Source organism: Quercus suber, unplaced genomic scaffold, assembly GCF_002906115.3.
Source record: "Quercus suber isolate HL8 unplaced genomic scaffold, Cork oak 2.0 scaffold_240, whole genome shotgun sequence".
NCBI classification, from domain to species: domain Eukaryota; kingdom Viridiplantae; phylum Streptophyta; class Magnoliopsida; order Fagales; family Fagaceae; genus Quercus; species Quercus suber.
Window position 1 is genome coordinate 936,991 of NW_027069697.1, and position 72,055 is coordinate 1,009,045.

Genomic DNA, 72,055 nt, shown 5'->3' on the forward strand with positions numbered 1-72,055 from the left:
TTCTGTGACTCTTCACATAAATCACATACTATGCATCTCATGGACTATATGATAATGTCCGAATATTCATGTTACCATTAGTTCAGATAATAATAAAACAAAATTCATTGAACACAATATTAAGTCATACATAATGTCATACACAATGTCAAACTTAATATCATACATAGTATCATATAATAGGATTTAAGGGCACTAATCCTAACACTACCATCATGCTCATTCTTTATTCTGTATATCCACTTGTTGTGCAAAGCCTTCTTTCCTACTGGCAATTCAGTTAGTTCCCATGTTTAATTCCCTAACAAGGAATCTATCTCATCCTTCATGGCTAACTCCCACTTGCTTGAATTCTCATCTTGCAAGACTTTATCATAACACTCTGGCTCACCACCATCAGTCAACATGAGATAATTTAAAGCGGGTGAATAACACTGTGGAGGTCTAATGTTCCTGGAAGATCTGTGGATTTCAGTTACAGGTGTACTCTGATCTACCTGTGAATTTACATTCTCCTTATCTTCTTCACCCCTTTTTTGGATAGTACTTTCAGTCAATTCATCTAAGTTGACAAACTCAGATTTCTTTTGATCTATCTCTGTAACATCTGGTACTACAGTTGACTTGTCTTTATACATAACCTGTTCATTAAATATCACATTTCTACTTCTGATGATTTTCCTGTTTTGTTCATCCCAAAACCTATAGCCAAATTTCTCATCACCATAACCAATGAAAAAACATATTTTAGACTTTGCATCAAGTTTATTACGAGCATTAGAATCAATATGAACATAAAAAACACAACCAAAAACTTTTAAATGCGAAAATTTTACCTCTTTACTGCTCCAAACCTCCTTAGGAAGTCTGAACTCCATAAAAGCTGATGGTCCTCAGTTTATTAGGTAAGCTGCAGTGCTAACAGCATCAGTCTAAAAAGTTTTTAGTAGTCCAGCATGCAATCTCATACTCCTAGCACGCTCAATGAGAGTTCTGTTCTTGCGCTCGGCCACACCATTCTACTGTGATGTCCTAGGAATAGACTTCTCCATCCTAATTCCCTGTGCGGCACAATACTCACTGAACCCTCCATATATATACTCTCCTCCATTATTTGACCTCAAACATTTTACTTTCAAACCTGTTTCTATCTCAACTATGACCTTCCACTTCTTAAAAGTTTTAAATACATCAGATTTATTTTTCAGAAAATAAACCCATACCTTTCTGCTTGAGTCATCAATAAAAGTGATGTAGTACCTTGAACCTCCAAGGGATGCAACCGGAGAAGGTCCCCACAAATTAGTGTGTACTAACTCCAATTTTTCAGCCTTCAGTGTCCTTCCAGTTTTCAAGAAGCTCACCTTTCTCTGCTTTCCTAAGATGCAGCTTTCACACATGTCAAAATTAATGGACTTCAATTCTGGTAGTTTTCCTTTTGACAGCAGTATCTTCATCCATTTCTCACTCATGTGACCAAGTCTGCGGTGCCATAGGCTTGTATCAGTACTTGCATCAGCAACTGCAATTGTGTCTCTTGGATTTGAGGTCATATATAGAGTATCAGTCTTCTTTCCACAAGCCAATACCCTAGCTCCCTTTGTAACCTTCTAAGTACCACCAACAAATAGTATTGCATGTCCTTCATTATTAAGTTGTCCAACAGAAATCAGATTCCTCCTAAGGTCAGGAATATGTCGAACTTTCTCCAGTATCCAAACAGATCCATTGGGCAATAATATCCGGACATCTCCCATACCCACAACATCCAAGGCTAAACCATTAGCTAAATACACCTTACCAAAATCTTCTGCATCTCTTCTACGAATTTCTGTTATTACCTTTGCCTCTTGTCTCAAGGTTTAGGGCAGAACCAGATACTGAGATTTCACCTGCATCTCTTCTACGAATCTTCTCAGCCAAAATTAAACCTCGAATATCATTGTACTTGAGCTTTTCCTTTCCTGTAGAATTACTTATTGCCATACTCATTGCCTCCTAACTGTTTGGCAAAGAAGCCAAGACGATCAGAGCACGAATCTCATCATCAAAATCAATTTCTATAGACGACAATTGATTTGTGATAGTGTTAAATTTGTTCAAATTTTGTGCTACTGACGCATTCTCTGCCATCTTGAAATTGAACAGTTTCTTCATCAGATGCACCTTGTTGTTTGCTGACAGCTTTTCATACATACCAGACAAAACCTTCATCAGATCTGTTGTGGTCTTCTCCTTTACAACATTGTGTGCAATAAACCTAGACAGAGTTAACCTGATAACTCCTAATACCTGTCTGTCAAGAAGAGCCCATTCATCAGCCTTCATCGCCTCAGGTTTTGTCCCCAAAAGAGGCAGGTGCAAGTTCCTCCCATAGAGATAATCTTCAATCTGCATCCTCTAATACGCGAAGTCTGTGCCATCAAACTTTTCTATTTCATACGTCTTTCTTGCTTCCTCTGCCATTGCTCCCACTCAAACTTAACCCTAGGCTCTGATACCAGTTGTTGGGAATTCAACCGAAATTCCAATCTGTGAGAAACAAAAAAAAAAAAAGAAAAAAAAGAAAGAAAGAGAAAACACATGTCAAAGTAAACAATCACACGCACAAGACAGTATTTACATGATTCGACAATTTGCCTACGTCCACGGAGTTGCAGGGATTTCACTATTATTAGGAAAAAATACAAAGTGTGGTTATAGTATTTTTTTTTTTCTCTCTCTCTAAAAACACGACAACAGTCCCGAAACCCTAACCATAAAAGTGGCTTTTATATCCTGTACACAGGAATACAATGGGCTACAAAACAGGCCAAAAAATCCCAAGCCTTCTCTCCATGGACTAAGCCTAAAAAAAATCTCCCATTAAAAACCATGCAACATTATTTGGGCCGGGTCGGGTCGTCAACTGGATCCAACATAAACTAGGCTCCACAAAGCCCAACATCCCCAACTGCTGTGTGCAAGGGCGAATATGGAGATGTTAATTTGGCTTAATCTTCACTCTTGCTTCCATTGGATCCTCTTGCAGAGGAAGTTCAAGCTGCAATATTGTTAGCTTTAAAATTAGCCATAATTCTCAAGCAAAAATTTGTTGCTTTTGAGGGAGATTCCAAGTCAGTTTGTGAAGCTTTGCAAGTCTTCTCTTCTTTAACCCCAGAGTTTTTTTTTTTTTTTCCTCATTTTATTAAAAATCAAATCTTAGCTCATTGTTAGGGATTTGTTTTTGTCAATAGGCATATTTTTGTCAATTTTGTCTCCATTGACATCTCTTTGATTCTTTCGCTATTTTTAGGGCCTTTTAAAAATAAAAAAATATATATATATATAGGGATAATTACACTTTACCCACCCGTGGTTTGTCTCTAATTTGATTTGCCTACCCGTGGTTTCAATTTTGACACTTTACTCACTCGTGATTTCCTCCGTTAAGGCTATGTTACCCACCTCCATTAAAAAGAAGGTTAAATATGTAATTTTGCACAATTTTTATGTCTCTCTCCTCCCAAAACATAAAACAGATAAAAATTCAAGAGAAAACAAGATCAAAATGTGCTATTGGTAAAAAATATTATGCAATTTCTTAGAACTTCAACTTGTATTTGAACTTATCATCTCAACCACAAATAAACTAATTATACATCTGAAAGCATGATCAAGCCGTATGAGAAAAATTAGATAAAAATTAAAACTCCTAATCTAACTCAACAACGTTCAAATGAATCAAATCAAATAAAATCTCCTACTCCTCATGTCCAAAAACTAGAAACCCAGAAAAGTAGAAAACCCAGAAAAGTTCAAACAACAAAAATTAAAACTCCTCATGTCCAAAAACTAGAAACCCAGAAAAGTTTAAACTTTTCTGAGCTGAGCTGAACTCGTTCACCACACAATTGAAATCATTAGAAACACGAAACCCGCTCAGCAAAAATGATGGCAACATCGCAGTCTGATATGGAGCAACAGATTGAGCAGTTAATGGAGTGCAAGCCTTTGCCAGAAGCAGAGGTGAAAGCACTGTGCGGGCAAGCGAGGTCGATTTTAATGGAGGAATGGAACGTGCAGCCGATGAAGTGTCCCATCACCGTGTGTGGCGACATCCACGGCCAGTTCTACGACCTCCTCGAGCTCTTTCGGATCGGTGGCAATGCTCCCGATACCAATTATCTTTTCATGGGCGACTATGTAGGTTTGTATTTACTGTTTTGCCATTTCGTTTTTGGATTAGCTTAGTTATATATAGAGAGAATGTGGGTGTGTGTAGAATAAAGTTTTGAAACAAGAATGTGGCAATTTGATGTGGAAGAAATGTATTGCGAATGATAGGATTTGAATTTATGGCGGTGTTTTGATCTGTTTAAACTTTTTTGGGTTTCTAGTTTTTGGACATGAGGAGTTTCAATTTTGTTGTTTGAACTTTTTTGGGTTTTCTACTTTTCTGGGTTTCTAGTTTTTGGACATGAGGAGCAGGAGATTTGATTTGATTTATTTGAACGTTGTTGAGTTAGATTAGGAGTTTTAATTTTTATATAATTTTTCTCATACAGCTTTATCATGCTTTCAGATGTATAATTAGTTTACTTGTGGTTGAGATGATAAGTTCAAATACAAGTTGAAGTTCTAAGAAATTGCATAATATTTTTTACCAATAGCACATTTTGATCTTGTTTTCTCTTGAATTTTTATGTGTTTTATATTTTGGGAGGAGAGACATAAAAATTGTGCAAAAATACATATTTAACCTTCTTTTTAATGGAGGTGGGTAACAAAGCCTTAACGGAGGAAATCACAAGTGGGTAAAGTGTCAAAATTGAAACCACGGGTAGGCAAATCAAATTAGAATCAAACCACTAGTGGGTAAAGCGTAATTATCCCACATATATATACACACAAATGTTTATTCATATAAAAGAAAGTATATAGATCAATTTTCACGAGTAAAGGAGTAAGTTAAGGATGTATTCGTCAGTTGTTGTCACTTGTCAGCAAGAAACCTTCTTTGACTTTTTGTATGAACAAATATTGGATTCTAACAGAGATGGATTGGTCGATTGGGCGGGATTCAAACTATTGAACTTATATTGTATATAACTTTTTTTTTTTTTTGAGAAATTAATGTATTATATATAATTTTTTTGAGAATGGATATTATATATAACTTTTTTTTTTTGAAGAAACAGTAATACTTATTATAATACACAACTCGAAAGTAATATTATATATAACTTAAGTAAACTGTTTTAAAACTTTATATTTTTAGATGTAAGTTATTTTTAAGCTAAGAACCAAGTTTTAAAAAAAGAGGAAAGCTCTTGGGTTATAATTTTTGTCAAGTAATTAATTTTCCTGCTCTAAAAACTTAGAGCATTCACATTAGTTCGTATAAAAATTTCTATCTATTTTTGCATATAAGAACTGACTTTTTCTATTTTAGATATCCACTTTTCAAAACCCCTCACATCAAATTGTTTATTTTACATTACATTTTATTAAAATATTAATTTTTTTAATTGTTTCATTTTCTTCACACACAACCATCATCAAAATAAATAGTGTCAATGTAAATTTACACGGTTACTGTAACTAACACGTAAAATTACATAATTATACACTAACTAATATAAGTTATTTTTAAGGTAAAATTGTATAAATTTTACATTTTTTCTACTGTACACCCACTAATGTGAGCGCTTTAGCTAGGGTGAGTGATATCTACGACAACACCTCTATTCTTTGAGTAATGCTAATGACACAAAAAATCTGATAACTTTTGCTATAATTTGCCACGTGATAAATTGTAAACAGTGAAAGTATGTGTAACACCCTGACCCAACTTTATAGTTAACATATGTGTTCAAGTGGTTAATTATTATTTAAGTCATTTACTTTCTAAAATTAATAAAAGAGTATTTAATAAACATATTATTTTATAATGCCACTGAATAAGAATTGTGAAGATTATAAATAATTGAATGGCTAATTTTATTATAAATATATACTAAGTATGTAAAAACTATATTAAGTGGTTTAAGTTTTTAGATGCATAGTTGGTGGTGTTTTAATTAGGTATGATGCATGAGATGTTATAGTGGAAATTCCACCTACACATGCAACCAATGGAAATTTAACACATAATGCCAAAGTACCATGGATGTTGACAAACCTAAAGACCAACACTTGGTTGGCCATGCAATAAACAAACTCCACCTCATTCTTCTTTGACTTTCTCAAAATATCTAGACCATTCAAGAAGCCCTCTTTATTCCCACAGGTCCACACAAATCAGAATTTCTCATCTCATTTTTCTCTCTTTTCTCTTAAGGAAAGAGCTGGAAGCTCTCTTGAGTCCCTTTTCTCATACCCATGGGTCTAACACCAAAAGAAAGAAAAGCTCTCAACTCTCCTCTCCCTCTCACACCTACGGGTCTAGTAGCAACAAGAAATTTCTTTCAATCCTTCTCAAACTTTTGTTCTCAACTTAAAGCTAGAGTGATTCTAGCTCTATCAGTCCAAGAACTCGTGTCTAGGTTAAGGGGAAAAATCTACTTCTTTTAATCCGTTGTTCATTTAGGCTTAATTGATGGTTATATGAATTTGTATATGAGTGTGTTGGATTTTAGAGTCTGTCAATTGCCTGAATATGAAGTGAGTCATTGTTTATGCTTGCATGTGCTTTTAGATGATAGACAAAGTTAAAATTTGTTGTTATGGGTAAGTGTTAAAATGAGTAAAATAGCTAGATAAACTTTAATGTATTTCTAACTGAGGTGCTGAATGTGTAGTTGATTCAGTAATTGAGGCTTGTTGAGAGTTAGACATGAACTTGTTAAGAGTTGCACTCATTGGTTATCTTGTTTGGTCATTATAAATCCTGTATTTTTCTAGGACAGCTATGGGTAAAAGGTTTGTTGGAGATTATTATATAATATGTCTAGTATGTGTGTATTAAATTTCGTATGAAAATACCATTGTTTGATAATTGTTTGTGAATTTACAAGAAAATGTTGCAAAACTATCACTATGACAAATTCTGTGTTTACGCATGATAAATTATGTATTAAATTTTATACAGTAAATTAGGATACTATGAGTAGTTCTTATGAATGCTAAGACACATATGGTTCTAATGGAAGTGGTCTCACAGCCATTGGATCAATATAAAAATAATGTTTTAATTTCTAAGTTAATTGAAATTCTGTTAGGACAGATTTAAGTATGCTGTCTTGTATGATTTTTAGTAAATTATAAATTTATGATTTAGTTTTGAAAATGATATGAAATCTACTAGACATTCAGAGGAGTGACTCTATAAAATTGCATGAAGATTGGATGTGTTTAGATAGCCTATTTGTATTTTAAACATATTGATATGTTCGTGAGTTCTTGAAACCTTATGTATATGATTTAAACATATTGATGCTATTACTAATTCCACGAATATGATGTTTAAAGAAAACAATGAAAATGCTTTTACTATGAAATTTTATGCAAACTAGGTATTTCAGTATGATGTTTAATTATGAAATATTTTTGAGTTATGTCCTCTGGTGATCTGAACTCAGCCAGTAGGGGTTAAATTATTGGCTTTTCATAGAAAATGTTATCTGATTGGCCATTAAAAGTGAGACTGGCTTTGCTGTACCCGTTCTTGTTCGTTACAGCCAAATTATGGAGGATGCCAACTGACCCCATGGTTGAAGATATGTATCATGATATGAACCCTGGAATCCCTGGCATTGTGAGGAATGCTAGATGCCTAGCACAGTGATGTTAGAAGCCTCCCAAATAAGTACAGACTTATCAGATATGGACTAACCAATATGTTATTTATGAACAACTATTTTATGTTATTAATCATGAGAGAATGATTTTTTTTAAATGCATTGTGAAAAGTTAAAAACTCTCATGAAAATAAGAAGTTTGTGATGAAAAGAAAAATTGTTCTTTAAAGATAAGAGTTTTTGAAGTTTTGTTGTGCTTTGAAGATAAAGAATCTGATGAAAATGTTTTAGTGTTCTATAAAGATAAAGCTTCTGATGAAAGTACAAGTTTATGTAAAAAAGTTATCAGATATCTGTTCTTTATGAAACGTTAAGTTTTATGATTATGAAAGTTATAATATTTTACGAGAAGAAGTTTATAAAGAAAAGTCTTCTTATTCGTCAAGATGTTTTTAGTTTAAGACAAAGTTACCAATTATCTGATTTAAGTTAAAATGATTATTTTGTAATGAAATATATATATATATATATATGTGTGTGTGTGTGTGTGTGTGTGTGTGTGTGTGTAGGGACTCGATTTGGATTAGACCCAGAAAAAGATGGATTTCTAGCCCAACAAATCCAAACAATAAATTTTTAGAGAGTGGGTTTAAGGACTAGGCCCTAACAAACGGACAACGCCCAAGAGTCGGATCTTCACCCATTAAAGGTTGGCGCATCAAGATTATTCACCAAGGCTCCTCCTCGGCATTCGTTCGAGGATCCTCCTTTTCTTTCTTTCTCTCCCCCTCCCCTCCGTCCTGTTTGGTTCTTCTTATATAGCCCTCTTCCTTTATTCTCTTTCTTCCATCTGTTGATCATTCATGTGCTTTCCTTTTGACCGTCCGTCCCATCAGCTGTACTATCAGTACTCAAATGATTTACAGTGACCAAGGTTATCCAGTCCAGGAGTCACATTTCCATTAATGTGGCCAGGGGATTAGGTGAGCGCATTTATTATGGATGTGACAACCTGTCCTGGGCTCGTCCCCCCCACCACTTGGGGTTAGTCTCAGTTTGCTGAGGACAGGGATATCCTCGGCGGGGATTCTAAGAGCTTAGGCCTTCATACATCGTCTTCGTTCAATACTTCTTTTTCGGCATGGGCCTTGGGCCAGATGTGAAGTGGGCCGAGGTTACCAGGCCTACAGGCCCCACAATATGTATGTTTGTATATGATTTTAAACAATCAATATTATATTTGGTGACTTTGTAAGAAATGAAAGAAATTCAATCTGAAAGGTTTTAGTAATATTATTCTGATAAGAAAATGGAGAACAATTATTTTCCTACGAAGAGTGTATAAGTTATTATTATAAATAGTATAAAATACTATGCATGAAAATATTTTCTCCTATTTGAACATTTATAAAATGAAATGATTTGATTTACATGCATTCTTATTAAATTCTTATGTATCTTACCCTTACTGAGCTGTGTAGCTCACCCTTCCACTCTTTTAGTCAATATGTTTTATTTTGTAAAAGTTTTGTAAAAGTTAAGTTGGTTCTTGTTAATATTAGGTTTAAGCTTGATATTAGCATGTCGGTTATGGTCACAAATCCGGGTATCGAGTTTGGGACGTGACAATATGAACCCACCATTTGAGCTCTATCCTTCACAGTTTGCCATGTGATGAGTTGTAACAATAATTGTGGAATTTTTTGTCTCTAAAGTTTTCCCTATTCCTTTCATTGCTTGTACTTTGTAGGGCATGTGCGTCAAAATGTCAAATGTCAAAATCATAAATGTGTTTTGTGATAATAGTTGGTGAAACTAATTATGATAAAGTGTACAATAAAATTAGCATGTGCTAACTAATAAAAGATGGGTCTAGTTAATGTGTGTCTTTAGATTATATATACATTGATCATCTATTTTAGAAAACATTTTATGTGAGATTGAAGAACTGTCAAGAAAGTCAGTCATTTTTTTATTTTAGGAAATGCTAATGGATACTATTAGGGTAATGGTTAACAATCCATTTAAAGAAAGTTTTTATAAGAAAAGAAAAAAAAGCAATTAATAATTTGACAGTTTTTTCCATTTCCCATAAAGGGAAATTATTGAATACTCTTGGAGTACCATAAATGCATACTCTCCCATTTCACATAATTGTAGGACTCAATAATTAAATTTATGGTGGGATTCACAATTCATGTGAAATGGGGGAGAATATATTTATAGTAGTTTAGGAGTACTTAATAATTTTCCTCTCATAAAAGTGGTGTCAATTTTTTTTTTAAAATGGATTATTAACCATTTTCCTAAATGTATCCGTTAGCATGACCTTTTTATTTTCTCATAAAAGGTTTCTATAAATAATTTTACAAAATCTATAAAAAATTAATGTAAAATGTGATATTCCACCAATCATTCCTTTTCACATTAGTAAGCTGTTAAAAGAAAAAAAAAAAAAAGGTGAAACTACGACATTGGTCCCTTAAGTTTACCATGTGTACGCAATCAATCTTTCAAGTTTGAAGCGTGCGTAATTGGTCCCTCAAGTTTTCAAAATGAGCAATATAAGTTCTTTTACTAATTGCCATATATTAGCGGTGTTACTTATGTGGCTAATGGACAATGACTTGACATTTTATTTTAATGATGTGACATATTTTAATTAAAAAATTACAAAAACAGGTCCTAGCATCTTTTTTTTTTTTTTTTTCGTAAACTAGGATTTTATTAAATGTAAATAGAAACAAACTTTAAAGTCTTACAACACCACAAACTTCACAGCCCAACCGAGCTGATAAAGATACACACACTAACAAGACATATATTAACACAACAACTACATAGAACTGCAACAAAATACAAAAATAGAGTAAACTAAAATAGCTAAACATTTGCAAACACTCCACGAGATGAAACAAAACCCATGAAATCCCAGTAGAGGCATAGCAGCAAAAAAGCAGGGCATGTATCATATAGCACTTCGCAGCATCTTTGCTTCTCTTTTGTTGTTTCTTTCTTTTATTTTCTTTAAATGTTTGATTTAATTTGCAAACACTCCACGAGATGAAACAAAACCCATGAAATCCCAGTAGAGGCATAGCAGCAAAAAAGCAGGGCATGTATCATATAGCACTTCGCAGCATCTTTGCTTCTCTTTTGTTGTTTCTTTCTTTTATTTTCTTTAAATGTTTGATTTGGTTTATGTTTTGTGGGTGAGAGTTAAACTCAAATGGGTTTTGTTTTCTGGGTTTGAGATTCTATTTTTATGAATTTTGTTTTGTTGGTGGGGTTAAATTTGACTGGGTTTTATTTTGTTTGAAACAAGAAGACCACCAAAACAGCAAAACAGTAAACACCAAAAAAAAAAAAAAAATATGAAGAAGAAGACCTTAGACCACCAGGGTGTGGCTTCGTGCAAGAGAGATAGGAATAAAAAGAAAAAGAAGAAAGAAGAAGACAATAAGCGGGTTTCATGCAAAAGCCGAAAAAAAGAAAGAAAAAAAGGTCATTTAGAAGAGAAGAAGTTGTTTGTGTTCACGTCAGTGGGTCTCACCAATTTTATTATATTTACAGTTGGTAGAAAAAAAAAAAGTTCTTTTAATTTGGTGCCGTTGTAAAAAAAAAAAAGTTTCTCTACTTTTAATTTGTAATTTTTTAATTAAAATATGCCACATTTTTAAAATAAAATGTCAAGTCATTTTCCATTAGTCACATAAGTGACTCTGTTAATGACAGTTAGTAAAATAATTTATATTATTCATTTTACAAACTTGAAGGATCAATTGTGCACGCTTCAAATTTGAAAGACCAATTGCGCACAAGGTAAACTTGAGGGACCAATATTATAGTTTCACAAAAAAAGAAAAAGTCGTCAGTTTTTTGGTTTATCCACGTGTCACCTCAAACTGTCTGTGTTTTCGAGCTCTCTTTAAATAGCAATTATCGGAATGAAGAAGCCTAAGCATGCATGCAGCAAAAGAAATAGAGTGGTATGATGGAAATTAGAGAGGAGAGAAGTCTTGGCTCAATCTCACTAGCATTACGGAAGAGAACCAAAACAAACATATTAATTAAGTGCAAGTGTGATGTCCATCTTAATTATCATCAAAGGTATGAAATGTATGGTCTTTGTTCATTTTCTTAAGTGTCTGTATTCGAATGGGTTTCTTCTTTTATTTACATATTCTTGAAATCTCTCTCTAGTCTCTACAACCCTAGTGAGGTTCCAGGAAGAGCTTTGGCTAACCATCTTGAGTGAAGTTCCATATGGATTTTTTTTTTTTTTTTTGGTGGCCATCTAGCTAGAGTTTGAGATTGCTTTTTCTGAGCTACTACCATGGAGAGCTTTTGGTTGGTGGCCATCTTGATTGAGGTATCCCATGGATAGCTTTTGGTGGCCATCTTGAGTGAGGTCCCATGGAGAACATTTGGTGGTCATCGGATATTCTGAGTAAGCCGGCTGGGTTTGGCGTGCATTTTACGTACTATTTCATATGCCCGTTGCTCTTGCTTAAAAGGTAAAACCTATTACGTTCACAAGTGTGTAGCAAACACTGCTCATTTAAATGGGTCATATAAGCACGCATCGATCCAAACGTTAACACCAATCTCCAGTACGTAGCTTGATAGTTGGCCACCAATAATTCTATGACCACACTTGTTACTGAATTATTTTTCATAAATATTTTATGTGGTAAAGTGATTGAACATTTGTCACTTTCACCTATCACTTTTTCTCTAACACCTATAGCCTACTATATCAGAGTTGTGTCAAAAATATATATGGCTAGATTTTTCGTTTGCCACCCTTTGGTTCCATATCACAATTTATTTTCTTTGTTTTCTTTAGGAGTTTCTGTACAACAACTCAATATTATGTTACGGACATAAAATATTTCACAATATATTTTACAATAATTGAATTAACAAATTTTTATAAATTTTATTTGAACCCATTACTAAGATTTTTTTATTATTATTTATCATTAATAATTTACCATGTGAAAATATATTGTGTTTCAACTCTATACCCATGAGTCAATCATAGCATGCGAGCCATATATACTAATGCGATTAATATTCTGTGAGAAGATAAGTACATTTATTAATCGAAATATCCAAAACATGATATACTTTTCATTACACGTGTGAAATTTGTTGGTATAAACTTTTTCAACATTATTAACTAGTGGGGCCAGAGGACCGCACTTTAGCCTGTCAAATATAATCTTTCTTTAATGAGAAAGTTACGAGCTTGTCGTTAACGAAGAAGAAATTGGTCAGAGTCAGGAGCTGAGGAGTCCCTTCTTTGGGTTGTGTTTGTTAGACGAGATAGCTAGGAAAAGGTGGCCAATTGTTTGTCAATCATACACATGTTTGGACGTAGAACATCTATGGGGGCAGAGTATAGGCCATATTAACAAACATGAGAAATTTCGTCCCACACTAAAAAGAAGAAATTTTCATATGTACCAGTCTTATATATGTATCTCTGTTACCAACACGTGGGTCTTGTATAAGACCGGTGCAGAAGATATAGTCCTTAAAAAAAAAAAAAAGAAGAAGTATGAATAGCCCCCCTCTACTAGGCTCTTATTTTCGGAGCATTAGATTTCTTATTGGGAAAAAAAAAAAAAAAAAAAAAAAAAAAAAAATTTATTGTTGTACTTCTTTGTTCATAAATTTTACCAATTTTACCACTTGTTAAAGCATTCACAGCAGTGGTGCTAAAAAGTTATATTGATATTTTTAGCTTCTCAAAAACCTAAAATCCTTCTGCAGTAGTGAAGCTATATGTATAATTTTTACCTATTTAGCTACAGTGCACATCTATAGATAGATGTGCACTGTAGCTCCAAAGCTAAAAAAAATAATATATTTTATTTAACTTTTCTCTCATTTTCATTAAAATATTCTCTCTCTCTCTCTCTCTCTCTCTCTCTCTCTTCATCAGACTCAGTCTCATGGCATGATCGGCGATGGCGTGGGTCAGTGGGTCGGCGATGGCGTGATCGGCAATGGCAGGTCTAGTTCGATGGTGGTTTGAGTTTGATTCGGCAAATTTGGTTTGGCGATGGCTNATTGTTGTACTTCTTTGTTCATAAATTTTACCAATTTTACCACTTGTTAAAGCATTCACAGCAGTGGTGCTAAAAAGTTATATTGATATTTTTAGCTTCTCAAAAACCTAAAATCCTTCTGCAGTAGTGAAGCTATATGTATAATTTTTACCTATTTAGCTACAGTGCACATCTATAGATAGATGTGCACTGTAGCTCCAAAGCTAAAAAAAAATAATATATTTTATTTAACTTTTCTCTCATTTTCATTAAAATATTCTCTCTCTCTCTCTCTCTCTCTCTCTCTCTCTCTCTCTCTCTCTCTCTCTCTCTCTCTTCATCAGACTCAGTCTCATGGCATGATCGGCGATGGCGTGGGTCAGTGGGTTGACGATGGCGTGATCGGCGATGGCAGGTCTAGTTCGATGGTGGTTTGAGTTTGATTCGGCAAATTTGGTTTGGCGATGGCTAATCGGCGATTGGTGATGACATGGGTTGGTGGGTGTTGTGCCTCTTGGTCTTGTTTCTTCTCTCTCTCGATCAAGATCAGATAGTGGGTTTGATGGTGGTTTGGGGTGCTAGCTCCTTCGCCGATCTGTTCTGCTGTGCTGGTTTTTTTTATATATATATATATTTTTATCTGTGGATGTTTTTATTTTTATTTTAATTAGTTTTTCTGTGATTTTTCTATGGTGATGGTGGTGGTGCCGTGAGGGGCTGTGGGTTGAAGAGAGGGAGAAGAAAGAGAGAAGATGAATAGTGAGAAAAAAATAATAAATAATTGATTGTGGATATATATTATTTTATTATGATATTTATATTATTTTATTGTGTTGAAAGCTAAAATAGATCCACTGTTGCAATATGTGTATAGGTAAAATAAATAAAGTGATTTTTTGTGGTGCCAAATAGCTATAATTATAGCTCTACTGCTGTGGATGCTCTTAAGATGACAACTTGTAGTTCCTTTATAATATGTATAGTACAATATATATATATATATGGCATGAATTATAATATGGAGCCAAAATTTCATTTCAAGGGGCAAAATTAAAAGATAATATATCTATTTAGGAGGGCAAAATTAAAAGACAATATAAAATAATAGCCTAAAGAAAATCAATCGATATTAATAATAAGTAAATAAACAATTGTAAAAAACTATAATTCATAATTGTTATAACATTTTATTGTTCTTATTACTATTATATTATATTGTGTATAATATTAATATGAGGCCCATTGATTGAGTTGTTGTGGCTGGTTTGAAAGGAAAAAAATTGGGAATGGGAGAAACTATAAAAAGGTAGTGGGAATAGTGTGGTGTCATTGGTGTGGTGAAATCATGTGTGACAATGACATTGTTGTTCATCTAAAAAACATTTTATAAGGAGCCAAGGGGGCACTTGCCATCTCTTCCCCCCTTGGCTCCACCCCTAATAATATGAATGGGAGAAGAGGAAGGAGGTTTCTTATATATGGTGGATCTATAGTCTGATTTTGCTAGCTTGTTCTGGTCCTGAATTCCTAATGCTTTGGATTAATGAAAAACAAAGGAAGGTTGTTTAGTATCTTTAGTTCACCTTCACGTGAATGTTAAATTTAAAAAATCAATCCAACGGTGGGTGCATATTCCAAATTGCTAAGTTTGTTCAAATTGTGGGTGTTAATTATAAGTTCTTTAGTTTGAGGTGCTAAACGCAAATACCCCTAAAAAAGATACACCTGATTTTCTCTTAATGTTTAAGTTGGGACAAAATTACTTTTTGCCCCTTTCTGAAAAAAAAAAATCCAGAATTTTGCTCTCTTTCTCAAATTAATTAGGGAAATGCCCCTTTTTTGAAAATCAAGTTTCTGAAAATCGATTTAGGCTCTATAGCAGCGTTTTTAAGGACCCTATAGTGACGTTTTAAGGACCTATAGTGACGTTTTGTAACTCAATTTTCATAAAGTCGAGTTATAGGTAAAAAAAAATGTTTAGTATCTTTAGTTCACCTTCACGTGAATGTTAAATTTAAAAAATCAATCCAACGGTGGGTGCATATTCCAAATTGCTAAGTTTGTTCAAATTGTGGGTGTTAATTATAAGTTCTTTAGTTTGAGGTGCTAAACGCAAATACCCCTAAAAAAGATACACCTGATTTTCTCTTAATGTTTAAGTTGGGACAAAATAACTTTTTGCCCATTTCTGAAAAAAAATCCAGAATTTTGCCATCTTTCTCAAATTAATTAGGGAAATGCCCCTTTTTTGAAAATCAAGTTTCTGAAAATCGATTTAGGCTCTATAGCAGCGTTTTTAAGGACCCTATAGTGACGTTTTAAGGACCTATAGTGACGTTTTGTAACTCAATTTTCATAAAGTCGAGTTATAGGTAAAAAAAAAGAAAAAAAAATTGCATGTAGCTCGACTTTATGAAAATCGAGTTACAAAACGTCACTATAGGTTCTTAAAACGTCACTATAGGGTCCTTAAAAACGCCGCTATAGGGCCTAAATCGATTTTCAGAAATTCGATTTTCAAAAGAGGGGCATTTCCCTAATTAGTTTGAGAAAGAGAGCAAAATGCTGGATTTTTTTCCAGAAAGGGGCAAAAAGCAATTTTCTCCGTTTAAGTTGACCTAAAGAGACCTTAAAAAATAGAAATATTCAACTAATCCACACCTGTACCCCTTCTAAAAGAAAAGTAACTTGTGGTTAATAAACGATTAAATTCAATGGTGCCTATGTATTGAAAGCTTTAACCACCTTCAAAAAGTGTTGCCAACTTGTACATGAACAAAATCAAGAAGCCCTTGAATTTTGATAAATGTTTAAATTGATCATTATTTTACTATTTTGTTCAAATGATTGGATGGAAAATATATCGTGATAAGCAAGTTAATTCAATTTAATAATATATTCATTTAAAAGTAAAATTCATTAAAAAAATTTTAAAAAAATTTGAATTTTAATAGAAAGTAACAAAAACATCAATTTAGAAATTTATCAAAGTACAGTCTTGTTATTCCAAATTAAAGAACAGGGGGTCAATTTAATTTCGAACTATAATTTGTTGGTTTTTTTTTTTTCCTTCTCGTCTTTGGGTATCTTATATGGTGCTAGAGGAGATATGACAACATAATGTTGTATATATATACGAAAATTTAGGATAACCTCTTATTTTAGAGTCAAGAGAAATTATTGTGAAATTTAGTATATAAAATTAATTATAAGATCCTATTAAAAAAAAAAGAATTAACAATAAGAGATTTTCGTGATTAAAAAAATCATGTTATATCGACTCATAATTTGTCAGATGATTAAGTTAAAATGTATTAAAAAATAGTTAGTTTTTTTTTTCTTCGTGAACACAAAATAGATACTACTTTTAATTTTAATGTATTAATTTACTCATTTACTCTCATTCTTACACAGTAAATTTTATTTTATGCTCATAATTTGGCATCCTAAAGTCTAAACATAAAATCTTGGCTCTGTCAGTATTTGCGTGATTAGTGTAACAACTTCTATACAGGACAATTATTAACATCTCTTTTTACATGTAAAGAGCTTTGACATGTCATGTATATAAATGATTAAACGATCAGTTTAGTGTGGGTTTGGATAGAAAGTTTAGTTGATTTTTTTTTTTTTTTTTTTTTTTTTTTTTTGCCGCACTTGTTGACTTTGGGGGGACAAAATACACTGTGCGTGTATTGTTTACGCACTGTTCATGCACTGCTCACGTAATATTTAATATTAAAAGTGGGTCTTACAACACTATTCACACATTTAAAAATTATTTTGTTACAGTGTTTTCAGCAACAATCAGTTTTTATTAACTTTCAGCAACAATAAGTGCTATCCAAATGGACCCATATTCTAACATTCATGACTTCTCTTTTTCAAAGACTTTTGCTAAGGGTGCCGCCATTATGGAATTAAGCTTTGGTTTGGATTGCACGTTTTGTTGCGGTGCGTTTTGAGCTTCACGTTTTCTCCCTTTTTTTTTTTTTTTTTTGGCCGGCTTTTTTGATTTTGGGGGACAAAATTCACTGTTCACGCACTGTTCATGCACTGTTCACGCAATATTTAATATTAAAAGTGGGTCCCACAATACTATTCATACATTTAAAAATTATTTTGCTACAGTGTTTTCAGCAACAATCAATTTTTAGCAACTTTTAACAACAATAAGTACTATCCAAACGGACCCTAAGCAACGACTACTCCCATAATCCATTTACATGACAAATATGGAATATTTGTGATAAACGTTTGTTTGATTTTTTTTTTCTTCATTCCTTTTTAATTTGTCTGAATGATGAATTGACAGCTGATTGGTTGACAATTTGACTGTCCTCAAAATTTTCTACGGACACTCCCACTTTACAAAAAAAAAAAATTTACAAATATGGAATATTTGTGATAAACGTTTGTTTGATTTTTCTTTTCTTCATTCCTTTTTAATTTGTTTGAATGATGAATTGACAGCTGATTGGTTGACAATTTGACTGTCCTCAAATTTTCTACGGACACTCCCACTTTACCCCAAAAAAAAAAATTTCTTTCACTCTCCACTTAACAATTTGAGAATAACATATTTAGTTGAAATTAAAATTTTTTTTAAAAAAATTATAAATAAAGTTAAAAATTAGTTGAAATAGTACAGTAAAACTCGTAAATAATATTAAAAAGTATAATGAGACTCATAAATAGTAACAAAAATAAATTTAAATAGTAAAAAAAGCTACATTTTCAACCCATGCCAAACACAACCTAATAAGATTCCTATCTTTTTCTTGTTAAGTTTTTCTCTGTTATTGTAAAATTAAGCCTTCATCTATGGTGACTTTAGAGTTGTTAGTAGCAAGGCGAGCAGCTCAGTTCCGATGAAACTGGTTTTCATCACTCATCCTTCGAATGAGACTTTGAGATAGTTATTTACTCATTCAGCAAAAAAAAGAAAAAAAAGAAGAAGAGAGAGATATGTCCTTTACTTCTGCGGGTCACCTTATAAAAAACACTGTATCTTTTGCCAGCTCTTTATAGAGTTTCTCTAAGGTGGTAGTACACTCTTTAACTCAGAGTGTAAGACTCTTTTTTCCGCTTTCAGTCTGGATAGAATATGTTCTGCTAGATATTTTCTCTTTTGTTATGAATGATTTACCGGTCCACAAATAAAATTTCTTGGTGTTAGCCCAATCATAAATTAAATTATGATTTACCAATCATAATTTAATCAAGTCTTTAGCCCATTTTTATAAATTGGTTGTTACGGTTGTGACCCATACCTCGGAGTAGTAAGCTTTTTTGGCCCACACACATCCATTTGTAAAAAATTAGAATGAAAAAAAAAAAAAAAGAAAAAAAAAAAGAAAAGAAAGAGCCAAGCATTACACGGGATACGTAATTAACAAAATATGCAAATAAAAATGTACGATTTTGAATTACAATAATAAACAACTAATTATCTCTTGATAAGTTACTTGGAGTCTTAAAGAAAACCACCATGGTGAAAAAAGATTAAAAGCATATTAATATTGAGGTGAAAATACTATTTTAGTCCCTACATTTTAGGATCATAGTTAATTTGGTCCATATGTTTTAATAGTAGTCAATCTCGTCTCTATTATTTTTAATTTACAATTAAATCAATTTAGTTTTTACCGTTAACTCACTAACGAAAAATACTTATGTGGTAAATGATGCGCACAATTGGCATAATTAAAGCTAACGTGACTTATAACATAATATTAAAAAATAACAAATTAGCATTTTAATTATTAAAAAAATCCAATTTAGCAAAAAAAATATTTAAAAAAAAAATTAAAACATCCAAAAATCTTTTCTGGGCAACCAAACATGTAAAAACTAGAAACATAGGAAAAAAATCACTCAGAAGATTCAAGATAAAGTACATCTCGAACTGTGGGCAGGAAATCGGATGAGAGAGGTGTGGTGGAGATTGGATGCAGTCAGTGGCTGGGTTTTTCTTTCGGGGTCGTTGGAGTTCTAATCTGCAATATTTCCTTTCGTTTTCTATTTGGTTCTTGAGAAAAACAAGGAGGAAAATGTAGTGGGTTTATATTATAGTTTCATTTCATTTTGTTATTATTTTCGTTTTGCTTGAGTTTTACTGCACTGAAGCTCTGTTTGTTGAAATGTCTCTGTGATATTTCTTATATATTCTTTTTCAGTTTGGTTGCTAAGAAAATGAAAGTGTATATAGAAAATAATTGAGACTTCTCTGTGATGGTTTTAGTTTGTTGATATTACTTTTGGTTGTTGGTAAAGCAAAGGAACCGAAAAGGATGTGTGTTGCTGTGATTATGAGTAGGTGAACAATTACGTATGGAAGAAAATTCTGACAATGTTCAGTGTGTTTGTGAATTTGTGTATATGAGTGTAAAGGGATCATCATGTGAGAATGAGCATTGTTGGGTTTGATGGAACTTTTTGGGGTCTGATTTTGGTGAGAGGGAAATTAAAAAAAAAAAAAAAAAATCAGTTTTGCTGTGTTTGTTTGTCAAGAAACTACAAGAACGACAGAGAAAAGAAAAGAAAAGAAAATTTAAGTTTTTTTCTTTAAAATTTGAGAAATTATTATTATTATTTTTTTAAATTCTGATGTTGAAATGGCCTTTTTTTTTTTTTTTTTTTTTTTTTGTTGATAGGGGCATTTTTTTAATTTCAATTAAAATTATTCATTATTTTATAAGTTACGTTAACTTTAATTGTGCCAATTGTGCACATCATTTATAAAAATAACAAGAATTAAATTGACTATTACTAAAATGTAGAAACTAAATTGCCCTTGACCTCAAAATATAAAGATCAAAATAATGTTTTTGCCTAATATTTAATAGCAAAACCGTAGCCTGTGCTAACCAAGGAAAAAAATTGCAAGTCACATGTTTGATGCACCATGTACATGTCTTACAATATCTTTATTTTTAATTTTTTGAGAAGTCTTACAATATCTTTATATATGATTCAATTAATACTCAGCAAACCAAGAACTGGAACTCTTTATTGTTCCTTCTGTTTTGGAAGAAACTCTGTATTGTTCTTGTTGTGGTAAATTCAACCAAACACAAACAACATTTTTTCAATTTAAGAAATCAACTCATCAATAAGGTTTACTTATATGTATTATTTTACAAATATTTTATATATAAACATGGTCATCTTTTATTTATTTGATCTAACACAAGGAAAAGTAAAAAATATTTGTGGGTCAACAATCGGTTTCATCATATATGAGAACTGCTTACTTTTACAAAAAGTAATCATTTGCAAGTATTTAATCATTAGAGTGCAATTAGAGAAAATCCAATAATTAGATTTCAATTAGATTTTTAATTTTGCGCCACGTGTCCTATCTAATTTAAATTTTTTTGTGTCAAGTGAATTATTGAGTGTAAAAATCAAAGAGCCCAAATCCAATTAAATTCTAAATTAAAGTCTAATTTTGGTCAATTTAATTTTTTTAAATTTTTGTGGCAAGTGAATTATTGAGTGCAAAAATCGAAGAGTCTAAATCTAATTAAATTAAATTATATATATATATATAATATGAGAAATCATTACATATTTTAGAAATGTATGATTTAAAAAAGGTGTAAGCTAATATATACCACATATAATTTAAACCTCTTCTAAAAAAAGGTATAATTTGAATAATATAATTGTAATTGTTTTTAATTGTATCATTCATATGCACGTGATCAATATCTCAATCAAATATTATGGGATAAGAGTACATTGATATCTAACTTATATAAGGAATGTTAGCAATTAATAAACTCATAAACTCATGCACCAATTAGAGACTCATTAAATTGAAAGCGATAGAGTCACAACCATTTGAATTGATTTTTTTTTTTGGTTGATACAAGATCGAGATTTTACTCTAGTCTAATCTAAATGTATATGTGTGTAAAGCTCCCTTTTAGAGACTTGAACTCCGGCGCTTGACCCCCACACCCCACAAGCACTTAATACTTGTGGAGTGACTATTACACCAAAGGTGTGCGGTGATACAACCATTTGATTTTTTATTTCAAAAGTGATCTCTCACAAAATCAATCCTTGATCATAAATATCCATCAACGCATCCTCAATTTTATAATACCTAGCACCAATCACTGACATCATAAGGACTTTTGACAATTACGAATTCAATGTTATTTCAATTAGAATAAATTGACATCATATAGACAATTTTGAAAATTTAGTATTAATATTAACATAAATAGAAACCCTATCCTCCCCTCCTATCCAAATTCTCTCCCAAAAAAAAAAAAAAAACTTACATTTGGACTGAACTAGACTGAAGTGGACCAATTCATTACTTTGCCTTATCTTGGTTGATATTTTGCACTATCATTTTAGTATCATTGTTTACAATAAATGATAGAGGATTGTTTCTCCAAAAAAAAAAAAATGATTGAGGATTGGAAAAGTTATAGTAAAGTTTAAAGACAAAAATAATATGGCGCAAAACAAAAGAGGAAAAAAAATTAGTAGTAATATTGTAGCGGAAAATTAAATTTAACATACAAAATTTAATTGACAAATGGAGTGATAATATTTCAACGTGGCCAATGGCAACATTGTCGAACCAAATTAAACCCTATGGCTGTGGCGAGAGAAGAAAATTGTTAAAGGAGTCCTAATCCAAATAAGACTCAACAAAGTAATAATAATAGAGCTTAAATTCTATAAGGAGCTAGTATATAACCCATGTTTTATACTCTCCAATAGTATTATGTCATATTAGCAAATCACAAACTATTTTATTCCCCCCCCACCCCTTCTCTTTTTATTTATTTATTTTACACTATTATTTTTGTCTATAAACTTTACCATAATTTTCCCAATCCTCTATCATTTATTGTTAACTGTGATACTAAAATGATAATAAAAATATCAAACAAAATAATGAATTGGTCCATTCAGTCTAGTTCAGTACATTTTGGACTATTCCAATCTAGTTGGAATTTGTTTTAGGAAGAATTTGGAGGGGAGGGGAGGGGAGGAGAGGCCGAGAATGTTACTACTTATGTTAATAAATATAAGTTGTCAACTTTGTTTTTGTGACGTCAATTTATAAATTTCTTTAAATTGAACACAAATTTATAATTGAAATAGCATTAAAATCATTAGTTTGTGTGGGTGTGTGGTGCTATGTATTGTTAGTGCATTTTAAATTAAAGTATGCTAAAACTTAAATTAACTGAAAATTAATAAAGAGATGAGTTATAGTGAAATTTGTTAATGAAAGAGTTAACTTGTATGTAAGTTAAATTAAATAAATTTAGAAGAGTTATCTAAACTAATAAATAACATGTAGGTTATGAGAAGGATTGGAAGACTATATATATGGCTATGCTACGGACTAATTTTACATCAAGAGTGAATGAAGATAAATAGTTAAAGTAAAAAGTATTGTGTGAGAGAGTGAATTCAATAATACTCCTAAATACTTGAGAGATTTTGGGCCAAAGAAAGGTGTTTCTTTTGGTGGAGCTTTGAGCCCAACCACTTTTGTAGAGTTGGTTCGAGCTACACAACGAACTGTTGGATTGTTGCATCTTGGAGGGGACAAGTCAGAAGTGAATTTCTGCTACATCGGTTTCTAGGCTTTGCCAACCACAGAGGGCTTGAATCTCCTTAAAGAAAGCGAGATTTTCGTACCTCAGTCTAACATTGTTTGTTTATATTTATAATTTTATTGTAATTAAAATATTATTTTATTGGTAATTTCTCTAACATGTATCATCACACTACTAGCTATATCAGTGATTGAAAGATGTATAAATATTATTGGACAAACGCATAAACCTTAAATTGGGATGAAGGGAAAGTTTTGACATTAAACCAAAAAAATAAAAAGCCATTGATCACATGATTAACGAGTGTGATAAGGCTAGTATTCCATGATTATTATCCATTTTCTTCATTGCTTCTAATTTGATTGTTAATTGTTTGATTTTGAGAAATCAATATACTTTCCTCTCATAGGCTTGTAAGAACACTCACATAGTGGGTGTATAATACAAAATATCTCAAATTTACATATTTTTACTCAAAAACTACATACATCAGTTTATCTATAATACTATATTTACATTTTTGCTACAGTAATTATGTAAATATATATATAGCAACTGTAGCTTTGTATTTTATTTACAATTTTTTTTCTCTCACCTCTCCCTTAAGATTCTCTCTCTTCCCTTGTCTCTATTCATTCACTATCTTCTCTTGAATCCCAGCAACGTGCCTTGTACATTCATATCCCAAACTCATCAAACTCATATACAAAATCAGCATAAACCATCAAACCTAGATTGCAAAGAAGAAGAAAAATAAGAAGGAAAAGCAGAGTATTAGCAACGGTTGAGAGAGAGGTGAGAGGCTAGAGAGGTCAGCATTTGTGGGTTTGGGATGAAAGAGAGGTGAGAGGCGAGCGAGTTATTTTTTATATCTTAGAGGAGAGAGAGACTAAATAATAATAATGATAATAATAATAATAATAATTATTATTATTTAAATAAAATAGAGTGTATAATAAATAATCTATTGATGGTGTTTTTGGGAAGTGATTGTGTAAAATAGAAAAAGTAAATTCTTTTGCAAAAATAGACAAAATTTTACACAAACTAATGCGAATGCTCTAAGTATTTCAAACTTATTTGCAAGGATACTTTTGGATTTTTTTTTTTTCTAAATAACCAAATCTCTCAAACAATTTCATTAGTTAGCAAGGTTTCGAAACTATTTAACAATCTAACAAATCGAGTCCCTTGGACTCGATTTTGCTCTTTAAAATTGAGCCAAGAAGGGTCGAGTTTCATACTTGAGAGTGAAACACTTGAGTTCCATACACGAACCTATGAAGCAAACCAGAACGAAACAAACACGACAACAACCCAGAAAGCTTCGTAGCGAACCCGAAAGATAGCAACCCAGGAAAACAAAAACGGTGATGCAAGAAGGCTCCAACAATGGCAGTGGTCCGATCTCAACCTCTGCTCTCTAAATTTCCATGACCTTGACAGCAACCCAAAAAACTTCGTAGCAAACCCGAAAGACAGCAACCCAAGAAAGGAAAACAAAAACGGCGATGCAAGAAGGAACGGATTGCGGCGAAGGCCCCAGGCAGTGGTGGCAAAGGCTTCAACAATGGTAGTGGTCCGATCTCAACCTCTGCTCTTTGAAATTCCACGGCCTTTGGGTTTAGGTATATTGATTTGGTCTGGAGAAGGAAAAAAGTAGGAAGAGTGGGAACGGCTAGAACTTAAGTCTAAAAAAGTCGAGTTCCATGAAGATTTTATTCCAAATCGAGTATTGTTCCATGAAGATTTTATTCCAAAATCGAGTATTAGAGAATCGATTTGCTACAGTAAACTCGAGTCCAAAGGACTCGATTTGTTAGATTGCTAAATAGTTTCAAAATTTTGCTTACTAATGAAATTATTTGAGAGATTTGGTTATTTAGAAAAAAATTCCGGTACTTTTTCATGAAGTCCAAAGAAAATTATCAAAACTTACTTTTATTCTCTCCAAAGTCCAAACCATAACTTTCATATTTTTCCCAAGAAAATATATATATATATATATATACACATAAACTTTTTTTTAAGCTATTAAAAAAAAAAGACTTGATCCATATGTACTTTCCGATATATATTTCTTTAAATAAGTATTTTAACATGGCCATAGATTAAAAAAAATATTATCTATATCATCGACTGTAAGATACATATACATGCCACATAGGACAGCAGTATATTGGTAACGTGGACAAATTCCAAACATGAAACGTTGAACTATTGCCACTGTCCTTAACCTCTAAAAACTGACGATTGAACAACAAACATTGTAAACCATTCATGTGAGCTCTCTCTCAGTCTCAGTTTCACTACACACGCACTCCTTTTCCTCGGTCGGGACTCTTATATTTTCTCTCTTTATCAAAAGCTATATGGCAAGCACTACTACTACTGCTTCCTCTACACTGCCATTGTCAAAACCAGATTTTCCAGTTCTGTCTTCTCCAAGAAACAAGAAGCTGATTGTATGCAGAACCCATCTCCAACAATATCCAACTCTTCGCAGAATTTCTAATCTTCATCGGTTTAATTCAAATGGGTTTGTGGCATTTTCTCGTTTGAATGATCAGATTGAGGAGAATGGCCTTTCCACTCAGGACATGGTATCGAACAATGACCCCGGGATTGAAGTTCAAAGCCGGTAATGGGTTTTCAATCTTTGTTCTTTTTAAAGTTTCTTGGGTTATTAGGTTATGTTTGGTTTCCAAGAAACTTACTGAAAAAGAAAGTTCAAAGACTTACTTGAGTTCATATGTTTGTTCTGCCCAGACCAAAAAAGAAGAAACTAGTTGATTATGTGCGTGTGTGTGTATTTTAACTGTAGAAATTTTTTTGAATGTGATTATGAGTTAGTTGTGCCACATTGTGGTCAATTTGTTGAATGAGTGTTTCTGATTTAATGTACAATTAATGTTTGACTTCTTTTGATGTTTAAGTTATTTCCTAGGAAGCATGTACGCTCATTAAGAGTGTCGTACCCGTGCTATATCCGTGTATTACTTGTGTCATACCAGTGTTGTACTAGCTGTTTCATGTTATAATTTTCAAAAATTGCTTGTGTCACTGTCATAACCGTGTCCATGCTTCCTAGGTTATTTCTATTTTGATGCTCTTTAAAATGGGAATTACAGTGTTGTGTTAATCAGCCATCCTGTTCTTCCTAACTGATGAATGTTACTTAAAGGAAAACATGAATATCTACCTCTTTCAGACTTTACCCTCTTGCTCTTTCAACAAGCACTCTTTTATACCATTGCAGTCATTGATCTTCATTGTAAAGGACTAATTTTGTTAGCCAACTTTTCATTTTTTTTCCCTGTTGGTGATGACACAAGTACTTTAGGAATGGCTGAATGGGTGCATTTCTTACTTTATCATATCTTCTATTACAATCCATCCATCTCAACATCCTCAATTGCAAATTTTTGTTTCTTATGTTAAAGAGAAAGATGTAGAGGACTGAGACAGAAAAACACATAAGACCTTAAATAAATGAGGCTTCTTGCTTTGTCAAATTCTCAAATGTTTTTGTGATACTTTTTAGGAAGTCACCAGTCATGTTCTACAACAATTTAGGCTGAATTCCTTCCTCTTTACGGTCATGACAATGCCCTTGTTTTTTGTTTTAGCATTCCAATTGTTTTAAGTAGCTACCAGCAAAGGGGGTTTTGCGCCCAGCTTATTTTAAAATTCAAATCTCTGTTTTGCCTTTTTTTTTAGATCACTAGGCTGACATTTCTGTCTTGCTGACGCTGCATGAGTTGAGTCCCTTCTAGTATTTTCCATTCCATCGTTAAGAAAACCATGTGTGTGTAGGTGAGTCCTAGATTGGAGATTTTCTCATCTTCAAATTTGTAACTATATGCCAGTTAGGTGTGAAAGTGGTTATGAACTTTGGTATGAGAACAAGTTTCTGTCAAACCAGAGCAAGACATGGTTTATGTCATTCTATGATTGTAAAATAAATATTAATCTTGGTCTATATGATCTGACATCAACACACGTCTAGTAACACAAAATATCTTGACCTTTTTATTTTCAATAGGCCATAAATGTTATCTTTTTAATAATGGATTTTCTGAAGATGACCCAAACACTTAGATACCTCTTGGTTGGTGACTCCTGTATAGAAAGAATTATGGCTGTTTGATTGTCCTATTTATTCTAGATGCTGGAAAATTTCACTTTGATGAAGAGTGTAATTTTGGTTTGGGAAATGAGCCTAATATCAAACTTCCAGTGGTTCTATCTATTAAAGACTTTAGATTGTTTCCCATTTCAAATATTTCTATGATTGGTCAATATGCCTCAATCAAAATAATGTGGAGATATAGTAGGCTTAATTAGGGTCCCCTTGTGTTTGCCCTTCCCCAGGAAATATAAGAGTTCATAGATTTTCCATAAAATTGCCATTATCCACCTTATATTCTTCTATTTCCTGCTTCTTTTAAATTACTATTATACAATCTATAGGTCTATATGAGTGTGTGTGTGTGTGTGTGCACATTTTTTTTAATGATTTTAAATGAAAAATGTGGAAGAAAATGATGGTTGACAACATTCAGAGCTCTATTAACTTTTTTTCATCGGTAATTTGTTCCCATGAATTGGGTCTTTATTCTGTATCTTGTTTTTTTTTTTTTTGGTTATCATTGGATTCAAATTTTTTTTAATGATTTTAAATGAAAAATGTGGAAGAAAATGATGGTTGACAACATTCAGAGCTCTATTAACTTTTTTTCATCGGTAATTTGTTCCCATGAATTGGGTCTTTATTCTGTATCTTTTTTTTTTTTTTTTTGGTTATCATTGGATTCAACCAACATGTTTTTCTTAATGTGTGATGGTTTATCTTCTTGTCTTGTAGCATATGGAACTGGAGGGGTTATTCCATTCGCTATCAGTATTCTGGGAACAGTGGCCCTGCATTAGTTTTAGTTCATGGTTTTGGAGCAAACAGGTCTACATCAATTACATTTTGCTTCTCATTAGCAGACACCTAATTGCTATAGGTATCAAATGCACAAATAGCCAAACGCTTTCTTGCTTCATAAAAATTCATGTACTAATTGCATGCATGGTATGGTATGGTACTTGAACTTTGGTTTAAACTAGGGACTACGCAGGTGGGACAAGTTGCACACAAGGTTAAATTTCAAACGGTTGAAGTATATTCCTATATGGTTGTATGGTTAATCTTTGGTGTCAGCTAATATGATAGTGGATAATATTGTGAAGTTTGTTCATTGCAGAAGTTTGTACCACAGAAGGGCCTCATTTAATTGTAAAACTGTGTTTCCTATTGATAATCTCTTTGTCTACTCTTATTCTGCAATACAGCATTGCAGGGAAACTTTTGGTATAAATTACATGCAGAAAAAAAACTGCAATTAGCTGGTCTGTTTTTTTCCTTTGTTTTATGCACAAGACAAGACCAATTATCCAATCAGTGACTATGAAATCAAAACGTAAACAGAGTTTTATGATCGTGGTTAAGATCATCCAGGTTGACTACAGTACTGATGGTCCCTGGTATGCTTGGAATTAGGTGTCACATGTGCCATGTCATAATCAAAATGTTCATGTAATGTCCACATTAGAACAATTAAATGGATAAAATATATATCTACATTGAAAAGATGAATCAGGTCTTGATTAATAATACCAGGTCAAGTTGAATTCATGAGAGTGACCTAGTATGCATAATTTTACACCTTTCTTTACAAGCACATTGCAGAGTGGCCCAGATCAATAGGAAAAGTACAAGATAAATAGTTATACATTATGTGATCAGCCAGTAGCTGATCAGCCATTAGCATTACAGAATAAAAAATATTTAAAGCTGATTTATATATCTAAAGAACTGTGAGCAGTCTCAATTTCTCTTGCAGGGTTTTGGTCACAATCTAAAAGCTTGAACCTGATTTTTTTATCTTTTTATTTCTTATAATTTATAATGTTGAAAGATTTGCATGCCTAGCTTCTCAAGGTTTATGCATGTTTCAATATAAGAAGTGTTGATTTCTTAAAAGTTTTGTTCTCTAGTATCTTTGATTCTGTACTTGAAGTGTCTGTTAGTACTTGTGACTCAATTGTGGCTGGTTGCAGTGATCATTGGAGGAAAAATATTCCCGTTCTGGCAAAATCACATAGGGTATACTCAATTGATCTTATTGGTTATGGATATTCAGATAAACCAAATCCTCGTCAATTTGGAGACAACCTCTTCTATACATTTGAAACATGGGCCACCCAACTAAATGAGTTTTGTATAGATGTGATTAAGGATGAAGCATTCTTTATTTGCAATTCCATTGGAGGTGACCACCTTTTGAATGTTTTGGCTTATGTTAATTAATCCTTCACTCTAAGCTTTAATGTTTAACCAATCTATGCATATTTTTATTGTGAATCCTTTTGTTTTCTTTTTTTAGCAGCTGTACACACCATCTTTAGGCAGTATGCTATTGTAGAATTAAATTTAGATTTTATGACTTTTATTCAATTATAAGAACCACAAGAACAGCATTTACTTCACAACTGATTTTTAGTCAGCTAGAATCATATTTCAGTTTATTTTATTATTGTTCAATGCTTTTTCATTTCATCATATATTGGTACCACTTCTTGGGTCTTAAAGCAAGTTCTTATAATACATGGCTCTGCTATACATGTTCTGTGTTTTGCATATTAATAAATAGTACTTCCAATATTTCCAGGAACATTTAATAAAAGGGTGTAAATCATCTCTGACTTTTTGGGTTGATTTAGAAAAACTTGGAATCAAGTTGGCTTACAAACTCTCAAGCCAGGAACTTGGTATCCTTGCCATCCTTGTGATGCCATTGGAAATTGTATGACAAAAGTGTTAATTTAAATTCTGAACAATCTTGCCTGTTCTGGCTAGACTTTGGTCATACAGTACTTAGACTTTCATCTCTTGTAGCATTTGATAAATGCATATTTTCTTTTTCTTTCTTGTCATGTTCATATGTGTTATCAGATTTGGTTTATAAGATAGTCTCTAATCATTTAGTGTTATACATGCTTGTGTGCTGTGCTTTCCTGCCTCTCTTGTTTTGTTCATACTTGCTGCTTAGAATTATATTTTAAAACATATTTATGTTTGATCTGTATACCAGGCAACCAGAAGGATCATCTTCTTGACCTGTGTAGGATTTTTTCCTTTGTGAATATTTTTTGGGAAGATACTGCTGCAAAATATGCTCTCTGTGACCTTCACAGCAGTTTCTGTAATGCTTGACTTCAAAGACAATAGGATACAAGTATTTCCATCAAAATGATGGCCACCCCATTCAAATCATTGATATGTTTCTTCAGTGCTACTTTCTATGAAAACTAGTGAAGCCTTAGATATCAAACAGTTCTTTAATTCACAATTAAGGTTGATCACATGATACCGTTAAAGAATCTTCTTTTTCTGGTCTTTATGTAGGGCTTGTTGGTCTTCAGGCAGCAGTTATGGCACCACAGATCTGCAAAGGCATTATACTTTTGAACATATCTCTTCGTATGCTTCATATTAAGAAGCAGCCCTGGTTTGGAAAACCTTTAATTAGATCATTCCAGAATTTGCTGAGGTAAGTATTTGACCCAATAACTCCCTTGTATGAACTTTTAGAGTTCTAAGGTTGCATATGTAGGCTTTATGATAGTTGTGCTGTTTTGCCAGGAATACTGCTTTGGGCAAATATTTCTACAAAAGTGTTGCCACACCAGACTCTGTGAGGAGTATTCTTTGCCAGGTATTCCTATATATCAAATTGGTATTTCTCATATAGTCATCAGTGCTAAATTAGCACTGATGACTACTGATGGTATCAAGGGCTGATTTGAATTATGATTTAGGACCAATTTATAGTAGTAGTTCAACAAAACAAAGTTTCACCAAAATTTTATTAGGTTCACAATTTGACTTAGACCTTTCTTTGTGTAATCCAAGACATCACTTATAATTATGCACAAATGCTTTCAAATGTTGAGAATGGAATTCTCCAGAAGGATAAATTATCCTTCTCCTTTTTGCTTTTTTTTTTTTTTCATCTTCTCATCCAAAAGAATACATACTCTTCCCAGAATTTTCACCACTGTGGTATTTCTAAATCTTCTACTTTTTCCTTCCTCTTTTCTTTCAACTTCTAGACTTTGTCTCCCACAGAAAATTTTAATCTGTAGTTATTTATGATTATTTTGAAATGGAGTAGGTGCATTGAAATGGTGTGTTAGTAATTGGGTTGGTTTGACCCAACCAATGATCCATGACCCATAGTTAACTTTGAAAAAGCCGCAAAACTAGGATTGTAATACACATTCCATGGGCTAAGTTGAGTTTGAGATTTTCTATTTTGAACCCATGAGTTTCCTTGGAAGATGTGTTGGCCTGTGATGTGATCAAGATTTTAGGTTACAGATTGAACTGAAATTACTAATTGAAAAATGATTGCTTCTGAATCTAATCCCATATGAATTAGATCTTTAAAAAGTAAGCTTGGATTTAATTTAGCGACATGCCATCCAATTTGATCTGATTAAGGTACATGCTCATTTTATTCCCAGTTGAATGACTGTTATAGATTGCTTATCACAAAAAGTGGAGAAGTTTACACCTCTTCCCTTTTTACATACACAAGTAAAACGCTTTAATGCATAATGGTGGAAAAGTGGAGCAAGTACTAGACTAGTTGGCAAGCTTGTCTATGCATATAAATTGGTGTGTTAAGTGTATGTATGGGAAAAGACAAAATATTCTATGAGTGGGACCTGCTTGACTATGTGTTGTCTTTGAGTTACATATTCTCTGTATTTCTTGCCTAATAAAAAGCATCCTTGAAAATCAAACCTTAAATCATTTAAAAGTTACAGTGAGATTTCATTTCTGGAGTTGCGGTGCTTGAGTTACTGAACTATTCAAGTCAAAAGTGTTAGTCTAGAGAGAAAAGGTTTACAAGTTGTCATAGACTGACAATTGATGGTATGAAGTGCAGTGAAACTGTGCACACTAGGGAATGTAAACGTTTTATAACACCTATTCTAACTAGTTTGTAGAGAAAGTATCTTGTGAGACGGTTTTATGTAGCACCCACCTCACATTTGGTGGGCCACACACACTTGCGGGAGCCATATGTTGAAGGGGGCAGTGTAAATGTTGGTCTCACAAGATAATTTTTCCTAAATGAAAATAATGAATACAGTTCTACCATTGTTGCTGTCGATTGCTTATGATGAATAATGGATGTCATTTCAGTGTTACCATGACACCTCCCAAGTGACAGAGGAACTAGTTCAGAAAATACTAAATCCAGGACTGGAACCTGGTGCTGCTGATGTGTTTCTTGAGTTTATTTGCTACTCGGCTGGCCCTCTTCCTGAGGAACTTCTGCCTCAAGTAAAGGTCAGTTTGAAGATAATTTTTTATTTATAATATGAGATTGAAATCTTACTCTAACCTTATCTAAGTATATATGTATGAAGCTCCCTCCTACATTCCTACTAACCCAAGTATTGACAGCAGCCACTTTATACCCCAAAAAATAAATAAATAAATAAATAAATAAGAAAAAGAAAACAACAACAGCAATGTTATGCGTACAATTGTTTTTGGTTGCTTTGAGGGAACCAACTACCAAGGTCTTTAGTTTGATAAATTGGACCACCTTGAAAGAGTTCAAACCTCCAAAGTGAAATTTTCATTCAATAACAATATTTTTCAGCCTCCTTTATTATTCAACATTAAGCCATATAAATAGATGGCTTTACAAGATAATTGTAAATTAAAATTCAAAAGAAATCCAATCTTTATCTACTACAAGTAGATGAGATTTATTTAAAGACTAATCTTACAATTTATCTAACTCTTATCTATTTACCCAACCATTAAAATGTCAAAAAGACATAAGATAAAAAGCACGTGGGTAATTTGTTGATTGCAAATTACCCACCCTTCTAGCATCCCATTTAATGGGACAGAGTTTTACTCCAAACTAGTTTTGTGAAATATTCTCTAATCCATGCAATTTATATGACCATCAACGTTTATTTGGTTCAATAAGTAATCTAAATTTTGAACAAGCCACAAGTCATGTAACTGAAAGTACATATGAATAGGTAATTTTAATTGTCCAGTAATGATTTGGAGGAAAATTCTATCCACTTAATGGTAATAGCACTAGGTAATGACCCTTCTTTTTTCTTCATTACAGTGTCCTATTTTAATAGCATGGGGTGACAAGGATCCGTGGGAACCCCTTGAGCTTGGAAGAAACTATGAGAATTTTGATTCGGTTGAAGACTTCATTGTCCTCCCCAATGTTGGGCACTGCCCCCAGGTTCCCCCCCCCCCCCTCTCCCTCTCTCTCTTTCTCTCTCACACACACACACCCCACCAAGCCACCACCCACCAGGGACATGTGGAGGCATTGATTTGGTAGTGTTTTTATGTGACAATAATTAGTATTTTACACCTTTTTGGGGGGTTAATTATGGAAAAAGTTTACCTCCAAACTAATTTAGAGGAAAATTTCTCCAACTCACCATGTGGCAATTGATAAAACCATCTACATATACTTTTAGTCATATGACATACTTAATAAGTCATGTGACTTTTTAAATAATACATATGGATGGTTTTATTAATTGCCACATAACAGATTGAAGGAGATTACTTCAAACCAGTTTGGAGGAAAACTTTGTCTATTATTTATATTCTTATATTGATTTATTTTTGGTTTCAAAATGTAGCTCCTGCAAAACTTGTAAGATAGTAAGGATTATAATATAAATTTTATAAATGATTAAAAAAAATGTAGTTTTTAAAAGTTCTGAATCTCCTAGGAAACATAAATAAAATTGAAATGAACCAAAGTTTGATATGTAGGGGCTGTTAGGCTCTTAACAGACTTCCTATGCACATGCTATTATTTTGGTTCTAAAGCACTGGTTTCTGGTGTTCCATCAATGCAAAATCATTCATTAACCAATTGTGGAAGCAAATTTTCTTTTCCCTGTCCATACTAAAAATATAGGACTTGCTCATTATTGACCAGACTTTTATATGAACTGTAGAATATGTTTGATGATAATAACTTTTTGACTTCAATAATTTGTTGATTGCAATAAAGGATGAAGCACCTCACCTTGTGAATCCACTTGTCGAGTCATTTGTTGCACGCCATGCTACACCATCAACATCAACTAGTGTCTCCACAACTATCTGATCCAGTGGCATCTCAGGCTGTTGCTGTTCCTTCTTAGTGCGTCTCAAAATTTTTTATGGCCTATCCTTTCTCAAAGGCAGTACTGCTGGTCATCAAGTTCCACATTAATTCACTTTTGAACTACAGTCTACAGTCATGTTCAAACGTGGGGTTACAGCACTTCTTGATTTGATGCTTGAAATTTGTGGAATTTCATTCATCCAAACTTTTAAAATTCTTTGGCTCGGACCACATTTGTTATATATCTTCAAATTCTAAACCGTCCTAGACTATCTGTAATTATATGTCTAAGTTTTGTATAAGCACACTTGTTTATAGTTAAATGCATCAAATTTACTGGTTGGTTTGGTTTATAGTCATCCCATTTCCCAGGATTGATGGAGACTAAAAGACAGTCACAGTGCCGTTGATATAGGTGCATCTTCTCATGATTAACTTGGTTATGGTGGAGGGACCCTTCAATTATTGAAAGTCGTGTCAAATTTGGCTAAGGAAAGCAAATTGAACTTGTCCATTTTACGTGAATCACTTCTTTTAACTCTTCAGGCCTATTTGAAAGGATTTGTGTCTATTCAGCAAGCAATTATGAGCATGCAGAAAATTGACAAGTTTGGTGACCATGCATATGGCACATAAATAGATAGTTTGTGATCTCAAGGACATGAATATGTGATAAATACAATACCTATGAACCAGAAAAATAAAAGGACCTGTTGGCTGGCCTGGCAAGCAAGAAGTTTTCAGTGCCTAATTTCCTATGGAAGAGAAAATAAAATATACAATAGGTTCACATCTTAGCAGCTGTGTATGTGACTGGTTGAGATATGCACAGATTTTATATGTTGCTAGCTGACTTTTAACTGTTGTGAACCAGTCAGAGGAGGCCATTGCATAGGATAATATTGTTCTGACAGTCGTGAAACACATATTGTGGATAGCATCAGTTTGGCGCTTCTGATATTGTGTCTGATTCTCTATTACAAATATTGATGTGGGAGTCCCCGGTCAAAATGAATCATATTACTAATTATCTCAACCTAATTATTAATTTTTTATTTATTATAGAAGTGACAGAATTTCAATTTATGTTGTCCTCTCCATGATGATATATTTTTATCATTAGGCTAAAAAATTAATTAATTTTTTAGTGTAAGCGAGGTCCAAACCTATTTCACTACAAGAGAGACTTTACCACTTTACTAGTTGAACTGACTAAAATTTATTCTTTTATTTCTTTAAGGTGGGGTAATTTATAATTTATTCTTCGTGGTACGTTTCATTCAACTTCAACGTAGAATCAAGTGAATTTTAATGTGTGATACTGATAATTGAATTTTTTATAATTTAACTTTAAATTTAAAGTTGAACGTATGATTTACGTCCTAACCAATCACATCATTAACTTTTTTATTTAATGTCCTCTGTCTCTCTCCCCTCCCCCAATATTGACTTCAAATTTTTCTATGATTAGACCATCGCTTAAATTAGATTCCACCATATGGATCTATGTAAGTAACCATCACTACTAACCATTGATTCATATTTTATTTAGAGTAGGGGGACAATCTTACCAACAAAATATTCACATTTAGCTTATGTTCTCTGTCTCATAGTCATTGGGAGTGGAAATTCATATATTGAACTGCAAATTAATTAGGAATTTAGTAGGTCAGAAATAGCTCCTAGAATATATATGTATACACTCTAATGCTAAGCTAGGATAGAGCGAGCTGGCTGGCATATGAATCAACAACTTTTTTCAATTTTAAGCTTAGGCCAAAATGAAAGAAAAGAAGGGCTCGAACTCATCCTTTCAATAAGTGGCCTATTCGAAGCTTAAATAATGAAATTGAAATCATTTGAAGCTTGAACCTTAAATAATGAAATTGAAATCATTTGAAGCTTGACATTCGTCACACTAGTGTGCATTTGGAATTAGATTATAGGTCTTTTTATTTTTATTTATTTTTTCTATTCTTACGGTTTGTAGTTCTTACATGGGTCCCGCAATAAAGGAGATTCATTCTCCTTTTTTTTGGCTCCCACTATTATGTTTTTGGTAAAAAATCAATACAATTAACTGAACGTGGATCTCATGTTATTGTTTTTTTTCCCCCTCAAAATACAAGTATCTTTTTGCTTATTGTGGGTCCTACTTTACCTTTTTTTTTTTTTTGCTATAATTTTTTCAAAAAAAAAAATCAATTAACTTATTTTATTTAGTTTTTAGATTTTATCTATGACACTTATAGAAAAAAGTTGGATAAATTGTTTCCAAACAGATATTGAATCAACCACGTTCTAGTGGTCTCATTTAAAAAAGAAAACATGTTTTAGTGTCTTAAAACTAATTTATTGAGTGAACAAAATTAAAATTCAAGCCAAAGGAGGATAAGTAAATTAATTAGGAACAATAAGCATGGAGGAATGTTAAAAGTTTTATAACTTAATGACATTACCTTAATGTAGCGTTTGGTACAGGATAATGTTAGGATTTTTTAGGAATGTTTAAAGATTCCCATGTTTGGTTGCAAATCATGCTAGGGAATCAGATGCCAGGAGAATCTGGATTTTTCCCTTAAACCCCTCTCAGTAGGAATGTGGATTCCCTTTAAAACAGGTGGGAATCCAGATTTCCAAGTTTAAAGGAAATTGTATTTTTTATAAATTAACAATTTTAACCTTTTTTTTTTAAATGACTTGGTAGTTCACATTCAAATCTAAGGATAGAATGAGAAAAATAAATAATTCATTTAAGATTCCTGGGAATAAACTAAACATAGAAATAACTACATTCTTAGAAATGTGATTCCTAGGAATCTGGATACCAGAAGTAATGTGGATTCTCTCGTACCAAACGCCACATAATTCTCTCTTTAGGAAGAACTTAGATTTGAATAATTGAAACCCCCTCTGCCCACTTGTTGTAAGGGAGAAAAGAAAGGGAAAAAAAAAACATGGAGAAGCATTTTTTAAAATCATCTTTTGTGCTTAAACGTGCATGTGGGGAAAAAAACCTAAAAAAAAAAAAAAATTTGAAATTTGTAAGTACAGAGAATTTAAAAATTCTTGGAACTCCTTGATTGCATGAATCTTGTATTGCACAAAATAAGTCATGGACCAATAGTCATTGAAAAGGACCCAAAAAAGGTAGCCAAAATTTCCCGGGGGAGAAAAACCTTATGAATTTTTTTTTGAAATTTGTAAGTACTACAGAATTTAAAAATTCTTGAATTCCTAGATTGCATGAATCTTGAGTTGCACAAAATAAATCATGGACCAATAGGCCATTGAAAAGGACCCAAAAAAGGTTAGCTAGCTAAAATTTTCCTGCCTCCATAACTTTCACATTCTTTTCCCACAAATATTGATTTTTCTCAAAATCTATAATGGAACCACCAACCAACAAAATTCAACGACGTGATTCTGATTGATGTAACATCGCATTCACATGAGATCATTCACGGTCGAAACCATTTTTATTTTATAAGCCACTCAATATTTTGTGAAAAATCACTGTGAATTTTTGTTTTATATATATAGAGTTATTGAATGGAATAATTTATAATGGCTTTCATGTAGAAAGAGCATATGGGGGTAATGGGTCATACTTTCCATATAGCAGAGGACCGAGGTCCAAGAACAAAAGAATTGGTTAACTTAATTGTCTTTCTGGTTCCTACTTGTTTTAATGTGGATCTCACCAATAGCAATTGACATGATTATTGAAGCACATAATTAAGCACGAAATCCTTTGAATTAATCAGTGGTGGGCTCACATTGGCCCCCACATCATCATCACTTTTAACGCACGCTTCAATTGAAACCCCATTTTTATACCATGACCTTGCCTATCATAATTAGGTCATGGATGATGAAGTGGTCATCATTTACAAGTGTACCAAATACCCAAAAAAGGAACAAATAAGTGGGTACAGGACTTGTAAAAGAAGGCTTTTTTTTATATATTTTATTTGATATATATATATATATATATTAATTATAATAGAATTTCAACTTAATACACTTATTTCATAATGCTTGTTCTTATTATCAAGTAATTAAGACATCAATCAATTTTTTATATTAGCGGGATTTGAAGCTCATATCTCCCATTTGATGACAAGAAATTTTACTAGTTGAACTAACTAGAACCCACAAATTATAAGAGAAACTAAGCACACAGCACTACTCTCATCTCTTTTTGGAAGACTGCAATCTCTCTATTGCTCATTGTATATTTATATTTATTTAATATTGATTTGAGTTTGTCTCTAGTATAAGCTATTGAGTGATTGTTTGAGAGGATTTATTTTCATTGGTCTAATTATTAGACTTAGAAAATATATTGAGTAAAAGTACATCTATATCTATAAAAAGCTAAACACAAACTAAATAAGTTGAATATATATATATATATATATATATATATAACATTTGACAAATAAGTTCTAAGTTTACATGATCATAATGCCCAGTATTTTCACAAATAACAAATAGAAGACAATAATGCGCTGTAAATAATTATTTAGAACACGAAATGAGAAATTATTCACTCTTTCTGGAGGATCACATCACCTAGCTCATGTGGTCCTTAAAGAGGAGTAGATAATCTCTCAACGAAGGACATGATCATGGAAAGCCTTTCAAATGTTTAAGATCACCTTAACTATTCCCCCTTTACTTGCTTTTGAGTCTTTTGACTAGGTTTTACTAATTTCATTCTTTCTTTGACAAAGCTCAAGGTTATAGTTACCAATAATTTGTCATATATAATAAATAAAGTGTTAACGACTACATCAAGTATTTAACTTTTGAGGAAATTGTTAATATTAGTAGGTTTTTGAGTATGTGGATGATGATCTTCTTAGGTCATTACCCCCCTTAAAATCCAAGTTATGACGAAGAAAAGGGACCTAGCTAGAGGCAATAAAGAACCATGTCATGTCAGATACTACTAGTTTATTAAGCATGATCATAAAATATAAATAACAAGCTAATTAACGTTGACGAGACTAATGATGGAAAATAGGTTAAGGAATAGAAGGTGGAGATGTCCCATGGATATATAGTAATTTTTCAATATTTCGGGACGTGAACGAAACCAGGATTTTAACTTAAGAGGGGCAAAATATAAATAAATTTTTTTTTAATGAAAGCTAGTATTTATTTAGTATTAACAAAAAACTAAAACTGTTACTAATTTTACAAATTCTTGTGTGATAATGAAGGCGATTAGTACCACAACATAATAAATAAATAATACCAATGCTACTACCAACTTTACTATACAAAATATTTACAAAAAGATGTGGTAATGAATTTGAATGGTGGCACATCAATAACATATAATAAATAAATTCCTTAATGACTCTTTTATTGAGTTTTTAAAAATTAATACATTAGTTTATAAGGTCTATATAGAGTAAAATATATAGTATTTGAGGCATCATTCTAATTAAATTCCTTTTACCAATTATTATTATTAAAAGAAGATACACAAAATAATTATGTTTGAATTATTTGCATTTTTATTAATTTGAAAAAAAAAAAAACATATTGTTACTAGGTTCCCATTATTTACCAATCAAATAAAAGACATATTTTTCCATCCAAAACTAATAAAAGTCATATTTATCATCTAATTATATGTCACATATTTTTTGAACTAAAAAAATAGTTAGTGTTACCAAGAAAAAAAAAAAAGAACCAAACTTCTAATTTTAAGTCCCAAGCAATAAACAACCAAAGACGAAAGTAACTTAACAGCAAAAGTCGTTCGAAATTAAAAAAAAATCCAAATAATTAGTAAACATGTTTTAATGTTCATAAAAAGTAAAAAACAACACACATCCCACATAGACACACTTGATCTCACAGTGCATCGTCATAGGAATGAGATACCTAACTTTTTTTTATTGGGATCTTTTGACCAAGTTTTATTTTTTGAGGGAACCAAGTATAATTATTATAGATTTAAATTTCAAAAAATTTTATGTCTATTTTATATTTATATAATACTTTTTAAAAATTAGAATCTTTAAAAAAATTTCAAAATCCAAGCCTATAGCTCCCTTGATCTAGTTTTACTTCTGTCATTATTTTGAAGTATAGTTATATAGTATTTTCTCTCTAACGTAATAATAGAGTCCATTAATAAATTTTTAGTACAATAAGGATTTACTATTTATGTGAGAAAAGAATGTACTAGATGGTTACATAATCAAAGGCGATTAGATGAAAACATCCCACGGTTTACCAATAAAATTAAGAGAATATACATATTATTGTTCTTCCACTTCAATGGGAGTGCTTAGGGACAACATGAGCAGCACCCACACAAAAAAAATAAGCTGCGTGGAAGAAGTGACCTTTTATGTGATACAAAACTAAGCAACTAGCCACCAAACACAGACGCCTAATTGGATTTAGCAAATCCAAGGAAAGATGAACCTGCCCCCTGAATCACAAGGAGGTGATGAATAGTGTATATTATTGGTGCACCCACCAAATTAAAACAAATCTGATATAGAAAACAAAAGGTGGAAAAGAAAGAGAGAATCGCCTTTGACTCAAAAAAAACTTTCATACATATATATGGGCCATGAACAACATGTCTCACGCGTCACGCACGTCCTACACCTAGCATTCGTTTGTTTTAATATTATAATAATATTGTCATATTTATGTATATATCAATGTGTAGAGATGTGTAGAGGACTTGATTGTATTGTATAGTGAATATATATTTTCTGTAGTTTTTTTTTTTTTTGGACTTTGGAGTGAAGAGAGAAAGATGGGTAAGTTCAAAAGGGTCTGTGTCTTTTGTGGAAGTAATTCAGGGAATAGAAAGATATTTGGTGATGCAGCTCTTGATCTTGGAAGAGAATTGGTATGTACTCTCTCTCTCTCTCTCTCTCTCTCTCTCTCTTATATACACACACCAACACCAACACCAATAGGTGGGTTTCAAAGATTCATTTGAGGGTTTATTTGCAGGTGGAGAAGAAGATGGATTTGGTGTATGGAGGAGGGAGTGTTGGGCTGATGGGGTTGGTTTCTCAAACAGTTTTTGATGGTGGATGTCATGTTCTAGGGTAAGGAATTCAATGGGGGAAGCAAATGAGTATTAAACTTTTACAGTTTATAGAGTTTAACAATATTTCTTTGATGTAGTTAATGTATGTGAAGGCCTCTTTCTAGTGCATATACATCCATTAGGAGAAGTGTTGATTGTATCAGATATGCATGAAAGGAAGGCTGAAATGGCTCGCCGAGCTGATGCTTTTGTTGCTCTTCCCGGTATGCAAATATTTGTTAATTAGAAAAGAAGAAATACATTAATAAGAATGTATTTTTGGTAAGTATTATATATATATATATGTGTGTGTGTGTGTGTGTGTGTGTATAATGAGGATTTCATTTTTTAAGATAATATTGATGCAAACTTTTGATTTTTTTTTCCCTATATATGAATGTGAAGGAGGTTATGGTACAATGGAAGAGTTGCTTGAGATAATAGCCTGGTCCCAGCTTGGCATCCATGACAAACCAGTAAGTTAAATTTGTTATGCATGTTTTCTATTTTATCTGAAAGGACAAGTTGCAAATTAATAGTGCTTCCCCAAGCATTATACTATCTAGAAAACACTAATTTTTTTGTACATTTAGAGTTTCAAAAGTTTCCTCAATTTAATTTATTGAAAATTTCTAAACTTGGCTTCTAGCAGTTGAGTCATATTTTTCATCATCCAATACATCACAGTTAAAATGATCATCCACATGTTTTTTAAGTTAATAATTTATTTCAAAATCATGTAACTTGTTTAGACTACTTAATAAGCCATTTAAATATTACACACACATATATATGTATGGTTTTGGTCATATAAAAATTGTCAAGTAACTCAAATCAATTTGGGAAAAATAATCAAAAAGTCTGTCCACTATGCTTCAAAGGAATGCAGCTAAGCACTAAGCAGCCCTAGCGATAGCATGCATTAAACTATTTATTTCCCTCAGAGTCCAAGAAAGGGTAATATTGATGTTATAATAGCTAAAGGAATCTTCCCTGCTGCCCATCCAACTTTTTTAAATTAATTTTTCTTCCGACGTATAAGTAATTAATTACACTCAAGTCACATTGCTTGTAGTTTTATGATTTGGAATATTTGCAATGAAAGTTTTGATATATATAGATTTGACTTATTCATTTAAGAAAATTAATCAAAGTGTGGTTCACATTGAGAGTATTATTTTGGTGTTTGTTAGGATGCAACTTGAAGTTAAAGTTTCATTTAATAGAACTATACATGCAGATTTCGAGAAAAATATTATGGTCGGTTTAAAAAATATCAATGTTTAGTACTTGACATCGCTGGTTGTAGTCCTTTTCCTTGTTATTTCTCTTGCTTAAATGTATTTAGGTTTTCACCCAAGATCTAGCATGCCAATTTTTCTTTTTCTTTTTTGTTTGATATTTCTTTTCACCTTCTCTCCATTGTCATCTCCTTTTTTCTTTTCTAAAATATAATAGTAACACAACTTCTATCCTTGATTTTGGGAAGAGTTACATTCCAAAGGTTTTGGGCTCATTGACTCAGCCAAAACAAATTATGTTTATCATTATTCTTTTAAGATTTATTCTTTGTGATATATCAGTAAACATGTTTAAGTAAGTTGATCACTCACCCTATTCAATTTGATATTTTTCTACTCCTAGTTCAAGTTGTAACCTATTGATCCCAGTAACATGCTTTTAGCTCAACTAAGAAAAGATTAAGAAATGTTCCCTTTTTTTATTTTTTGTATAACCCCATAATATTTGAGCATCCATTTATAATTATGAAAGTATTCCTTGATTAAAGTAGGAGAAAATGGTATCAGAAATAAAATGTTCTCAAATAATAGATGCTTTTTGAACGTTTCAATCCTGCAATATTCCTTTCAGAAGATTTAGCAATTTATTCTTAAACACCTAAAATTCATTTTAGTTGTTTGACCCCAAAAAAAAAAGGGAGTCCTTTTGAATTAGCTTGTTTTTGTTAGCTTCTTTTGTTTAAAAAGTAATTTGGGATCTAGGAAAAGTTTAGTTTTACTTTTATTAAAAAAAAAAAAAGTGAAACTTTTAAAAATTTGTACATAAGTTGGCTGTGAAATAAACAAAAAATTAAAGTTAAATTTCGCTTGAGGACAGGGTGTTGGGCATTTGGGTTCAATCTTATATCAGTCCCAAACTTTGCCAAGTAAATTCCTCAAGACTCAAGAGTTCTTGGCTCATTAAGTAGAGAAGAAGCTACATATAATTTTATTTTATTTTCTAACGAAAGAAAAGAAATCCATTGGAGTTGACATTTGGATTTTGGAAACCATTGATAGTTTCTAATGCCTCTCCTAATCCCAACTTTATAATTAAAAAATAAAAAACTGTTTAATATTAGTCAAACCAACTTGGAAAATAAGTGTATAGCTGTATGTGGTTAATAGCTTCATCTGGCCCTCAAACTTGACGGCTGTCCAATTGTGACAACAATGGCAATGAAGTAGACTTAACACCCATTTTTAGGTCCACACTTAACCTAATCTTTCTTTGACAATATGGTTTTATAGTATCTTTAGAGCCAAAATTAAGAGTTAATGGTGTCTTAATTGTCACAACAATCACCTTCATGCAATGCATGTATCAAAATTTAATTAAGAAAAAAATTGATGTAGACATTAAGGAAACGTCGGTGAGATCAAATTTAAGAGTGAGGATGTTAATTATTTCAGTTAAAAACAATAACAGTTCAAGGAAAAAGAAAAAAAGGAACCTTGACTTTAATGGTTATTTACCCTGAGTTGTGACCCCTTTTATGGGCCCTTTTTAGCCACATGTTACATAAGCTCACAAGTTTGACATAAACAAATTTGTATTTTCATATTTGGTTGCTAAAACAGGTAGGTCTCTTGAATATTGATGGATATTATGATTGCTTGCTGGGATTGTTTGACAAAGGAGTGGAAGAAGGATTTATTAATCCATCTGCTAGGAATATTGTCATATCTGCACAAACTTCTCGAGAGCTGCTACAGAAGATGGAGGTACTAATGTACTTGTACATTAATTAATGAAATAAATACTAATACAAATTTTGTATTTTGATAAAATTGCAAAAGTATATTCCATCAGTAGTGGAATAGATGACAAAAAGAAGAAAATATTGAGGGAATAATAAGAAAATACCATTCAAGGCTATATGCAATAACGACATAAAACCTTAATCTCAAAACTTTGGGATCAATATGAGTACTTAAAAATCTAATAGGAATTGTTTATCCAAAAAAAAAAATCTAACAGGAATCGAATATATGTTTTTTTCCGTCATTCTATTCTATCCAATATCATACTTTTTGTGATCACCTTAATGAATATGTCAATTTTTTACCACTTTTACCAATATTAATTTAGGCCTTCCTCTACCTCCTTTTTGTTCCCTCAACTTAAATCAAATTACTCCTTTTGCCATTAATGCATTAGCCATTCTCCTTTACTTGTGACTAAACTATCTTAATTGATCTTCCCCAATTTTTTAATCAAAAGGAGCTACCAATCTTTAAACGAATTTCTTCATTTCATTTCATATCTTTCATGGTATTTATACTTATTTGTCTTAGCATGCTCATTTCAACTACACTTATTTTATGAACATATTGCTACTTAATAGCTCAATATTAGATACTGTAGAGTATTACTATTCTTATAAATTTTGATTTAACTTAGTAAGTTTTCTACAATCACACAATAGTTCTAATTTACTCCTCTACTTTATCTATCTTAATCTTATAATATGATTGACATTCTTTTCAATCTCCCCATCATTATGATTTGTTAATCCAAAATATCAAAAATAGTTACTTTTTGGTATTTTTAACCAGCAAGCTTACAACTCTTTTATCTTTGATTCTACTTTTACTAAACTTAGAGTTTGTTTGGAATCTGCTTATTTTGCTAAAATTGAAATTTTTTTACTAAAAGTGCAATAGATAAAAGTAAAAGTTAGCTAAAATAGTACAATGGAACTCATGAATAGTAGCAAAAATAAGCTGAATAGTAAAATAAGTTAGCAAAAATAATATTACCAAACAAATAATTACACTCTATATAATTTTTTTGTTCATATTTCACATTAAAAAATTTCAATTCTAAAAAATTCTTTGAATTTCCAACTTGGTGTTGACTCCCCTTCGAGTTTAATTCATCCACTTTTAGTTTCTTTTTTCTTTTTTTCTTTTTTTTTTTTTTTTTTTTTGAGATAGTGGAGGAGAGGAAGAGGAGGTTCGAATTATAAACATGAGACATAAAAAAAAAAAAAAAACTTCATCTTGAATTGATTTAATGAAATAAGTTAATCCATACCAAGTCATTTAGAGGCAGGTCAATTCTTAGGTGTACCGTATGGCTGCCCATGGCAGAATTTTGGTCACCTTCAAATCTTGAGATTTATTAAAGCTCCAAGACCATTCTCTTGACAAAATGAAAGGGTCAAGGACAGTATATTTTACTTCGAATTGGATTTTTTTTTCTTACATTGTAAAATCAACCAAAGGTATTGAGCAGGCAAAATATGCTTGTACTGGTAGTATTTTATCATATATGATAAACGCACAGCATTTCTCTTGTATCAATTGTTTCTTGAAGTCAGACATGTTTCTACAGGAATATATACCTGTGCATCATCAAGTAGCACCAAAACAAAGTTGGAACATAGAGGGAAACCAGAACGGAAGTTTGTAGCTCTTCATTTTTGTTTGCCATCCAAGAATGAAATGGGCCTTATTTGCAACAACACCATATTTCTAAAAGGCTGTTGGCATTGTGTGTGCAAGCGGACAAAGATTCACAAGAGAGAATTGATATTCCAAATGGATAGGGGGTGCTACTTGTTCACAAAGACCCTTTCTTAATTTGTGTGTGATAGACTGACTTCACAAAAATGAATATTTATATTTTCCTGAAAAAGGAATAAATATAGTATAGCTTCAACATTCCACTGCAGGTGAATATATGTTTTTTTTTTTTTTTTTGGGGGGGGGGGGGGGGGTGGTTGAATGTTCTTGATATAGCAGTGCGATTGACACAGCAGAATCAAACCATTAAAGCAGACAATCACAGGTTGACAAAATCAATAGGATTTGGAACATTTACATTGCTGCTTGTGCAGGATATAATTTAGCTTCAGGCTACTTATTAGCAAGAGGATGCATGGGTCAGGTTGGGTCGAGATAAAGTGCTATTTCAACCCAACTTAAGCTTGTCGGGTTAAGAAAATTCTCAACCCAATCCAATCCATTACATGTGTAGAAACCAACAGTTAGGTTTGGTTGGATTTGTGGGTTATGCTTACATGTTTCACACCTCGTAAAAAATTGAACTTTCGTTAATTATTTAGTTACTTTTTTATATAAACTATTACAATTCACATAATATTGTCTAAATTATATTCCTAATTTACAAATTCATCAAAACTAATTCTTAAAATACCAAAATGCATCAAACAAAACAAATAAAAATAAGAATAATAAGATAAACTTATATATAGTGGGTTGGGTTTGGTTGAATAGGGTGAAAAACTATCAACCTAAACCAAACCCAACCTAACTTGAGCCTCAAAATAAAATTCCAACCCAACCCAAGGCATTGGGTTGGGTTGAGTTGAGTTGAGTCAATTTTGTCAACTTAGTAGGTTGGATACACGCCCCTGTACATCAGTGTAAAATGCTATTGGCTCTTGCTGCAGTGGAACCCGCACAGTCCCCACTAAAATTAGGGGGAAGATTTTAATGTGTTATGCTTTGATGCATGGATTTGATTCCCATGTTGCTCATTAATTAAGAAACCTATTCCTCAAAAAACAGAAACTTAAACGAATCGACCAACATGGACATTATGTTTGATACACACCAAAATATATTGAAATATAGACACAAATACATGAATTGTAACCACAAGCCAAAAGGGGCAAAACTACCCTACTTCCAGTTGCAGAGGCAAAAAGAAAGCACCTCTATCTTGGAGTATCATTCCATCTAAGAGATAAATTCCCATGTGCATGCTATAAATAAAAAGCTTCATTTGCTAGCAGAAATATCATTTGTACAGTTTCCTCTTCCCCTCATAAACCCTTTTTCCACATGTCTTTTGCAAAATTAAGACCATTAGCACAACATTCTCAGGAAGCAACAATTAAACAGGTGGCAGTGCAGTTCCATAGCTGATTCAGGTTTCTATTTCAGTGACCAAAGCAAGATAAGTTTTGGGTTTGACCAATTATGGATGCAGTGGAAGGTTGTAAGACAGTTATTCTTCTACCATTTGCCAAAATCAGGGAAGAAAACCCCTGGGCACTTCCATATATTTTAATGGAGATAAGAGACATAGGCACCTCAAAAAGCAAAAGAGCAAAATCATGGTTCCTCTAATTAGATAAAGACAAACATAACATAACTCTATCTTGCAAGTTCTGATCTGGGAGGAAATCCACATATGCATGCTAAGAGGAACAAATACTTTCATTGCAATAAGAAAAATGTATTTGCACAGGTTGCCTTTTCTATTTATTGTATATTTTTTAAATAGTAATTTTTCATCCTATATGGTAAGCTACAACTGGGGAAGGCTTATTACGAAACAATATAAGTAGCCATCTATCACCTTCAAAAAGCAACACCACATTAAGGAGATGGCAGTGCATTCGAACAGCTTATTCAGGCCTGAGTGATAATACAGTTCTGTTTCACTGACCAGTGCAATAAGAGTCATGCAATTCAATTTACAAGGGTCCCAGGAAATCTTTCTTTTTTACATTAGCAATTTACGCCACCAGTCCATCCTTAATTCCCAACTGGTCAGCATGTTCGCATATGAATCTTTAAATGCAACAGAAGAGTCACAAAGAAAAAGAATTCATTTACTCGTGGAAGATAATAACTGATAATACTTACACAAGAATAAAAAGATAAAAACTCAACAGTTGGTATTGAAAAAAATTAGAGTGCACATTCCAATAAGTTGAATCTATGGTACACATATGGGCTAGTCATAGAGAAGGTTCATCAATACAATAAAAGAACATTAAAATACAAAGAAACCTGAATTGACTCAAAAGTATCATTCTGAAACTGAATCAAAGAAGTAAGAGCATGATTCCATTCAAGTAAAGATGCATTAGGGTATTATCCAACCTGTTCAGCAAGTATTAATTCCATCTTTGCAATCGTTGGTCAAATTGTAGAAGGTTTCCACACGTGTCTTTGCCCTATAAAGGACCTCAGTATCCACCTCAACTCTCATGTACCCATCAAACTCAACCGGTCGTCCATTATTTAGAATCATTGTCTCATTGTACCACTCACTTTTATTTCCCCACAATTCCTTGTAATCATCAAGCAAATGGACCTTATACTGAGACCTCAATTTATCGAAATAATTGTAAAATGGTTCATTGGTGGCTATATACAGATTCCTCCAAGGCTGAATAATCTCTTTAAGCTTTGCAAGGATTGCTTCAGGGGATGTATCAGAATTCAAATGAGGCCAAAGCTCTTTATTCTGTGCCTTCTCCCCTCGAACTACATGAACCGCATCAAAATCCCAGTCCAGATTCCCACTGATTTCTGAAACAATGTTCATCAATCTCTTTGATTTCCAAATAGCATGCCATGGCCTCTGGATGTAGTTAGCAGCCTGCCCTTCACATACTCTATACCAATAATTCTCCGGCTCTGGAGCATCAAACTGCCTCCATATTACTGTGTTCTTATCTTTCTTGAGTTGCATCGGTGTCATCTTATGGCTCACAACCTTCCTAACAGGCAGTTTCCTCTTATGGCTCCGATCCCATTTCTTCCAACCTCTCAAAAACACATCCTCTTCCACAATTGATGCCACCTCCTTAAGATGCTCAAAGTCAAAATAGTACCGAAAATCCTTTCCCTCCTCATCTTTATTACTCGGATTATAAGTTGCTGCCAAGCACATATTCAAATCCATCACAAACGTCCTATTCAAATACATAGCCTCCCCCAAACCACACAACAAACTCCAAAGGTAATGATTCATTCCCTTACAGTAATCCCCTCCACGCGAATAGTACAAATACTTCCCCTTTCTAAAATTCATCTCTGACCCCAAACTCGGGATCGTGTCATTGATCTCCTCATCCTGGACCGGTGGGGCAATCTTAGGACTGCTTGGTCTGCCCTTCGTGGCATTACTGATTCTACTCCTAGACCGTCGGGCATTAATACCCGAATGCCACCCACCCGCGTGCACCACTTTATATGTACAATTCTCTCCAACCCCAAGCCTAAACCTCCTAAAATCCCTATACTTCCTCCAAGACTTCTCTTTTTTATTCCTAAACCTCCAAGACACATCACACTCTTCCTCTTTTGACCCATTAACCGGAGTCTGATAATCCAAGAACACAATGGACTTAAAAACCCTCAAATTGAACTTCTCAACCGCAAGCAAAACCCGGGGATCAGAACAGTTCAAGACCCGTGATTCATCACAACCCGAATCAGATTTCGCTGTCAAATTGGCAATTCTCTTTTCAGACTTCTCAATCACCGCCTCGGTGATTGAGAAGCCCACCGGCCCAGAAGCCGGTGACTCTGCCTTCCCAAGAGTCAAATCTTCCCCAGTTTTGAGGATAGAATTGTCATTTTGGAAAGTGGCATTCTCAGATTCAGTGAAAAGCTTGGTCAGAGCCGGAGCAGACTCAAGCCATGGATCTGGGGGCTGGTAAGTGATGGCAATTACAGTAATTATAAGTACTGAGAACACAAACACTGAGAAACACAGATTGCTTATCAGTTTTATTAGGTTTTGCCCAATGGGCTCAGTGCTTGGATTTGAGTCTTTCATGGGGTTTTATTTTTTCTCCACTTTTTAGAGAAAAAAACCCAAAAACCCAAATACCCTTTTCAGTTTCTTGATTCAGTGAGCAATCAGATCTTGAAACTAGTGCAAGAACGAAATAAAGTTTGGAACTTTAAGTGGAAAAGAGAGAAATTGGGTTAGGGTTTTCACTTACAGCTGAAAAAGGAGATCTGATGGGCCTTTGGCAGAGATGACTTTGATTACACACTTGTGGATGTTGGGTGGAGATCTGTCTGTTTGTACTTTTGTTTGGAGTAATATGTTAAGAAGCCAAGCTGCCAAAGGAAAGGAGTGTGTGTGTTGGATTGTCTGCATCAGTTGGTGCAAGTGGTGTAGCATAAGCAATGCCATGTCAGCATGATAATTGTTTACCTTTTTTTCAATTTTTTTTTTTGTCAAAAAAAATACAATTTTGATTGATTAATTTAATACTATAATATGTCAATTTATAATGTTAAAAATATAAAACTCACCCTCTATGTTTTACTATAATTAATTTAAGTCTCCTAATTTTTCTTCTTCTTTTTTTTCATTTTAATCCTTTAAATTTCAAGTTTATTCAATTAATGCATTACCATTAACTTTTATTAATTTTTAAAAATAATTATAGAAATTTTTTTAATTTAAATTTTTTAAAAAAAATTAAAAATTTGGACAATTACCGTAACATTTCACAAAAATTGATAAAAAGACCTTAATTAAATAAACTTGAAATTTAGAAAATTGAAATAAACGAAAATAAAATTAGATGACTAATTTAAATTCTAATGAAACTTAGAATGTGAATTTTGCATTTTAGCTTTCTTTTAATCAAACTATGGATCTATTTTGAAATTTTTAATGACTAATTAGAGAGAGAGAGAGAGACAAAATTTTATATGAGATGGATGGAGAAAAGCATATGATAGAAAATATTTTATTTTTGGCCAAAGGTCAAAAAACTTCTTATCATTTTTTTTTTTTTTTTTTTTTTGCCCTTGATATTGAAGCTGTGTATCGAAGGCAATCCTTTGAGATGTGTTAATCGCAATGAGGACTTCATCTTTTATGATTCATCATTTAATGGGGAGTTTGATTCCAAAAAAGCTTTATGTCATTGCTGCAGGGAATAATTGCCATCTGGATCCTTTTATTGTTAATTCATAATTGGATATGGTCTTGGGACATTCTGCCAAAAATCAAGCTTTTTGCTTGGAAAGGCTTTGCTCTCTGATTCATGGTTAAAGAATGGTTAAAAGAGGTTTAAATGTTGACGTTGGCTGTGAATGTGATGTGTGATATAAAGCACCAAAACAACTCTACATGTTCCTAGAGATTGTCCCATTGCCAAAACCTTCTGGCTGCAGTTTGTATCTTCTTTTCTCAACAACAATTTTTTCGATCTAAACCTCTTGGAATGGCTCCATAGAAATGCTAGCAGCTTGACCACCATTCCTGGCACCCTCCTTCATTGGGGAACCTTTTTCCATTTTGGCATCTGGAACCTCTGGTTACAAAGAAACAATTTTGTGTTCAATTCATTTTAAGACCTTTGACAGAGCATTAGAGTATTCTCTTAGGATCCCCCAATCAAGAGTTAGGCATTGCTTTAGGGAGGCTAACATGTGTGTTGATGCATTGGCCAAAAAAGGGAACTAAACTACATCAAGATTTTTGTATCTTTTGATATAACCCATGTGGATATTTGTATGGTTGACCTATTTTAATATTATGACCTTAAAAAAAAAAAATGTTACTTCTCGTGAGACTAGTCATGAAGCTCTAACAAAATCTCATTCAAATAATGATAGTCATACACTCCTTATTATACATTTACTATATACACACTCCTTATTTAAAATTCACTGTACCCACTTCTCAAAAACTAAAATCTTGTTTTTAAAACACAATTTCAATTAAAATTGTGTTTGTTTTCCCCACAAGTTTAACAATTAAAACACGATTCAAAATGAAGTGTGTAATAAGATTTTTCGCATTCCAAAATAGGCATGACAAGAAAAGTGTCTAATTTATGTGGAACATTGAACATAAAGATCAACTGGACACCCTTTCCGAGGGGAAATTATACCTTGTACCAGGTATATATAACATCTCCCTCACAGCAAGTAGACGGGATCCACCTGCAATGAGAGAAATGTTGCATATTCTCACTGCATGATATACTTTCTCCTCACAGGGATGTAATACAACCCCCCATTGACACTCGCCCCTATTGACACTCATCCCTATCTGAGGGGGGGTATTATATGCATTCGGTGCATGTATCCCCCTCTCAAAGCATTCATAGTAATTGTGCTAAAAATTTTCTCTTTTAGCACCTCAAAAAATCTATTTTATCTATTTTTTCAACTTATTTTATAATACACCCAACATCTAAAGTTCTATTTTTTTAGCACTTCATGTAAAATAACATAAAAAATTCATTTAAAAAAAAACCCCCGCTAGCCATCACCGCTACCAACCACAACAACCCACCATCATAGCCACAACTCAATGCCACAGTCGAACCCAAACCTACTACCAAAGCCAAAAATAACCACCACTACCATCACAATTCATAGCCAAAATACACAAAACCCACACCCAAACTTAACTACCATCGTAGCCAAAATCAAAGAAACTTACACCTAAAATCAATCACCGCCACCACGATAGTCAAAATTCACAAAACCATACCCAAAATCAAATACCACCACCAAACCCACAGAGGTGGAGAGATAGAGAAAAGAGGAGAGAGAAGAGAGAGAGAGAGAGAGTGAGAAGAGAGGAACAGTGATAAAAATATAAATAAATAAAAGAAGGAGGAAAAGAGAGGAGAAGCCCTAAAGAAAAAAGAAAAAAGGAAAAAGAAAAGAGAGGAGGCGAACAAGAGAGAGTGAAAAAGTAAGAAAGAAATATTTTTTTATTATTTGATTATAGAAAAAAAAAACAAATATTATTTGATATTTGAGAGCTGCACTAGACTGTAGCTCATTGGTGGCTATATATACAGATTCCTCCAAAGTTAAATAATTTCTCTAAGAGCATTTCCATTAGGATTGCATATGTTAAAAGATGCTTTTTTTAGCATTTAAAACCCAAAAACCTGCTCCATCAAAGATTGCATATGCTAAAAAATTTGCAATATTACTACAATGCGCTCTCATTTTTGAGACCGCACTGTAGTACAATGCTATCATTTTTTATTTATTTCTTTCTCTCTCTCTCTCTCTTCCGTGTTTGTCTCCTTCCCAAGTCTCTTTTCTCTCATCTCTCACTTCTCCTTTGTCACACCATTTCACCCAAGCTTCTTCCTCTCCCTCTCACCATCTCACCCAAGTCTCTCTCTCTCTCTCTCTCTCTCTCTCTCTCTCTCACTCACTGATGGATTGTGGTGGTGGTGGATCGTGGATCATGGCTGAGATTTGCTCCAATTTGATGGATGTTGTTGGTCTGATTTGGTGGATTATGGCTGAGATTTGGTTTGATTTCTTCTTTGGAATCTTCGGTGGTGGCTAAGATCTTGGCTGAGATTTGGTCCGATTTGGGTTTTATGGTGCTATCTTCGAATCTCTGGTAGTGGATGCACTACAAAAAACTTGACCTATAGTGGCGTTTTTTTTAGTGGCGTTTGTAAAAAACGCCACTATAGGTACCCTATAGTGGCGTTTTCTACAAATGCTGCTATAGCCATATCTATAGTGGCGTTTGGAGGGTTCTATAATGGCGTTTTAAAAAATGGGTCTATAGCAGCGTTTTTTACAACCTATAGTGGCGTTTTCAAAACGCCACTATAGGTCATGGGCCTATAGTGGCGTTTGTCAAATGCCACTATAGCCCAGAATAAAAAAAAAAAAAAAAATGGAAGAGTGTGAGTATGGGTGGTTGGTGTTTTTTTCCAGTGGTGGTGGATGGGGTGGGTATAGGTTTGCTGCATTGAGAAAGTCAAGTTTGCCGAGTTGAGAGTGACAGAGAGGAAGAGAGAGAAAGAAATATAATTGAAGAATAAAAAAATAATAAAAAAAAGAATATTTAAATAAAGTGGTAAAAAATATAGAATCTTTGATGTTGGATAATGAGTTGTTAAAAGCTAAAATTTTGGGTTTTGAGGTGGTATATGCTAAAAAATTTACTTCCCTTAATGGGTATGAGTTTGCTGCATTGAGAACGTCAAGTTTGCTGGGTTGAGAGTGACAGAGAGGAAGAGAGAGAGAAATATAATTGAAGAATAAAAAAATAAAAAAATGTATATTTAAATGAAGTGTTAAAAAATATAGAATCTTTAATGTTGGGTATATTGTAAAATGAGTTGTTAAAAGCTAAAATGTTGGGTTTTGAGATAGTATATGCTAAAAATTTTACTTCCCTTAATGGAAATGCTCTAAGCTTCGCAAGGATTGCATCAAGGAATAGGACCATCAATGTTGCTTTATTTTTGTTAGGTGAGTTGTTAAAAATAACAATTTGACAATTTAGTACAATTACTTTGAATGCGTGGAACCCAATCGCCTAAATTTGACAATTTAGCACTATTACTATGAATGTCTAGAACCCATCACCCAAATGTGAGAGGGGACACATGCAATGATTGTAAATTTTTTCCTTACCGATCGGGTGGTTGTTGTCTTGTTCCATATAAAATAAAAATTCTTAGCAATGTTATGCTGTTGATTCAGGGTTGGTAAGAGGTTCCTAATAACGTTGTTTAAATTTTGTAAAAATATATATGAATAAAAAAATATATAAAAATTACATGATGTGATATTTAAATAACAATTTTCGTTATTTTAAAGACAGTTACCAGCGTCATACACGTTCACCCATTATTCCTACTAAATCCATAGCTAGAAAATTCTAATAAAGTTTTCAACTTTATTCAACAACTCAGGCCTCAAGTTTAGTCCACCGTTATAATAAAGTTCTGAACAGCCTCACGTTTCTCACTTGTCTTTAGTTTAAGCCGTGAAAGAAGCAGCCATGGAAGCTCTGAGCTTCCTCAGTTCCATCTTTTCACATACGAGCAACACTTGATAAAACCAAAGTGAGAAGGCCCACGTTCTTAAATTTTCATTCCAATCCAGCACCCAGTTCAACTTTCTCATTAGTCTACAAAAAACAATCAAAATTTAAGGTTTTTCATCCACGGTTTCAACAGAACCCACAAACCCACTTGAGCCAGTGCTTGAAACTCACAGTCAAGTTGAGAAATTTGATTGGTATTCACAATGGTACCCTGTTATGCCAATCTGTGACCTGGACAAGAGGAGGCCACATGCAAAAAAGGTGATAGGTCTTGATGTGGTTGTGTGGTGGGATAGGAATGGGGAAACTTGGAAAGTGTTTGATGATAGGTGTCCTCATAGGTTGGCTCCATTGTCTGAGGGGAGGATTGATCAGTGGGGTAGGTTGCAGTGTGTGTACCATGGTTGGTGTTTTAATGGTTCTGGTAACTGCATGTTCATCCCTCAAGCAAATCCTGATGGCCCTCCGGTAAAAACTCTTGAATTCAAATGTCCCATGTTAAGAACTTGGGATCAACATTTTGCAAATTCTTTTGCAAGTGTTGTTATTCCTTTAATATATTTGGATAGGATTCTTGTCACATGTGACAAGATTCTAAATTTCGATGCTTTGTCAGTACCTCTCATTCCCTCAAAAGAACAATCAGGGAAGTAAAGAAGAACCTTTGAGATTGGATCTTTCTGTTGTTTGCATAATTGGCTAAGAGCTTTGTAGCTCTACTGGTTGGCACCTCGTAGTGTTTTCAAGACATTCAGATTCAAATCTCTCTCCTCTTGTTGTAACTATTGAATTATTGTTTGCATAATAGAAATAGTTATATTTGCATGAAGCTTTTCCTCATTTATATGACCTCAAGGCATAACACAAACAATCTAAACTGATATAATCATGTCTGGTTGATCGTTATATTTTTCTGCTTCATCTTGTATACTTTTCATCCATTTTTTGAATGTTTATCTTATTTTATTTCCTTGTATAAATAGAAGGAACAGAGTATGTCAATGTTTTTGCAGAAATTTTTTACAATAGCAGATGGAATTTGGTTATGGGATTTTATGATGTAATTTCGCGTTGAAGCTGGAGGATTGTACAAGTACGATATCAATTGGCCAATGCAATTGGTGAATAACCTTTCCAAATAATTATGCAGGTGCACACAGCCAAGAAAGGTGTAGCTGTTTATCCAAGTACTGTGCAGAACAATATAGTTTGGTTTTGGCCAAACTTGGATCCTCGATACAAAGATATTCTTGTGGAGAAGAAACCCCCCTACATCCCAGAAATAGATGATCCTTCATATACTAACTTAATGGGAAATAGAGATATTCCTTATGGGTATGATCTGCCACTATCTTCTGAAAAAAAAAAGAACCTGTTATCTTGGAAAACATAGATTCAATTTTTTCTACTCATGTAACTATATCTGGCCTTTTTTCCAGCTATATGTTATATAACTTTTAGGCACCTGTAATGCTGAAGGACAAAGTATTAATATTTTCAAATTTCATTTTGGTAAATTCATAAGAAAGTTCATATCTTTTTGACTGATTGTAAATGGTGTTGGAGCATTGTAATATTAAATAATTAAAATAAATAAATGTAATAACATAAATGTTAAGATGTGAGAGTGAATGTGGGAGATGAGGAGTTAGTGAAAAATTTTTAATCCCACATTAAAAAGGAGAGAGACTATTTTATTCTTTTTAATTGTGGTAATTAATGGGCTAAAATGTATTGACTCAGATATTGGGCTAGATACGTGCGCAAGGGAGAGGTGAAGAATTATGGACCTAATTAACCAGAATAAATTGGGAAGTAATTTCGTGAGGCCCATTGTATTTGCACCAACAAATGGTTTATTCTATGGAAGGTTTTTTTTTTTTTTTTTTATGAGTTGTATGGAAGGTTTTCAAATGTGTGCATCACTAAAAGTTGGGCACCTGTATTTGGGCTTTGCTTTTTCTTTTTTATATCTTACCTCCTTTCTCTTAGCAGATCTGGTTGGGAATATGTCGATTTTGCAATTTCAGATATGAGATATTGATTGAGAATCTTATGGACCCTGCTCATGTTCCTTATGCGCATCATGGAATATTGGAAATTCTACCATCCAAAAACAGATAAGTTTTGAATAATCCTTATGTTCTGCCAATAAGTTTTGTTGTCTTTATTTATGACTGAAACCAAGTTACCTTCACAGTGAAGGCTGATAGAGAGGGGGGCACACCACTTGAATTTATGATTGAAAAGTTAGACATCAATGGGCTCAATACAGCTCAGTTTCAGGAATGGACAGAAGCAAATTTATTGCCCCATACCTGTTTTATGCATGTCTTAAGCCCGATGATCAAGATAATGGATCTGAATCATCAGCTGGAACCAGAAAGGTCATCTATTAGATTGATTAATCTTTTATACATGGATGAAACTTGCACAATTTTTGGTTAATTCTTGTTTGTGTATTTCATTTTTCGTCCCTTAGTAATTCTATTTATGTTAATCTTGGTTGATGCAGGATTCATCTGTGCAGCAGGAATTTTTTAAATTTTTTTTTTTTTTGTATTCCAGTTAGTCCAGGGGGTAGCAGATTGATATGGAGCTTCCCACGAAACTTTGGTCATTGGATTGATAAAGTTGTGCCACGATGGATTTTTCATATGGGACAAAACCTGGTTATAGACTCTGATTTATATCTTCTTCACATAGAGGTGACTCCCATCTCTTTGAATGTTATTGCAAGTTTTGTTTTGTTTTGTTTTTTTTTTTTTTTTTTTTTTTAATAATCTAGGTAAGTGGTCTATTCCATTATACATTACTTTTGCTTTTGACAAGTTACTATCGAAGTTAATGGTATAGGTTCACCAGATCAACCTTACTACAGATTCATGGGTTCTGCTATTTTAAAAGATAACAATGTAGGATATTATTCTCAATATGGTACAAACCCAACTTGTAAGGTTTCCAAATGTAATTTGAGAGTGAGAGAGAAATGACACTGAACAACAACCATGTATCCTATATAATTTCTTTCATATGTATACGTATGATACTTCATTGTTTAAACTATGTAGGATAGGTTATTCAATGTCTCAATTTAGTTATTATTTTACTTGTTTTACTATTAAATTAACCAAGTTTTGAATTAGAATTTGGAAATATTTACTTGGTAGCATTAGTAGCTAGCAAAATCACTTTCGAGTTCTATCTTGTTTATAGATTATTGCTTAAAGTATCTCAGCATTTCTTACTATGATTATTTTCTAAACACTGCGATGATTCAATTTTTTAGAACTTTCTTTCCATAAAAATGTCTAATGATTCTAATATTATTTTTTATCTTTTATTTTTTCTTAAATGTAACTTTTTATATGATAGGGTAGAAATTGCTCCCTACATATTTCCACCATGGAATGGTGATTTACCCTGCCGTGAAGTGTAGTTTTTTTTTTTTTTTTTCAACCAACGCTTTGGGTGTGTTTGGTTGAAATGGTGAAAAAGTGTAAAAAAAAATGTGAGAATAGAAAATAGTGGAAGGATAAAAAAAGTAGAAGAATAGAAAAAATTTTAATTTCCCTCATTTTTGTTTGGTTGTAAGTGAAAAAGTGAAATAATAGAAAAAGTGAGTTTGTATAAATTTATTCATATACCATTGTTAAAAAATGATGTCCAATTTAAACAAAAAAGTGATAAGCATCCAAAAAAAAAAATCACCAAAATATATTATTAAAAAAATCATTTTTAGTTAAACAAAACCAAAAAAAAAACAAAAAAGCACCACACCCAAGAAATCAAAAGGAAAAAATATATAAAAATAATAAATAAATAAAAAGAGAAGGCAACGCCTAGAAAATCATAAGGAAAAAAAAATTTTAAACAACAATTTTGTCATTTCACCGTCAAACTCTCTTCACTTAGTTTTTTTTTTCCATTTTAGAAAGACAAATTTTGTATGGACATGGAAAATGCTTGAGCCCCACTAGAAAATTCTCTCTCCCCTTTACCAAACAACACCCATCCCCATTTTCTCTCATTTTTTCTCTCTTTTTTTTTTTTTTTTTTTTCCTCCCATCCCTCCTATTTACCTCCTTAGTCTTCAGTCAAGTCTCCTGCAGGAAGAGAAGCAAATTGGTTGTGACAGTTGTTCTTTAAATGAATTGTATCACATGCTGGTCACAAAAATTGACACTCAAAATAACATTGTATTACATTTTAGTAGTGGTATCTGACTCCTGAGTTCTTTCAATAGGAACGAAAGATAATGGATGTTGGTCCTGCCAATTGGCAGAAAGCTTGTTTTGTGCCAACAAAATCAGATGCCTTTGTGATTGGATTTAGAAAATGGATAAACAAATATGCTGGTGGTCAAGTTGATTGGAGAGGCAAGTACAGTGGAGCTCTTCCCCCAACTCCTTCTATGGATTCAAGCTAGAATTTGGTACTTTTTTTTATTATCTAGAAATAGTATCATTTTTGAGAACATTATACAACAGCATGATAGATCTTTCTAGATGCATCATGCATAGAATAAATAGCTAAACCTGTTTCTTGTTATCGGCAAGAGATCATGTGCAAACTTCACTTACATCAACAGCTTACACAGTTAAACTTGTCATAATACCTTGAGGCTTCTTTCTTTTTCTGTCTGTGGAAAGCCAAGGACACTGGAAATTATGGAGTAGTTTGAGACCTTTTAGAAGATTCAGGAAATTTCTAATCTGATCAGTACACGCATATTCCTCCTTTTATGTGGTGTCATAGCACTACTTGTTTCATAATTCATTTATGAGAACTGGTTCATAGAAATTATCTTTCACAATCATTTTCAGGTACTGGTCCCATGTGGTGAACTGCGCTAGTTGCAGTGCAGCATACAAAGGTTTCAATGTACTAGAAGTTTTCCTCCGAGTAGTTTCTGTTGCTTCAATTGCGATTGCTGCTGCAGCCAAGCAGGGTGCAATCTCAGCAGCTGCGAGAACCGCGATGGTTTTGATGGCAGTACTATTCTATGCATCTTCAAGATGGTTGGCTCACTTCATCTACAGAAACTTCCATTACCATGACTACGATCATGCATGCTTTTCGCTGATGCTAGTCTAACTAACTGTCCAACCTTAAAACACCATATTCAATGGTCTAAATATGGCTTCAGCATAAATGTGTGTACAATAAAGGTTAATGAAACTTTCACAAAGAAATATATGACATTCCTGGTGTTTATGTGTTTATAACTTGCTTAATACTCACCAAGAATTCTTATACTTCAATGACATTACCTAATTATCTCCCAATAAAGTGAACTATGGTTCGATCCCTCTTCCCATTTTCTTATTTTAAGCAAAAAAATTGATATTTTGCTCATTTTTTTCATTTCTTAGTTTTCACTTCTTCGACTCGACTAGTGTGTGAGTGATGCGAGTATTTTAAAAAAGTGGTTATATAAAATAGAAATAAAGAAAAAAATAAATGAAGAGTGAATATTTTATGGAAATTGAAATTCAACGTGACTGTTTTGAATTCTCAAATGTAATTGAAAAAAAAAAAATCCTCCGGCAAAAACAAAATTCAACGTGACTGTTTCGTAACTTATTTCAAACTAACATTTTCACATTTTAAACAATATTACACACATTTTTATACACTTTTTCACCTACACGTATTCAAAAAACTACAAACAATATTACTCAAACTACACTACCAAACACCTTTGATTTTTAGATTTAACTACTTTGTCAAATAACATGACAGTTTGTAGTTTGTACGTATTGAAAGTGAAACACGTACGTTTCAAATACCCTTAAATGTGCCCTGACAAGCAAAGTGCAAATCCATGCAGAGGCTTGAAACTTTGAACACAGATATTGACTGGCCACCCTCTACCTCGTAGAGCATGGCTGCCGATTTAGTTTCAAAACCGCAAGCAGAGCCAGTGAGCCACAGCCACACATTCACGTTTCACATTACTATGTCATTAGAGGCAGGGCCGGCTCAACAACTTTTGGGGCTTTAGACGAAAATTTTAAAAGAGACCTTTTTATAATTAAATATTAATCAAATAATATATATAAAAAAAAAAATATATATATATATATATATTTATTTATATATTTAATTAAAAAAAATTTAAGCACGTTTATTGGTCAATAAAATGCATTAAAAAGGTCTCATTATATCCTAAAATGCAAAAGATTAAAATGGAAAAATAAAAATAGTCAAACTTCAGCTAACCAAATTAAATTTTAGGAGACAAATTTATTAATTCATTCTTGAAATTTGCTAAAATCAAAATTAATAGTAGACAAATTTTTTAATAATACAACGTAATTGTCTTGAAATATGCTAAAATAGATATTATAAATTTCAAAAACAAAAGAAAAATCTCTCATCTCTCTATCTCTCTACCTCTCCATCTATATTCTTATAGTCTCGCCTTTCTTTTCTTCATCTTCATCTTGATTCTTGATCTTTTTCCATAAGCTCAGTCAATCAGTCCGGCTTGAAATTTTTCTTTGTTGATTCTAGCATACTAGTCACTAGATGTATTCTTCTTCACTTCCCCTCTTTCTCTTTGTCTTTCCGAAAATAAAGACTCAAGTCTTCTATTTATTTAACTTAATTATATATATATATATATATATATATATATATATATATATATATTTAGTTTGTTTCACACTTTCACTGCAGTCTGCACAATAGTTTGATGGGATGGGACACATTTTCACTTTTTTGCTATGATAACTTTTCTGCCCTGAGCCCCTGTTTGGACCCTTCTCTGCCATGACAATTGATAGAATGATAAGACAAGTTTTTTCTTTAAAGTTTAGCCATAGGATGTGGAGTACAGGCTGGCCGGTTACTCACTTTTTTTTTTTTTTTTTTTTTTTTTTTTTTAAATTTGACACAGTGACACTTTATATATTATTATAAATTATTGTACCAATTAATAATTTGATGTGTATCATATCAACTCATTTGTATTATAGTGACATTAATTTATTAAATCATGTATTAAATTAATTTTTATTTGTGCAGGTTTAAGTTTTAAAGTGGTCACGGCTTTAGAAAAATTGCAATAACCAAGTTCTATTGTTCTATACTTTAAATTTTATTTTTAGTTAAATTATCATTTTTAATTATAAAATTGTGTTTTATTTATCTGTAAATATTTTCTTATTATGAATGTCTACTAAAAAATATTTATCCAGATATGAAAAACTTCTAAAAAAGAGAAAAATTGAAAAACAAATTGAATCTAAAAAAGGATCTATGGATAAATTTGTTACTAGTGTTAAAAAAAAAACACAATAGAAAGTTTGGTGAAAATATTATTTGATTAATATATATAAAAAATTCAATATATATATATATTATTTAATTAATATTTAATTATAAAAAGATCTCATTTAAAATTTTCGTTTAAAGCCCCAAGAGTTGTTGAGCCGGCCCTGAACAGTTATGGTGCCATTCCCTGATGCAATCCTTGCGAAGCTTGAAGAAATTATTTAAAAGCCTCGGAGGAATCTGTATGTATATATAGCCGCCAATGAGCTACAGTTTAGTGTAGCTCAAAAATAACAAATAATATTTTTCTATTCTATTATCAAATAAATTTTTTTTTTTCACTTTTTCTCTTGTTCGTTTCTTCACTCTCTTTCTCTTTTTCACTGGTTCTTTTTTTCTTTCTTTCTTTCTCTCTCTTCTTTTCTCTATCTCTCCATCTATGTGGGTTTGGTGGTGGTGGTTGATTTTGGGTATGGTTTTGTGGATTTTGGTTGTAGTGGTGGAGGTGATTGATTTTGGGTGTGAGTTTCTTGGATTTTGGCTGCGGTGGTGGTTATGTGTAGTTTGGTTGTAGAAAAAAAATACAATGGAGCCAGCTCCGAGAGCTTCCATGGCTGCTTCTTTCACAGCTCAAACTAAAGAAAAGTGAGAAACGTGAGGCTGTTCAAAACTTTATTACAATGGTGGACTGAACTTGAGGCTGCGTATGATAATCAGGTAGATAAAAATGGTAGGAATATGCCAACGTGTAGCTCGCTGGCCCTGCATGTAGTTTTGTGAAACTGAATCAACAGCAAGCCGTCGCTAGGAATTTTTATTTTATATCACGAGAACAACCTTAATCAAGAAATGGCGGTGGGTACAACAATCCGCCATGCACAAAATGCATTTATTATTTCCCATTTCCCCCTCACATGGGTTGCATTGTGGGTCCACCTTCTTGTGACAAGGAAATAATTGCACTGCATGAATGTAATAACCCTCCTCAGATATTGGGGTGAGTGTGCATTTATTATTTACCTCTCACATGGGGTGCATTGTGGGTCAACCTTCATGTGGCTAGGAATTAATTGCACGGTATGTAATAACCCTCCTCAGAATTAGGGGCGAGTGTCGGTGGGTTGTTGTTTTGCATCCGCAGGAGGATAAAGTATACCTTGCAGTGAGTGTATGCAATATATCTATTACAGCAGTTGGGTCATACACAAGGGCAGGGCTAGAGGGGGCACCTACCCCCTCCCTCTCCTCCTAAAAAGTCCATTATGTATGCTTGAGTTATGCTACTAACATAGAAGAGGAAAAATGAAGGAACTTTTTCCCTAAACAAACTGTACCTGACTTAAAATAAATAATAAAAAACAAATACTCCAATTAAGAAAGTCTAAAGACAGGATAAAATCTCACAATATTTTCATAATATTTTTGTGGTGTTACTAAAACAACTCCTCTCACTTCAAATAATATGCTTGACACAAAATAAATGCTACCAAACTTGTTAAATCTTTCTACACTTTTGACCAATATACATTCTTTTTTTTTTTTTTTTCACTTGTCCAAATTGGAAAAAAATTTGCTGCAAATTAAGTTGTAGCAATTCTTGCAAAAATACACACATGTCAATATTTTAAATAAACACCTATTCAGACTTATATTTAAATAAAAACTTCATTGTCAAGATTGAATTTTTTACCAAATGACCACTTGACATATGTATATTTTGCGAGAGTTGTTACAACTTATTTGCAGCAAATTTTTACTCTTTTTCTTCTTTTCATTTCAAGTCCACCTCATGGAACTAAAATTTCACAAAATAATAATAATAATAATAATAATAATAATAATAATAATGTCTTGTATGGTTCTAAAGCATTAAGATGTTCATTACTTTTTTCTCCTTCATCTCTTGCATTTTCATAGTTTCAAAATTTGAGTTTCTACCATAAATCCAAAATTTTAAATAATTAGAAGAATACAGAAAAGTTGAAATTTATTTTAAGGAATCAAATTAGATCTCTAAACTTTATGTATATAGATAAATCTCTGTCTTTGATGATTGATCTTCAATAACTATGAATTAGATGTTTTACAATTGTTAAATTTTAATAGATTTTGTATGAAAATTACTGTTTGTTTATAATTTCATTATTAATATCGATTTATGATTTTAGTTTTTTTTTTTTATTATTTATTATTTTTTATTTATTGTTGTAGGGACAAGGCCCAAAAACGGTATATTAGGCCTTGGGCCTTATCCAAGAACGTTGAAATGTTCGAGGAGAGACAAATAGTAGAGGGATTCCAATTCAGTGCCTCATGAGTAAGAAAGGAGTAGAAGGCGGTCTGAGGAGGAATGTCTCCTCGGCCATGACGAACATTACTCCATTATGTATTCCAGCAATGAAAATGACCTCAATGGAGGCACCAGTGTCAGAGGCATGTTACATAAACACGCGAAAAGGAAGGAGACCAAAAATATATAAGGAAAGGGTGCAACCTCCGCATTAAATGCACTGCAGCTACTTTTCTGGCCACATTTATGTGGAAAAGACTCTTGAATAGTGTTTCCTTGGTCACCGCAACTCACAGAGAAGCCAGAAGAGATGTATGATGGGACAAGTACTCAAGTAGCAACCCAAATTATTGACAAGTTTAGGGTAAAGATTGTCCAAGAGGGACTATATAATAAGAGAGACTATATAATAAGAGAGACCCTCCACGAGAAGGGGGAGGAAAAAGAGGGAAAGAACACTATAGCAGCCAGAATTGCACTTGTAATCAGTTCCATTAATCTATGCAAATATTTGCCTCTTCGGACAATGGATTCATCCAACCTTATGTGCTTTATTCTTGCATGATTGTCCTTCAAATCCATCCTAGCCGTTGTTAGATTCACTAAGACCTAGTTCTTTGACCAATTCTCTACAAATTTATTGTATTGGGCTCATTAACCTACAATCCCATACATATTGGGCTTAGGCTGTAAACTGTGCCCCTACAATTGTCTTCTGATCTTGCCTCCTCAATTAAAATCCTGGCTTTGCCACTGGTCACACACATAGGTGGGGTCGACTTGCTGAGAGATATATTGTGTATACCCACTACAAGGTATAATTTTGTAATGTGAAAAATCTTATTACACACACATTATTACACAATTCATTTTAAAATCGTGTTTTAAAATTTAAAATTATAAAAAAAAAAAACATGATTTCATAATTTTAACTGAAATCTTGTTTTAAAAAACACAATTTTAGTCCATGTGGCAATGTTTAATAAGGAGTTCATATATGGTAAATATGTAATAAGTAGCATGTGACTAACTGACTATCATTATTAGAATGCAATGTTGTTTGAGAGATATTACGTCTACAACATTTTTACAATATTTTTACAAAAAATCATAAGTGATTAGTTCTTATTGGTTCAAATTTGAACTTAACATTAAGATTACTTTTTTGCCCTAACAATAATAACCAGTAACAACCTGCCACTTAAGATTTATTATAAAAATATTGTGGACATATCATTCCTCATGTTGTTAGATCTTGATGGTTGTCTCAGTAGAGCTAACATTTTTTTTAAGATCATAATATTAAAAGAGATCAACCATACAAATATCCACGTGGGGTTATATCAAAAGATACAAAATTCTGACGTAGTTTTGTCGGTGCATCAACGCACTATTAGCCTATCTAAAGCAATGCCTAACTATTAATTGGAAGATCCTAAGAGAATATTCTAATGCTCTGCCAAAGGTCCTAAAATGAATTGAACACAAAATTGTTTCTTTGTAACCAGGGGTTCCAAATGCCCAAAAAATGAAAAAAGGTTCCCCAATGAATTGGGTTTTATGAAGTATGGTACGTGCAAGTGAAGTGAAGGAAAAGAGGAAGCTTTCAGAACTTCCATGGCTGCTTCTTCACAGCTCAAAACTAAAGAAAAGTGAGAAACCTGAGGCTGTTCAAAACTTTGTTAGATTGGTGGAAGTTTGTGACTGAACTTAAGGCTCTGAATTGTTGAGTAATTAAAAAAAAAAAAAATGTAGAAAGCTTTATTAGAAATGGTAGGCTATTGAATTAATTTATTTGTGTTGATAATTAAGTACAGTGCCGTCCTAACTAGATGCAGTTGATGCCTTCACTTAACGTCCCACGTAGAAAAAAGGCTCCCAAATTTTAACCAATAAGATTATTTTTTTAATTAATTAAGCCCAAATATTAGCTAACAAATAAAATAATTTTTTTATCAAATGAAAGACAAGAAAAAAAAAAAAAAGAGAAAAATGTTATGTCTACAACATTTTTCACAACAATTTTACAAAAAAATTTTAAGCAACAAGTTGTTATAGGCTGTTATTGATGGGAAAAAAATAATTCTAGTAGTAGTTTCAAATTAGAATCAATAACAATTTAACACCTAGAATTTGTTGTGAAAAATATTATAGATGTAGCACTTCTCAAAAAATAAAAAGAAAGCAATACACCAAAAAAAAAAAGTTCACAACATTTTCTACAATAGTTGAATTGGCAAACTTATTAGTTCTTATTTAGGTCCATCACTAACGTCATTTTTTACTTACCACTATTAATTTATCACATCAATAGGTGTGAAAAGATTTGTCAAATTTTTTGTATCTATAAACTTTTTAAAAATTCTTTTACGTGGTTCATGTTAATTGATAATAATTTTGCATATAAAACAAAATAATAGAGTTTAAGTAATATTTTTTTTGAGTTTATATATTATATATATTATAGGGCTTAATAATAGTTTTCGCCTTGTCCCCAAATGCATCAAGAACCTCTAATCAGAGTCGGCTCAACAGGTGATGCAACTGATGCAATCGCCTAAGGCCCACAAATAAAAAAAGGTCTCACTTGTAAAAAAAAAAAAATTATATATTATATATATAAATTTTATTTATATATTTTAATTAAAAAAAATTTAAGCACGTTTATTGATCAATAAAATGCATTAAAAAGGTCCCATTATATCCTAAAATGCAAAAGATTAAAATGAAAAAAATAAAAATAGTCAAACTTCAGCTAACCAAATTAAATTTTAGGAGACAAATTTATTAATTCATTCTTGAAATTTGCTAAAATCAAAATTAATAGTAGACAAATTTTTTCATAATACAACGTAATTGTCTTGAAATATGCTAAAATAGATATTATAAATTTCAAAAACAAAAGAAAAATCTCTCATCTCTCTATCTCTCTACCTCTCCATCTATATTCTTATAGTCTCGCCTTTCTTTTCTTCATCTTCATCTTGATTCTTGATCTTTTTCCATAAGCTCAGTCAATCAGTCGCTTGAAATTTTTCTTTGTTGATTCCAGCATACTAGTCACCAGATGTATTCTTCTTCACTTCCCCTCTTTCTCTTTGTCTTTCCGAAAATGAAGACTCAAGTCTTCTATTTATTTAAGTTAAATATATATATATATATATATAGTTTGTTTCACACTTTCACTGCAGTCTGCACAATAGTTTGATGGGATGAGACACATTTTCACTTTTTTGCTATGATAACTTTTCTGCCCTGAGCCCCTGTTTGGACCCTTCTCTGCCATGACAATTGATAGAATGATAAGGCAAGTTTTTTCTTTAAAGTTTAGCCATAGGATGTGGAGTACAGGCTGGCCGGTTACTTACTTTTTTTTTTTTTTTAAATCTGACACAGTGACACTTTATTTATTATTATAAATTATTGTACCAATTAATAATTTGATGTGTATCATATCAACTCATTTGTATTATAGTGACATTAATTTATTAAACCATGTATTAAATTAATTTTTATTTGTGCAGGTTTAAGTTTTAAAGTGGTCACGGTTTTAGAAAAATTGCAATAACCAGGTTCTATTGTTCTATACTTTAAATTTTATTTTTAGTTAAATTATCATTTTTAATTATAAAATTGTGTTTTATTTATCTGTAAATATTTTCTTATTATGAATGTCTACTAAAAAATATTTATCCAGTTATGAAAAACTTCTAAAAAAGAGAAAAATTGAAAAACAAATTGAATCTAAAAAATGATCTATGGATAAATTTGTTACTAGTGAGAAAAAAAAACACAATAGAAAGTTTGGTTGAAAATATTATTTGATTGATATATATAAAAATTCAATATATATATATATATATATTATTTGATTAATATTTAATTATAAAAAAGCTTCATTTAAAATTTCGTTAAGGCCCAAAAAGTTGTTGAGCCGGCCCTGCCTCTAATGACATAGTAATGTGAAACGTGAATGTGTGGCTGTGGCTCACTGGCTCTGCTTGCGGTTTTGAAACTAAATCGGCAGCCATGCTCTACGAGGTAGAGGGTGGCCAGTCAATATCTGTGTTCAAAGTTTCAAGCCTCTGCATGGATTTGCACTTTGCTTGTCAGGGCACATTTAAGGGTATTTGAAACGTACGTGTTTCACTTTCAATACGTACAAACTACAAACTGTCATGTTATTTGACAAAGTAGTTAAATCTAAAAATCAAAGGTGTTGGTAATGTAGTTTGAGTAATATTGTTTGTAGTTTTTTTGAATACATGTAGGTGAAAAAGTGTATAAAAATGTATGTAATATTGTTTAAAATGTGAAAATGTTAGTTTGAAATAAGCTACGAAACAGTCACGTTGAATTTTGTTTTTGCCGGAGGTTTTTTTTTTTTCAATTACATTTGAGAATTCAAACAGTCACGTTGAATTTCAATTTCCATAAATATTCACTCTTCATTTATTTTTCTTTATTTCTATTTTATATAACACTTTTTTAAAATACTCGCATCACTCACACACTAGTCGAGTCGAAGAAGTGAAAACTAAGAAATGAAAAAAATGAGCAAAAAATCAATTTTTTTGCTTAAAATAAGAAAATGGGAAGAGGGATCGAACCATAGTTCACTTTATTGGGAGATAATTAGGTAATGTCATTGAAGTATAAGAATTCTTGGTGAGTATTAAGCAAGTTATAAACACATAAACACCAGGAATGTCATATATTTCTTTGTGAAAGTTTCATTAACTTTATTGTACACACATTTATGCTGAAGCCATATTTAGACCATTGAATATGGTGTTTTAAGGTTGGACAGTTAGTTAGACTAGCATCAGCGAAAAGATGCATGATCGTAGTCATGGTAATGGAAGTTTCTGTAGATGAAGTGAGCCAACCATCTTGAAGATGCATAGAATAGTACTGCCATCAAAACCATCGCGGTTCTCGCAGCTGCTGAGATTGCACCCTGCTTGGCTGCAGCAGCAATCGCAATTGAAGCAACAGAAACTACTCGGAGGAAAACTTCTAGTACATTGAAACCTTTGTATGCTGCACTGCAACTAGCGCAGTTCACCACATGGGACCAGTACCTGAAAATGATGTGAAAGATAATTTCTATGAACCAGTTCTCATAAATGAATTATGAAACAAGTAGTGCTATGACACCACATAAAAGGAGGAATATGCGTGTACTGATCAGATTAGAAATTTCCTGAATCTTCTAAAAGGTCTCAAACTACTCCATAATTTCCAGTGTCCTTGGCTTTCCACAGACAGAAAAGAAAGAAGCCTCAAGGTATTATGACAAGTTTAACTGTGTAAGCTGTTGATGTAAGTGAAGTTTGCACATGATCTCTTGCCGATAACAAGAAACAGGTTTAGCTATTTATTCTATGCATGATGCATCTAGAAAGATCTATCATGCTGTTGTATAATGTTCTCAAAAATGATACTATTTCTAGATAATAAAAAAAAGTACCAAATTCTAGCTTGAATCCATAGAAGGAGTTGGGGGAAGAGCTCCACTGTACTTGCCTCTCCAATCAACTTGACCACCAGCATATTTGTTTATCCATTTTCTAAATCCAATCACAAAGGCATCTGATTTTGTTGGCACAAAACAAGCTTTCTGCCAATTGGCAGGACCAACATCCATTATCTTTCGTTCCTATTGAAATATTATAACGGTGGACTAAAACTTGAGGCCTGAGTTGTTGAATAAAGTTGAAAACTTTATTAGAATTTTCTAGCTATGGATTTAGTAGGAATAATGGGTGAACGTGTATGACGCTGGTAACTGTTTTTAAAATAACGAAAATTATTATTTAAATATCACATCATGTAATTTTTATATATTTTTTATTCATATATATTTTTACAAAATTTAAACAACGTTATTAGGAACCTTTTACCAACCCTGAATCAACAGCATAACATTGCTAAGATTTTTATTTTATATGGAACAAGACAACAACACCCGATCGGTAAGAAAAAATTTACAATCATTGCATGTGTCCCCCTCATATTTGGGTGATGGGTTCTAGACATTCATAGTAATAGTGCTAAATTGTCAAATTTAGGCGATTGGGTTCCACGCATTCAAAGTAATTGTACTAAATTGTCAATTGTTATTTTTAACAACTCACCTAACAAAAATAAAGCAACATTGATGGTCCTATTCCTTGATGCAATCCTTGCGAAGCTTAGAGCATTTCCATTAGGGGAAGTAAAATTTTTAGCATATACTATCTCAAAACCCAACATTTTAGCTTTTAACAACTCATTTTACAATATACCCACATTAAAGATTCTATATTTTTTAACACTTCATTTAAATATATATTTTTTATTTTTTTATTCTTCAATTATATTTCTTTCTCTCTCTCCTCTCTGTCACTCTCAACCCAGCAAACTTGACGTTCTCAATGCAGCAAACTCATACCCATTAAGGGAAGTAAATTTTTTAGCATATACCACCTCAAAACCCAAAATTTTAGCTTTTACAACTCATTATCCAACATCAAAAGATTCTATATTTTTACCACTTTATTTAAATATTCTTTTTTTTATTATTTCTTTATTCTTCAATTATATTTCTTTCTCTCTCTTCCTCTCTGTCACTCTCAACTCGGCAAACTTGACTTTCTCAATGCAGCAAACCTATACCCACCCCATCCACCACCACTGGAAAAAAAACCAACCCCCATACTCACACTCTTCCATTTCAACCTAGCAAACCTATATCCATCCCAGCCAACACCACTAGAAAAAAAAAAAAAAAAACCTAGTAGATGCAAAAAAAACCCCTGGAGACCCACATAGATTCACCACAAAACTCAAAAACAACAACATCCACAAAACCCAAAATCGATGATTGACGGACACCCACAAGATTCACCACAAAACCCAGAAAAACAACAACATCACTACAAAAAAACTGGACCTATAGTG

General features: G+C 32.6%; 3 protein-coding genes and 1 pseudogene across 4 annotated transcripts; 3 read left to right on the forward strand and 1 right to left on the reverse strand.

Annotated features, from left to right (window-relative positions):
• Window positions 1–25,619: 25,619 nt before the first annotated feature.
• LOC111991079 (uncharacterized) lies at window positions 25,620–34,972 on the forward strand. Of its 2 annotated transcripts, XM_024022857.2 has the most exons (8): window positions 25,623–26,020; window positions 28,247–28,339; window positions 29,488–29,699; window positions 30,836–30,980; window positions 31,073–31,145; window positions 32,645–32,791; window positions 33,600–33,725; window positions 34,518–34,972. In XM_024022857.2, the coding sequence occupies exons 1-8, from the start codon at window positions 25,752–25,754 to the stop codon at window positions 34,611–34,613; spliced, it is 1,161 nt and encodes a 386-aa protein (XP_023878625.2). In that variant the 5' UTR covers window positions 25,623–25,751; the 3' UTR covers window positions 34,614–34,972. The 2 variants fall into 2 exon arrangements, with proteins under 2 accessions (XP_065636670.1, XP_023878625.2); XM_065780598.1 differs by lacking the exon at window positions 33,600–33,725 and having other exon boundaries at window positions 25,620–26,020.
• A 6,107-nt stretch (window positions 34,973–41,079) lies between these two features.
• Window positions 41,080–46,645, forward strand: LOC111991068 (probable cytokinin riboside 5'-monophosphate phosphoribohydrolase LOGL1). Its single transcript, XM_065780600.1, is given in 6 exon segments — window positions 41,080–41,505; window positions 41,613–41,710; window positions 41,764–41,915; window positions 42,097–42,167; window positions 44,553–44,696; window positions 46,312–46,645. Coding segments are annotated over 6 exon segments (639 nt in total). The 5' UTR covers window positions 41,080–41,409; the 3' UTR covers window positions 46,390–46,645.
• Window positions 46,646–48,631: 1,986 nt separating this feature from the next.
• Window positions 48,632–50,818, reverse strand: LOC111991066 (uncharacterized). Its single transcript, XM_024022845.2, has one exon. It carries the CDS (start codon window positions 50,521–50,523, stop codon window positions 48,841–48,843), a length of 1,683 nt encoding a protein of 560 aa, XP_023878613.2. The 5' UTR covers window positions 50,524–50,818; the 3' UTR covers window positions 48,632–48,840.
• A 4,023-nt stretch (window positions 50,819–54,841) lies between these two features.
• Window positions 54,842–60,737, forward strand: LOC111991067 (protochlorophyllide-dependent translocon component 52, chloroplastic-like; annotated as a pseudogene).
• The last annotated feature ends 11,318 nt before the right edge of the window (window positions 60,738–72,055 follow it).

What these genes read in the sequence shown, in the direction of transcription:
- LOC111991066 (XM_024022845.2), bottom strand. Translation starts at nt 50,523, where the DNA reads ATGAAAGACTCAAATCCAAGCACTGAGCCCATTGGGCAAAACCTAATA.
- LOC111991079 (XM_024022857.2), top strand. Translation starts at nt 25,752, where the DNA reads ATGGCAAGCACTACTACTACTGCTTCCTCTACACTGCCATTGTCAAAA. An exon ending in TCATTCCAGAATTTGCTGAG is followed by an intron (nt 30,981 to 31,072) that starts GTAAGTATTTGA and finishes CTGTTTTGCCAG; the next exon opens with GAATACTGCTTTGGGCAAAT. An exon ending in ATGTTGGGCACTGCCCCCAG is followed by an intron (nt 33,726 to 34,517) that starts GTTCCCCCCCCC and finishes ATTGCAATAAAG; the next exon opens with GATGAAGCACCTCACCTTGT.